Below are 60,948 nucleotides of genomic sequence, written 5' to 3'. Positions count from 1 at the left end.
GGGATTGAGGTGCTTAGGATGGCTGGGAAGGGATTTGAAGGATGTGGGGGAGGGTGGGATGGGGTTCTGGGGGTCCTGGTGGACACTGGGAGGGAGTTTGGGGGTGCTGGGTGTCACTGGGAGGGATTTGAGTGAGCCTGGAGGAGCTGGAAGGAGATTGGAGATTGGAAAGCAGGGATTGGGATGAGGTTGGTTGTGCGGGGAAGAGACTGGGAGGAGTATTGATGAGTCCTGGTGGGGCTGGGAAGGGACTGGGAGAGGGTTTGGGGGTCCTGGGGCACTGGGAGGAAATTGGGAGGGGCCGTGGGATCCTGAGAGGAACAGGAGGGGCTCTGGTGGGTCCTGGGGAGGCTGGGAAGAGACTGGGAGTGATTTACCAAAATAGCAATATTGATCCAGTATCAACATCAATCTGTTAATGGACAAAAAACCTCTCCAACAGTTTAAAGTTACAAAGTGGATGTTTAATCACAGCACTGGGTGAGTGCAGGAGTCATCCCCTTAATACTCACTGCAAGTTGACAAAAGGTTCCAGTGTCTACTTATTTACAAAAGTCTTAAATATCCAAAATACTAATACATGTGCATAATGCTAACACTTCCCATTCCCCACTTTGGATTAAAATGCACTGTAATGATTTTAAAATGTCATAACACCTGCCTGGTTGGCTTCATAATTTGAGGAGGAGGTCGTTTTGGTGAGGAGTCATCAAGAGATGAAGGAAAACCGCTCTTCCTCACTGATCTTTCTACCTTTACAATGGTTGACTTTACAAATGACATTTGGTACAACTCCAATTTCCTCCCTTGTGACATTTAAATGGGTTTCCAGATGTAAGGTCTGTGATCTTCCTGAACCCGTTTATCAGTTTCTCTTTTCTCATTATAAGCACAGCTGAACAAACATACAATGAAAACAAATTTTTTACCTCAGTCCGAGATTCATTATCTCAAAGCCTGCTTCTCACTTAATCATTAACTCTAGTTCCGGTAAGGCCTATCTCTAGCTAAGATCTCTAACTTTTCTCTAATTCTTAATTTTCTAAAATTAGTGACTTCAAAGAAGGTTTCAGAGGGTCCTGGGTGGTCTAGGGGAGACTGGGAGGGTACTTTGAGGTACTTGGGGGTTCAGTGAGAGTTTTGGGGGTCCTGACATCTGCAGACCCCTCAGGGATGCCATGAAATGCCACTTGCAGCAAGATGCTGAGGGGGATCGGGGGCTCCTTGTTGGGTTTTCTCTTCCTGGCACTGGGGCTTGGCTTCTACCTGAGCAAGAATGTGAGAGGGGGTCCCTAGGTTCAGATATCCCCTCCCCTAGAGTGTGTGTCTTCCCTCAGGGCCCCCAAGCCCGGTGTCACCCCCTTTTCTCTGCCCACACAGCTCCTGATGCAGTGGAAAAAAGTTCTCTATGATTGAACGTCAACAAATCCAATCTCCTCAAGGAATTCCCATTGTTGGTCTGTGTCCTGATGGACTTTGATTCCCTTGCTTTCATCCAGGTGCCCACAAGGACACAGGAAGATGTGGAGCCTCCCAGCCAGGTGTCTTCCCAACACGGATCACCAGGACCACGGATCACCAGGGCTCTGCCCAACGGGGGTCACTGGGGATCATCCAACGCCGATCCTCCCATGGGGGATGGAGCTGGAGCAGCGCACGAAGCTCTTCCCGCACTCGGGGCACTCGCAGGGCTTCCCTTACTGGTGACTCCGTTGGTGTTGGGTCAAGTGAGAGCTCCGTGAGAAGCTCTTCCCACACTGGGGACACTCGTAGGGCCTCTCCCCAGTGTGGATGCGCCGGTGGATGGTGAGGTGGGAGTTTTGCTTGAAGCCCTTCCCGCAGTCGGGGCAGCGGAAGGGCCTCTCCTCTGTGTGAATCCGCTCATGTAGGAGGACATGGGAGCTGGTCTGAAACCTCTTCCCACACTCAGGACACTCGTAGGGCCTCTCCCCAGTGTGGATGCGCTGGTGTGCCCTCAGGTCAGAGCTCCACCCAAAGCTCTTCCCACATTCCAAGCAGGTGTAGGGCCGTTCCCCTGTGTGGATCACCTGGTGTCTCATCAGGCCAGAGACATCTCTGAAGCTCTTCCCACATTTTCCACACTCATAGGGCTGTTCCCCAGTGTGGATCACCTGGTGATTCCTCAGGCTGGAGCTCCGGCTGAAGCTCCTCCCACATTCCCCACACTTGTAGGGCTTTTCCCCAGTGTGGATCACCTGGTGCCGGAGGAGCTCAGAGCTCCACCTGAAGCCCTTCCCACATTCCAAGCACTTGTGGGGCTTCTCCCCCAGCTCTGAGCTCTGGCTGGATCTCTGGCCGTGTTCCTGGCACTGGGGGGATCTTTCCTCTCTGCAGCTCCCTGGGCTGGGTTTGCAGCCCCTCCTTGTGCGGCATCTCCAGGGCTTTTCTACCACCTCCTCCTCCATCTGGACACAGTTTGGAAAGGAAAATTCCTCGTTAGGAGGAAAAAAAGAGAGGAGAGCACCTTGGGCTGAGGGTTCCTCCTTGCCCAAGTTCATCTCAGAAATTCATTGGGCATCTTGTGTCTGTAACAAAGCAAAGGACCAAGATTCAGCCCAAACATTAAAACAATGATGAAAAACTACCCAAACACCAAATTCAGGCAAAACCCCTCCAGAATACAAAGATTCAGCCCCTTCAAAAAAAACAAAGCACCAACATTTAGTCCAATAAAGTTCAGAAACACCAAGATTCAGCCCCATCAAAATCGTGGAGCCCCCTCCCCAGTCCCCTGCATGGCAACAATCCCGGGACTGCACATACAGGGATGGTGGAACCTTCTCCTGCTTCCTCTTCCTGCTCCTCCTCCTCCTCCTGTGGCCCTACCGCACAGGACAGCACAATCCCACCTTCTCCTTCCACGTGCATCCTTTGACCATTTTGTTCTTCAACCCTGCTTCTCCTTCCCTTCTCCTCCTGCCCCCAGGCCCAGCACCCACTGCCGGCTCCCTCTTCCCCCCCACTCCCACAGCATCCCACCGCAGGGGCACGGATGGAGCTGGGCCAGCTCGGCCTGGGGCAGCGCTGGGCTCTCGGCCGCTTCCGCCCGCACTCGCTCCCCACTGCAGCCGCTCCCGCCACCACAGCGCGGGGGGGCCCGGCCTTGGCGCTCCCCCCTCCCACCTCCCCAAATTCCCCTCAAGGGGGGCGCCAAGGCCCGGGGGGGAGGGGCGCAGCTGGGCTCCAGCTGGGGAACGCTGGCAGCTGCGGCTCTGCCTGGACACTGATGAGTCATCAGCGCCGCGCGCTCTGATTGGCTCAGCCCTGCCTGAGCCCTGCACCTGCACCAAGGGGGGACACCCTGCTCCAGGGGGGATGGCCCCAAAACGGGGGAACCCCAGCAAAGGAACAACAACAAAGGCTCTTTACAAACTGATCCCGTCAACCTCATTGCACATAGGGCCAGGGACATGGACATAAGGAAGTGACAGGAGGACCCATCAGCTGCACAAAATGTTATGAATTGATGACACAGACTGCTGCTCAGCCAAGCTCCTGCTAAATTCATCAACTTCCAGAAGAACAACAAAGACTTAACACAGCCATCAATATCGTTAGCTATACAAAAGTGGGGTGCATATCAAGGGGGTATGTAGGAGGTGCATTGGGCAGTCTGTACCTCTCCAGTACTTCAGCCAATGGGGAAAGGGAGAGGGAGATGTGACCAAGAAAATTAGGATGAAAAGGAGGCTGTCTCTCCCAACAATTGGTGAAATCTCATTAGAAATGTTCCATGGCCTCTCCCTTTTTTATGAATGAAATTACATTTACAGGACTCCTCTGTCTTCCTTGTGGACAGAAACCTCTGGGGATGTCAATTTTTCCACACACCTTGGGGCTCCTCCGCAATTCCTTCCACCGTCCGGGCCGGCGGGCACTGAGTGCAGCTGAAGGTGCCTCACCCAGTTTGGGGGATCGGCTCCCTCGGCTGGCGGCGGCACCAGGGATTGATTGGGTACCCGAGAGTGAGCAGGAGACAGACGAGTGACGGATCAGGGGGGCTCTCAAGAGTCGGCAGGGAGAGAGCACTGAAAATCTCAGCAGTGACTACAGTGGGATCTTCGGGGAGTAAACATGGCAGGGCACCCAGGGAGGGGACAAAAGGGAAAGCCACAATGGGGTCCCAGCCAAAAGGATAAGGATCCCAAAATATCACTGAAGAGTGCCTGGGGAGCATGTGGAGGTCGTTTGCACATTCTCCCAGAGGGAATTAAGGACATGGACACCCAGGGGGGCAAGAAGGGAAGTCCAGAAGGGATTTAGACAACAGGGGATGGATGGTGTTGGTGTGCTGGGAAGGGATGGGCTGAAGGGGAGTGTGCAGGAATGTGCTTAAGGCAAGAAGCAGCAGGAGGAATCTATGGGGTAAGAAAAATGATGATGGAAAAGAAGAGGAAGAGAAAACCACTGAGGATTGGGATGTTTTTCAGAAGAGTCTTATCATCAGATCCTTTGTATCCCAGTTTTCCAGGACAGGAAAAGAAGGAGGTCAGGATTTCAGGGGGTTTCTCTGAGCTGGGAGCGGCAGGAGCGGGCGCAGAGCTGCGGCACCGGGAGCACGGGCTGGGGGCCTGTGGGGAGCTGTGGGGCCGGGCCGGGGCTGTGGGGCAGCCGGGGCTCAGCGCCGGGCGCTGCCTGACCCCAGCACCCCCCGGGCAGGGCCGGCAGTGGCCCCCGGCCCCCAGGAGGCTGCGGGACGCCCCGGCCGCTGCCCGGCCCCGTGGAGCTGCCGGCCCTGCCCGCCGGGGGGGCCGCCTTTGGACACTGCGGCAGGACAGGGACCGGCTCTGGGATACGGGCTGGGGAGGGGAGCCTCAGCACAGCCAGCACCAGGAAGGAACAGCTCACAAATGGGGACTAGACCTGCAAGGATCCAGATCATCTTTTAAGCATTTTGTGCTGGGTCCCCACAGAAAGGAAGGATTTTGCAGAAAGCTCAGCAGCTGCCACACGATGAGCACCCACAGGCACTGAGGGGGGCTGCAGCAGGGCCACAAGAAGCCCCTGCAGCACTTGCTCCCAAAGGCTCAGCAGCTGAATGCAGCAAGGGATGAGCAAAAGGCCAAGCTGAAGGCAAAGGCCATGGCACAGCTCCTACAGCCCCTGAGGGATCAAGCCCAGGGCCCAAGGGGGCCCCAGCACCCAGGGGACACCCTCGGCCACAAGCACCTGGCACAGGCATTGCCCTCCTGGCCAGGGGACAGCCCACCCAAACAGCCCCTGGCAAGGAATCAGCCTTCCAGCTGCAGGGCACAAGGACACTGCAAGCACAGACAGGAGCACCCTCAGCACCAGCAAGTCCAGCCCTTGATGGACACGGATTCTTAGCGCTGTCACAGCTCCCATTCCACCAGGGACCCACCACACTGCAGCCCTTGGGAACATCCAGGGTGGCTCTGGATCCAGAGGAGACCTTTCCTGATGGACACAGGGGCCTCTCCATCGACTCGGAATCTTAGACCTAAAGGTGCTAGGGAATATTTTAGCTATTAAGGCACTAAGTGGGAAAGGTGAGTGGGTGTGTTTCTTTCAGCCACTATTAGCAGATGTGTGGGATGGGTTTAAAATGCAGGAATTTTTATTTGCTCACAATTGTGACTGTAATTTACTGGAAAGGGATTTGATAGCTAAATTGGGAATGCAAATTAATGCTGCAAAAGGTGAAACAGTGGCTGGTTCTGTTGTACCTCTGTGTCAAATGTCTGGCAGAGCCTAGGCTGAAGTGAACCCACAAGTGTGGGCAGACCCAGGGAAATTGGCAAAATTAGATATGGAGCCTCTCCAAATTTCCCTCAAGCAACCAGGACAAGAGGTGTCGAAAAGCAATCCCCTGTTCCAAGGGAGGGAAGGAAGGGCTCACAGCCTGTCTCTGAGTCCTGCTCAAGGCACGGCTTGGGGAGCCAGGGATGGCTCCCTAGAATGCTCCTATCCTGCCAAACAAGAAATCCAATGGAATCCACAGAATGCTGCAGGACCCAAGAAGAAGAAATGAGATGATGAAACCGAGGCACCCCACACTCTCAGATCCTTACACCATCCTCAACCAGGTGCCCTCCTCACACTGCTGCCATTCACAACTTGATGCAAAAGATGCTTTCTGGGGATCTGCCCACTTCCAGAGGATGCAAACACAATTCTGCCTTGGGCTGGCAACAAGAGGTAGAAGGGAAAATGCTCAAGACATGGACGGTCCTTCTGCAGGGATGCACGGAAGCACCGGCCTGACTGGGGCAAGCCTTGCAGGAAATATCAAAGGAATTGACCTCACCCCCAGGGACTGGCTTAATGCAGGATGTGGATGACTTGATCCAGTCAGAAAAACAAGGAGAAGAGGTAGAGGAAGCCTCTGTGAAATGGTTTCATTTTCAGGCAAAGAAGCATATTTCAGTACCTGAAAAAAAAAAGAAAGAGCAAATGGTAGAGAAAATGGTTAAATATTTGGGACCTATTTTGACTGAAGGCTTGTGGCGTATTGACCCTGACAAAGTCAAGGGAATCTCAGAAATAATTTTTCCCAGGGCCATAAAGGATTTGCAGCAATTCTTAGGATAATTAAGGAATTAGAGGACCTGAACTGAAGATTCTCTTTTGCATCCAGAACATTGTGAGGCTTTTTTACCTCAGATAGTCTCAATGTTATGGAGTGGACATAAGAAAGAGAACAAAATATAACAAAATGAAAAAATGAAATTATTGATGCCCCAGCCATGGCTCTTCCAGACTCACAAATCTGAATTGGAAGGGAATATTAAACAGGCCACCCCTGAGCCTGCACTGAAGGCAACGCAGCAGCAGCCAGGGCTCCCCAGCGGGGGAAGCCCCTGGGCCTGCCCACAGATCCTCTGCTCAAATCCTCGGCCTGGCCACCCTCCTTTGCCATCTCCAGCCACTGCGGGACAATCCTTGCTCTCACTCTTGCAGCTTCAGCCCTTTCTGTGCCTGCCCTCGCCACAGCTGCTGGGGAAGGCACCGGGACAATTCCACTCTGCCTCTCAATTACACTCACACTCTGCCCTGCCTGGGATTAGCTGCTGCCAAAATAGACCAACTTTAAAATGGCTTCAAATCTTATTTCTCTAAATGGACCTGGTTTGCCTTTGCCTTGGGGAAAGGAATTTTAATGTTTCTTTTCGACCACTCAGCAGAGATTAAATTAACACCTGAACAGACTGGGAATAGCCCAAAAGATTCCAGCAGCAAACATCAACCAACATCTCCCCCAGACACTGCCCCAGGCACAGCTGGAGACACCTGGTCTGGAAAAGGCTGAGCAGGAAATCCAGGAGTGCCCACCTAATTCACATCACAGGCACAGAAATCCGGCTGCAACAGGAAACCAAATCCTAACAATTCCACACCTTCAAACCAATGAACATTAAACCAATGGATTTCTATGGGGTCAGTCTGTATAAATTTAGGAAAAATCTAGTCAAACTCATGTGTCATGGAATGATTTTCTCTGCACACCCAGCCTATGTGTGCATGAAATTATTCCTGTTGCACATCCTGGCCAGAATCAAGTAACACCTTATTTCTCTAAAGACATTGTGGAGTGTTTTTGCTTTTCACAGTTTTAGAGAAAAGATTACACCGTTAGAATAAATTTTCATAATAATTTTACTTCCTTATTGTCGGTTCTGTTTGGGCCAGTGGTGTGAGAATCAGTTTTTAGTCATAGGAGAATAAAAAGAAAACACTTGATTGCTTTCTCATTCTTGTTTTATATTGGTACGTGACTCTTAGTGATAACAAAATGATGGTATGAGTTTTTCAATGTTCACCTTTAAGCTGCACTTTGACAACTAGAAGAGCTTTAAAGTTGGCGCTTTAACACATAAACAGATAATAAAATATTGTTTAAAAAAAAAAAAATAGCAGATTCTGTGGGGGCCACGTGTGAGTCAGGGGATGTCTGCCCTGGAAGAGAAGCTTTGTTCCAGGCTGCCAGGAGAGAAGCTTTAGAAATGCAAATTAACACTGATGGGACAAAGCCTGCACAATGGCCCAGGGGCTTCCTGCCTGCAGGAGGAATTGGAATGATTCCCTCTGCCCCTCAGCCCAAGCTCTGCCTGCTTGCACAGATGGAATTTGCACAGCTAAAGGCACAGCCCATTGTGAGGATATCTGACTCTGCAACACAAATTGGTTAAGCTACAAAGGAAAACAGAAAATAGAGAATGTTGTGAAAACTTCACTAAAACAAGTTGGGGAGAATCATCCTTGTCCCCACTCCAACATGTGCTGTCACTGTCTATGTTATATAGGGTGTATCAGACCACTGGCATTTATTTGCTACCACAAGTTCAGGGAAATCCGTTGGGAATTCCAAGTATGTGATGATTTAATGAGAGAAAAGCTGACAATTGATGCAGCTGTGGCTGGAGTGAAACAGAAATTAAAAAGTAGGAAATAAACACAAAGAAATGCTTGACTAAAAGGGGGGTTCTACAAAAACCATACCCTGACATGCTGATCCACAAGAACAAGAAAAGAGTCAGACTGCAAGATAAGATAAGGAGCTGGAATACACAAACAAGATGCAAAGACAATGGCATCACAAGATAAAGGAGATTCTTCAGACCCTAAGTGTTGCTATATTTTATATATTAGTAAAGGCCTGTATGCACAAACCAGCCTTTGAAATAAGTCGTGATATTAAGGGCTAAAGTCCTTGAAACCTTCATGCAGAAGAGAGGGTAAAGTAAAACAATATCCTTGTGTGTAAGAGAAAAAATGTAAACTGTGTGTGTTAGCCAATAGTAGCTCGTTCTGCTCGCAGACCCTGTAGAACCCTATAAAAGTGTGCTAAAGATAGAAATAAACTGGCATTCACGATTACTTCTGTGAAGACTGGTGAACAGCTCGGGGGTCTTCTCAATATTTGGCGCTCCGACCAGAGACACCCTGCGGGCAGAAGGACTCTGGAGTCATCGGAGTGGATCTGGGCTCTACGTCGCGGGCTCGGATCGGCACCAGATAGGCAGCCTGAGCGCGGTGAGACGCGGAGCGGTTAGACGTGGAAGTAGGGCTGCTGGGGGGGGCCCAGAGGCAAGGGCGTGTGTAGAAGGGTCGCAACCTTCCCCCTTGCGGGTGCTGTCAGCATGGATGTGGAATTTGCGGCAGTAAATCAACTGCTTCTCAGCATCCTCGTTAAACGAGGCGAAGCAGCCCAGGAAAGGGACCTGGATATGCTCATTATATGGGCTAATTGTCTTGAGCATCTGCAGTGCTCACTGCTTCTTGCGGGGCAAGAACGGACTGATATATCGGCTCTGATATGGGAAACGGCAATTACGGAAAAGAGCAAGGACACTGTGTTTCTCGGTCGAACTTGGCAGATTGTAATTAATACCTTAAAAAACAGAAAAGTGAGATATGCTGAGGATGTGAGCCCTGTAATTCTACCTGCATCACAGCGGCAGATGCCTTTACCTCCCACTGCTGGGCAAGCTCTCCTATCTATATTGCCCATGGAGAGAGGGAGGGAGAGTTAGGGAAAAGAAAATAATGAGAAAAAAGTTCCACAGGGAACGCTGAAACAACGAACAGAATCTGTTCAGTTATGGCAGGATGTGATACATCCAGAACTATTTGCTTCATTTTTGAAGTCACTTTTAGCACTACAACCTTATTTAAGTTCCATCTTTACCACCCTGGAAGAAAAGAAGCCAGATTTAGACTGGTTTCCACCCGAACCAGGAAGATATGAGGGAGCGAGGTGAGCGCAAAGAACAAAGGCATCCTGGGGGTAGAAGCAGCGCAAGAAAAGTTCCAAGGCCACTCTGAGCAATTACAGAAACAACTGAGCAGAAACAGGTGGCTCAGACAGCTTCAAAGAGAGACAAACTAGTCAAAAAATCTCAAACTATATGGTATCTAGTTCAAAATTCATCCTTGTAATTAGAAGCTGATAAGCTGCCATGATCACCGTTGTTAGCACCTGGCCGTGAGAGACTTTTCGTGTAAAATCGCCTGCTTTTGCAAAATTATGCCTTTTTTCCTCTATCAGCAAACAACAAGAGAGATTGAGAGAAAAACTGCATTTGTTAAAGTTAACTTTGTGAGGCTTTTTTTTTCTTTCTCTCCGTTTTTCCTCGCTGCGAGAGTATGTGGAGAATGTGAAGAAAGATAAGAGCAGAGCTGCAGCAGCGGCGGGGCGGGCGGTTGACCCCCCCGCTCCCTCTCTGGGGGGGGGCACTGAGATGGTGCCTGGTTTGTTGCACGGTCGTGATTTATTGGGTTTTCGGAGTGTTTTTATATACCATTGTAGAGTTAATTTTGTGTTTTAAGTAATTATGAGTTTATGCAATTGCAGTTTTTAGAGTTTTACTAGAGAAATTATTGTGGTTCTTTGAAAGTTAAGAAAAGAAAAGAAAAAAAAAAAAAAAAGTGTTTAAGGTGAATACTAACAGAAGTTGCCTTGCAATAATTGGTTTTAGAATCCAAGGCTAAAATATGGTGTGATTTATAGCTTTTAGGAAAACCTTCTTCCAATTAATGTTATCTACAGAAGAGATTTGTGGTTTAAAAAATAATTAGTCAAGAGAATTTTACTGTATAAGACAAAGTTAAGTTAAGGTATATATTATCTATTTGCTTGTTTTTTCCACAATTTTAATAAGGGAATTTTAATGTAAGTTTTTTTTGCTATATAAAACGCATATAACTGCATATATACCAATTTGGATTTTAGATTTTAGTTTAAAAATTGGACTTAATGTTTTTGAAAAGTGCTACAAAAGCTGGATGGCAACTTGCCAAATCCCATGTTGTTGTTGTGGTTTTTCTTTAGAAAAACTGCACTTTAACATCCTAACCAATTTAAACATATACTAGGCAAATTTTTATTATGAATAAGTATTTTTAGTAACATTTGCAGTTATTGTGGGTTATTCTCAAAGCTAGATGACATAGAATTGTGATGTGTTTGCTACATCTTTATAATCTTTATAGTGAATCTATGTTATTGTTATATTGTGTTTAAAAGGTATATATTAAACTTTTAGTTGCTTTTTTGTAGTAACAGAATAAGATTATGTTTTCATTTAATATAGATTAAGTGTTAATAGAATTAAGGATAGTCAAGTTTTATAATGTTTAGGCTTGACTGTTTTTAAGTTAAGTTTCCTAACTTAGATATTCTTTTAAGGTTAAGTTTGTTATTTCCTTTTGTCATATATAATTATTGTGGAGTTTAGAACAGTTTGCTGTGCTGTAAGCATCTCATAGCTGCTACTATTGAGAACCTTGTTTTAGAAATGAGTTAAGAGGCATCTTTCCAGTTTAAAGCCAGGCCCTGGCCAAGCCTTGACTTTACCTGGACAGAATGTTTGCCAACAGATCCAGATATTTTCTGTCCCAAATCAGTATTTGAGTCACCTTTTGACTCAGCAATTTGACCCTATTAATATGACAGCTGGATCAATTTTGAAGTGGGCTTGGAGAGTCATTTTTCGGAGGTGATGATCCAATCCTTCACTGATTTTTGTTTCTGTTTGTTTGCTAACTATGGGATGCTAATGCAGTGTTTTAGTAATTAATAGCAGTTTTATATTATATATGTTATTAATAATGTTTAAGATTTAATTGATTTTTAACTAGTATAAGTTCTTATTAATTGTGTATATGGTTTTGTGTTGTTGTTGCTTATAACAGAAGTACATCTCATTTTTATTTTTTTTAAGAAGACGGGGGAGATTGATGCCCCACAAGCATTTAATTAGTGTAATTTATTAACTTCAAGGAGAGAAGTGTCTGTGTTTTGTTGGCAGGTTCAAAAAGGTCACCTGTCCATCTGACCAGACTGTGTGCCTCTGAACACATGAGATCCAGTGAACAGAGATGTCATCACACAGCCTTGGTACTCCAGACATGGATCAGAAGTGGACCTGTCAGGACACAGTTGTGTCTGAACACTATATAGACAGTTGCCAACAGAACTTTTATGTTGTTATTATGATGTGTCTCTACCAATTTTTCAGGTATCCTTTGTTTTAAGATTTAGAAGGATCTGAAGAACAATTTGAACATCAAAGCCCTCAGTCACCGATCAACTGCCAGCTGACATCACGGGAGCAGTGAACATTCCAGGACTGAATCGTGCTGGAGAAATTCTGTAGAAGACCTAAGAGAAGTGTAGAGACTCCATTTAATTGTATATAAAGCAAATTGTAGTTGTGTGTTTACCCTTTCAGCAAATTGCTTTCACGCTTAGACTACATATATACCAAAGCACCTGTGTTAAAAGTAGTTAGACAATAGTTTAAGTGTTTAGCTTGTGTAGTAATTGTTATGTTAGTATAAAGTATAAGTATTCCCTCTTCAAGAGGTAGTGTAAGCATCCTTGAAAGTTCATTTAACGATTGAAGTTCTAGCTGTGAGTTTGCAAATATGGTGTCATTTACATGGTAAAATGCTTATGGTAATTGTGTTGTGTATAGTCATGACCAACTATCTGCTAACTAACATCCAAAAGTGACAGAATATATGGGTCACTCTGGCACATTGAACTGGCCAAAGGTCAATGTGTTTGAGCCTAGCCACCCCTGGAGATCCTTTCGCACCTGTCTCATAGGAGTCCCTGAATGGGATCCTCCAGCATTTAAAAGTTTAATTAGTAATGAGACTTGACTGAATCGATTGGCAATGTTGCAAGAGTGCAGTCGCACTGCTGGCTTCACATTAAGACAACTTGAAGCCTGTTAGCAAGCAAAAATTACCAAAGTTCTTAATGTTACAACCCTCAGAAGAATTGGATTTGTTATGTTCCACCAATACCTCGGGTGGATGGATAATGTTTGAACCCCCGACAAAAAGTCATTCTAACAAAGTAATGCAGCACTGGGTTGCAGTCAACCCTATAGCTGATCTCGTTACTACCATTGAAAGTAAAGCCTTTATTCGTGGTGCAATCTCACAGGACAATTACCAAAGCGATTACCTAGTTCCATATTCCTAATCTGTGGAGATAGAGCATGGAATTAGATTCCTGCTAATCCACATGGAAGACCCTGTTATCTTGGGAAACTCACTTTGTTCCACCCAAGCTTACATCAATTGTTGAATGTAGCTAGCAAAATGAAGAACATCAAACAGTCAAAGCGAAGCCTGAATGAATTAAAGTTTAGCCACCCTAAAAAGGCTCGCTTGCTGGACTAGGAAAGAATTAAACTTAACATCCACAATGTTAAGTGAGCTTTCAGCCGATGTGAGTAGTGTATATCATGCAGTACTATGAAATCAAGTTGCAATTGACCTTTTGCTCTTAGCACAAGGACATGGTTGTGGAGAGTTTGAAGGCATGTGCTGCTTGGATCTTGCTGATCATTCAGCTTCCATCCATGAGCAACTACAACAGCTACAGGATGGGTTACATGCCCTGAAAGAAGATAGTGACCCCATCGGAGGTTGGTTCGCCAGCTGGGGCATCACTGGATGGTTGAAGTCTCTTGTGCTAGAAGGGGGATGGACTTTACTTATAATGTTAATTGGGACGACAGTCTAAGTTGTATGTTATCTTATCCAAAGCCTGGTTTGTGCAAAAAGAGAAAAGGGGATTTGTTGCTATATTTTATATATTAGTAAAGGCCTGTATGCACAAACCAGCCTTTGAAATAAGTCGTAATATTAAGGGCTAAAGTCCTTGAAACCTTCATGCAGAAGAGAGAGTAAAGCAAAACAATATCCTTGTGTGTAAGAGAAAAAATGTAAACTGTGTGTGTTAGCCAATAGTAGCTCGTTCTGCTCGCAGACCCTGTAGAACCCTATAAAAGTGTGCTAAAGATAGAAATAAACTGGCATTCACGATTACTTCTGTGAAGACTGGTGAACAGCTCGGGGGTCTTCTCAATAGTTTAATAATATAATATAATTTTACAAAAAATAAGAAATTATATATATAATCTGCCAGTAATTAAGTATGATTAAAGCATAAGCAAAATCTACCGGGCTATGGGGAGGGCTTCTCACCCTGCCTCACATACAAAACAAAGCACTTCAAGCTAAACTTATATACTGTATGCTTATACATATTCATTAGTGTTTCCCGTAAGTTTCCTTCTATTTCCAATTTTTCTGACTTTAGGTCACTTTTCTTCACGGTGCATGCTTCACTTGTTGTTGGGGGGTCTTCAATCTTCTTTTGGTGGTGTTTTGGCGAAGGCTTCTCCTCTTCCTCGTTGTCCTTTGGATAACCTTACAGGTTTGTGTGTGCGTACTAAGGGTTGTGTTATGTTACTCTACTAATTAGTCTTACAGTTACTGATTTTTAGCCTCAATGCCTAAAATCGTTCTAATTTTGGTCCATCTCAAGGCCGTTTTAGCCTTGAGACATCACTTACTTTCCAAACTACATCCTGTACCTTAATTTTAACATGTAACATCTGCAAAGGGCTGCATCTGCCTCGTAACACTGATTCTTTTGATTGCTTCTAATAATAACTTTCCAAAGAGCTACAATTTAGTTTGCAGAAATCAATTCCATTTATTACAAGGTGATTTCCCTGGAATTCCCCTTTTCTCCCGTCTCGCTTTCCCGTCTCCCAAACTGCGTCCCCGGGATCCGCCCGCCTCTCCCCGCCCCAGCCCCCCTTTCCCGTCACCCAGGGACCCCCCGGATCCCCATTCCTGCCTTTCCCAGCTCCCAGACCCCGCTCTCCTCAACCCCAGGGACCCCTGGACCCCCTTTCGTGGGCACAGGGACTCCCTGGATCCCCCATCGCGCCTCTTCCAGCCCCTTCCTTGAACCTTGGACCATTCCCGGCTCTCCCGGTTCCGCTTCCTGACCTTTGGACGCCCCCAGACCCCCAAATCTCTGCGTCCCCCCAGTTCTCCACCCCCTGCGCGTCCTGTGGGGGTTCCTGGGTGATCCCAGGGGGGATTCAGGGGAATTCCCAGGGTTTCCTCTGTCCCCTCCCCGCGCTCTCCCGGTCACTTTCGCGTCTCCCAAGCTGCGGCACCGGGATCTGCCCGGGGACTGGGGACTGCCCCCGGCACCGGGACCCCCCTGAGCCGCAATTCCTGGGCACCGGGAACCCCTGCACTTCCATTTCCGGGCGAACCCCCCTTCCTGGGCACAGAGACCCCCTTGAACGTTCATTTCGGGGCACCGAGACCCCCATGTACCCCCTTCCCCGGCCCCAAAAACCCCTGCACCCCCTTATCTGGAACCTGGAACCCCCTGAACCCCCATTCTCGGGCACGGAAACCTCCCGGAACCCCCATTTCTTCGGCACCGGGACCCCCCTGAACCTCCATTTTCAGGCACTGGGACCCCTTGAACCCCGGAACATGGGAAGGGACCCTCTGAACCCCATTTCCTGGGCACCGGGACCCCCTGAATCCCCATTCCGCTGCACCAGGACCCCCTAAGGCCCCCATTCCTGGGAAAGGGAACCCCCCTGCACCCCCTTTCCCAGCACCGGATCCCCACCATGCCATTATCTGGCACCGGGACCCTCTGAACCCCGATGACCAGGAAGGGACCCCCACCCGAACCCCATTTCCTGGGCACCGGGACCCCTCTGCATCCCCTTATGCAGCACCGGGACCCCCTGAACCCCCATTCCGCTGCACCAGGACCCCCGTGCACCCCCGTACCCGGGACTGGAGCCCTCCCAAACCCTCCATCCTCGCACACCGGGACCCCCCTGTACCCCCATATCCAGCACGGGGATCCCCCTGCAGCCCCATATCCAGCACCCCCCACCCCCTTTCCCGCCCCTCCCCCTCTCGGAGACCCCAGCCCCCACTTTTCCTTGACCCCGGGACCCCCTGAACCTCCGTTCCTGGGCATGGGGACCCCCTGCACCCCCTTCTCCGGGACTGGAACCCCCTCCTGGACCCTCTTCCCGTGTTCTGGGACCCCCCGCCCCCCGTTCCCGGGCACCCCGCCCTTCCCAGACCCCCGAGCCGCCCTTTTCCTTCACCTTTGCACCCCCAGATCCCCCAAATTTCCGTGTCACCTCAGTTCTCCACACCCGGCGCTTTCTCAAGCGGGGTTCCAGGGGGTCCCAGGTGGTTCCCAGAGGGCTCCAGGGCGGCCGCAGCGGGGATCCAGAGGGATCCAGAGGGATCCAGGGGGATCCAGAGGGATTCTCTGGAATTCCCCCGTCCCCTCCCCCCAGCCCCGCCTCGGGCTCGTCCTCTTCCGCGTCCTAACCTGAGAACCCGGGATCTGCCCGGCGCCCGATGACGTCACTGATACATCAGGCTGCCATTGGGGAACAGGAAATAGCGGCGCCAATGGCGGGGCAGGAGGCGGCTCTGTGGGCGGGGCCAGAGCTGTGACCGGGACCGCAGCGGAGCAGCTCCATGGGTCCAGCGCTGCCTCTGGGGCTCCTCTTGGAGCTGCAGGGGATCCTGGGGGACCCGGGCGGCCCGACAAGAGGTGAGTGGGACCCCTCCGAAACCGGAACCACTCTGAGCCGCAATTCCCGGACACCGGGACCACCCTGAACTTCCATTTCCGGGTACCAGGAACCCCCTGAACTTCCATTCCCGGGCAGGTGAACCCCCCTGAGTCCCATTTTGGGTCCTGTGACCCCCCCTCAATCCCCTTTCCCAGCACCGGGACCCCCGTGTACCCCCTCATCTGGAACCGGCACCCCCCTGAACCCCCATTCCCGGGCACTGGGAACCCCCCGCACCCCCTTATCCGGGACTGGACCCCCCCGCGCCCCCGCCAGTGCTCTGGGACCCCCCTGCACCCTATTCCAGGGCATCCCGTTTTTCCCAGACCCCAGACCCGTCGTTTTCCTTGGCGTTTGGACTCTCCGTATCTCCGAAATTTCCGTCTCCACCCCATTTTCCACTCCCGCCGCTTCCCGAAACGGGGTCTCAGAGGGTCCCAGGGGTCTCGGGGGTCTCAGCAGGGATCCAGTGGGATCCAGATGAACTCCCTGGAATTCCCCTTTCCCCCCGTCCCCTCCCCCCACCGCGTTCCCTCGGTCACTTTCTCTTTCCCGTCTCCCAAACTGCGTCCCCGGGATCCGCCTGCCTCTCCCCGCCCCAGCCCCCCTTTCCCGTCACCCAGGGACCCCCTGGACCCCCATTCCTGCCTTTCCCAGCTCCCAGACCCCGCTCTCCTTAACCCCAGGGACCCCTGGACCCCCTTTCGTGGGCACAGGGACTCCCTGGATCCCCCATCGCGCCTCTCCCAGCCCCTTCCTTGAACCTTGGACCATTCCCGGCTCCCCTGGTTCCGCTTCCTGACCCCCAAATCTCTGCGTCCCCCCAGTTCTTCACCCCCTGCTCATCCTATATGGGGGTCCCAGGGGGTCCGGGACAGTTCCTGAGGGGTCGTGGAGTGTTGGGGAGGGTGAAACAGGGAAACCTTATGAATGTGATTGCTTGGCAGAAGATTCTGAAAATATGAAGGTTAGAATCAAAGTATAAATGAAAGCCTGCTTTGAGTCATGAAGCTGAGTACTGGTTACTGTATAATCAAAGAGCAATAGCCTAGCCAGCTAAAGGAGAATCCCTGCTGATAAAACAATGTCCTTCTGCTGATAGAAAGTCCAAAGGTCAAGGAAAGAACTTGTAAAGCTTTGTAGAGTCTAAAATGCAGCACTGTATGTTAATATGAGGATGCTCAGAGGCTGTATGTAAATTCTTTCGTGGGTGTATCTTGTAGTGATTGGTTACTGAGAATTAGAATATTGACTATAGAAAAAGATGTATTGTAACAAGAACCTCTGGCTCTTAACTCTTACTCCTCTTTCAGCTCTTCTCTCTCCTCTCTTAACTCTTAGCTCTCACCTCTGAGCTCTTAGCCCTTACCCCCCTACCCCCCTCTTAGCCCTTACCCCTTTCCCCACCTCTTTGCCCTCACAATAAATTGCTTATACCTGAACAGCTTGACCCAGGAGAAGTCTCTCACCACGAGCGAGCATTTTTAGACACCAATAGTGGAGGGTCCCAGAGGGGATTCTGAGCCCTGAATTTTCAGTCTCAGGCACTGGGACCTCCCTTGCACTCCCTTATCCTGTACCAATCTCCCCCTGCACCCCCTTTCCCATCCATCCCGCCTTTCCCAGTCCCCAGACCCCCCCTTTTCCTTCACCCTGAGACCCCCCAGACCCCCATTCCTGCTTTTCTCAGCTCTCACCCCCCCTTTCCTCTGCATCAAGGACCCCCAAGCCCCCCATTCCTGCCATCCCCACTTCATGACCCCTTTCCTTGGCACTGGGGACCCCTGGACCCCCTTCCTGGGCACAGGGACCTGCTGGACCCCCCACCCCACCTCTCCCAGTCCCTGCACACCCCTTCCATAACCCTGGAACCCCCTGAGCCCCTGGACACCGGGACCCCCCTGCACGCCCTTTCCTGTCCACCCCACCTCTCCCACCCCTGGATCCCCTTTCCTTGGCCCCAGGATCCCCAAATCCCTTCCCGGCTCTCCCAGATCCCCTTTCATTGATCCATGACCCCCTCAGCCCCCCCAAATCTCTGTGTCCCCCCAGTTCTCCATTCCCTGCGTTACCTGTCTGTGGCGGTGTCAGAGCCCAGCCCGGGGGTCCCCCAGTTCATGATCTTGGGGTTCGTGGACGGGATCCCCTTCACGCGCTACGACAGCGAGCGGGGCCGGATGGAGCCACAGACGCGGTGGATAGAGGAGAGAGCTGAGCCGGGATATTGGGAGAGCCAGACCCAGATCTGTCAGGTGAACCAGCACGTGGATGTCAGGAGCCTGGAGACGCTGCGGCACCGGTACAACCAGAGCGGGGGTGAGTGGGGGGATTTGTGGGGCTGGGATGGGATCCGTGGGGCTGGGATAGAGATCTGTAGGGCTGAGATGGGAATTGTGGGCCTGAGATGGGATCTGTGGGGCTGGAATGGGATCTGTGGGACTGGGATGGGAATTGTGGGGCTGGGATGGGATCTGTGGGGCTGGGATTGAGATCTATGTGGCTGGGATGGGATCTTTGTGGCTGGGATTGAGATCTGTGGGGCTGAGATGGAATCTGTGGGGCTGGGATGGGATCCGTGGGGCTGGGATGTGAATTGTGGGGCTGGGACGGAGATCTGTGGGGCTGAGATGGGCTCTGTGGGGCTGGAATGGGAACTGTAGGATTGGGATGAGATATGTGGGACTGGAATGGAAACTGTAGAGCTGGAACGGGGGATCCTATGGGGCTGGGATGAGACCTGTGCAGCTGGAATGGGAACTATGGGCCTGGGGTGGATAGCCATGGGACTGGGATGGAGGTCCATGGGGCTGGGATCTATGTGGCTGGAATGGGAACTGTAGGGCAGGGGTGGGGAATCCATGGGGCTGGGATGGGATCTGTGGGGCTGGGATGGGATCTGTGGGGCTGGGATGGGATCTGTGGGGCTGGGACACAATTCCATGGGTCTCTGTGGGTACAATTCTCTCAGGTCTGCACACCATGCAGTGGCTTTATGGCTGTGACCTCCTGTCCGACGGGAGCGTCCGCGGATCCCGGCGGTACGGCTACGACGGGCGGGATTTCCTCTCCTTCGAGCTGGGATCCAAGAGCTTCGTGGCGGCCGACGACGCTGCTGAGATCACACGGAGGCGCTGGGAAGATGAGAACGTGGCTGAGAGGCTGGAGAATTACCTGGGACACGTCTGCCCGGAATGGCTCGAGAAATACATCGGATACGGGTGGAAAGAGCTGGAGCGCAAAGGTGGGTGGGAATTTTGGATTTGGGAACAGAGGACTTGGGAACACTGTAATTCCTGTGGGAATTCCATGGGCAGATCTCACCCAGTCCCATTCCCCTGGAATTCCGTGGGCAGATATCTCCACCGTACCATTCCAGTGGGAATTCCATGGGCGGATATCTCCAGCATCCCATTCCCATGGAATTCCATGGTCAGATTTCACCCCCCTTCCCATTCCCAATCCCATGGAATTCCATGGGCAGATCTCACCCCCATCCCATTCCCAATCCCATTCCCATTCCCATTCCCACAGAATTCCATGGTCAGATCTCACCCCCATCCCATTCCCATTCCCATTCTCATTCCCATGGAATTCCATGGTCAGATCTCACCCAGTCCCATTCCTATTCCCATGGAAGTCCATGGGCAGATCTCACCTAATCCCATTCCCATGGAATTGCATGGGCAGATCTCACCCCCATCCCATTCCTATGGAATTCCATGCATGAGTTCCACCATTATCCCATTCCCATGGAATTCCATGGGCAGATCTCACCCCCATCCCATTCCCATGGAATTCCATGGGCAGATGTCACCTAATCCCATTCCCATTGAATTCCATGGGCAGATCTCACCCCCATCCCATTCCCATGGAATTCCATGCATGAGTTCCACCATTATCCCATTCCAGTGGTCCCTGACGTCCATGTGTCCGGAAAAGAGGAACACGGGACACTGATCCTGTCCTGCCACGTGTACGGATTCTATCCCAACACCATCGCAGTCAACTGGATGAAGGGGGGTGAAATCTGGGATCAGGAGACGGAGTGGGGTGGGATCGTTCCCAACAGCGACGGCACCTTCCACACCTGGGCCAGGATCGAGGCGCTGCCGGAGGAGTGGGAGCAGTACCGGTGCCGGGTGGAGCATCCCGGAATGCTGGAACCCGGGATCTTCACTTGGGGTGAGGCTGGGAATGTGGGAATTGAGGATTTGGAATTCTGGAATGGGGATTCCACTTCCCCTCCTCACTATCCCGCGTTTCCCAGAGCCGACATCTGGCATGAATCTCGCCGTGGTGATCGCTGTGTCCGTCATCGCTGCCATCCTCGTCCTTGTCCTCATTGGATTCGGTGTCTGGAGGCTCCAATCCAGTAACACACGGGATGGGGGTCGGGAAGGGCCACGGATCCACCCAGCACCGTTCTGGGAATGCAGCACCCACACTGATCCCGCTGTTTTTCCACAGGGAGGAGGGACAGGAATGGATACAACCCACCAGCCGGTGAGTTCCAGTGGTGGATCCAGCTTTGGATCCCCTCTTTGTGCATCCCAGCATGGATCCTGGGGTTAATCCCGGTGTGTGATCCATGCTGGAATCTCACGGATCTTCTCTTTCTGCAGGAAGGGACATGGAAATGAATGGCTGAACCACATTTATGGAGCAGGTTTGGGGTGGGATTCCAGAGGGGGATCAGGGCAGGATGGACAGACTGGGATCAGGGAGGGATTCCAGATCAGAGCAGGGATCCAGAGCAGGATCAGATGGAATTGTTGAGTGGGATCGGTGCTGGATTCTGGAGCAGGATCAGGTGGGATGGATGGAGCAGGATTGGTGTGGAATGGATGGAAAGGGATCAGGGCTGCATTCCAGACAAGAATCAGGTGGGATTCCAGACAAGAATCAGGTGGCTGCATTCCAGACAAGAATCAGCTGGAGGAATGGAGCAGGATTGGGGCAGCAGGGATGGGGTGGGATCAGGCGGGATTCTGGATCAAGGCAGGATTCCAGTGTGGGATTAGTTGAGATGGATGGAGCAGGATCAGGTTGGGATTCCCAAGAGGGATTGGGGCAGGGTGGATGTGGCAGGATTGGGTGGGATGGATGGATGGATGGATGGATGGATGGATGGATGGATTGTCATGGTTTTAAACTAGTAACAAAAAATTACTTATTTCTTGCTAGAGATATGGATTAAAATAAGAGCAAAACAGGCTTAAAACTTAAAAGGAATAAAGACAGTTTATTAACAAACTACTAGAATAAGAATACCAGAATAAACTTTCAGAAAACCCTTTTACTTCTCACTACTTGACTATTTCTTTGTACACATAACAACATAGAGACAAAAAATTTTAGAATCTTGGTGGTCAAAAACAGTCTCAATTTCTAGAGTCTTTTCATCAGTCCCCGTAGAGAAACAGAAGTCTCTTTCTGCCAATCTATGGAGTTTCTAGAGTCCACTCCTCCCATTGTACACTACTCCGAGGTGTGCATGGGTCAAATGAGTCCAGGGATGCTATTTTTAAGGATAGAAATATTCAAAGGTAGAAATCTTCTTCATTTGTTTCTGTGAGCCTTCCTGGAAAACAGCCATCTCCTTGGCTCCTTTAAGGCTTTAAAATTCTCACTTCACTCGTAAGTTCCAGCAACTCACAGTATCACAACTACTCTCTCTTTTCTCTAAAGTCCACACTTTGAATACTCTATTCCTCCCATACTCTAGTTATGAATTAAAGGAGTCTTCTAAACTATTACTGTCCATCTCTATAGCTGTAACAAAAAGATATTTCAGCTGTAAAGCATCTTCTTATTCCCTCCTTCTTATTTAAACTTAACTCTTTTCTTCACTGTTTTTAGTAGTTCTATGATGTCTTTTGCATGTTGATTGTCTCTCTTTCTTTGTCTTTTCTAAGAAAAGGAGTAATCTGTTTGTTTATCCAAGTAGTAAAAGAATTAAAAGCTTAGAAAACTGTAAAAGTTCATGGTGTCAGGTTTCAGTCCAGCTGCAGAAACTGAAAACCAAGCTCGGCTGACCAGCTCTGCTTCCCCCCCCCCTTCCCTGCGGCCTCGTTCTGGCCTGGGAGGGGGAGGGGAAAGCCAAGATAGAGCTTGTTACCTGGTCAGCAGTCGGAAATCAAAGAGAACAAGACAGCTCAGAATGTACTTCTTAAGGAGGTGTTTACAAGTTGAATTCACTTTTTACTGGTCAGAACGGCTGTCCGTTCTTGGAAATGACTGATAATTGGTCTGGAGGAAAAACTCCCATCAGCCACCAGTAGCTTCAACTTCCCCTCTTTTTACTCTGTCTTAAAGGTGAAGCTACCCCATGACATGGATGGATGGATGGATGGATGGATGGATGGATGGATGGATGGATGGATGGATGGATGGATGACGGATGGATGGAGGATGGAGTGGAATCAGGGAGGGATTTCAGTATGGAATTGGGTGGGATGGATGGAGCAGGATTGGGGCAAGATCAGGTTGGGATTCCAGAGAGGGATTGGGACAGGGTGGATGTGGCAAGATCAGGTGGGATGGATGGAGCAGGATTGGTACAGAATGGATGAAGAAGGATCAAGTTGGGATTCCAGAGAGGGACTGGGGCAGAATGGATCAAGCAGGATCAGGTGGGATTCCGGAGAAGGATTGGGGCAGGAAGGATGTGGCAGGATCAGGTGGGATGGATGGAGCAGGATCAGGTGGTATGGATAGAGGAGGATTGAGGTGGGATCAGGTGGGATTCTGGAGCAGCTCCTGCTCCCCATCGGCTCCAGCCAGGTCCATCCTGTGGAATGGGGATAGGGAGGAGGGTGACACCATGACCCTCTCTCATCCCGGCAGGAATCACCGCCTCAGCGATCCATGGAGCTGGATCGGGCCCTTTCCCTCTTCCCGGGAAAGCCAAGAGCTGCCAGCAGAGCTCATCCCACTGCTGCCACCCACCCCACAGCTCTTGCTAACGGATCGATTTCCTGTTTTCCAATGTTTTAGAGCCAAAACCCACAAATATTCCCAATGCTTTACTTCTGGTGTGAAATTATCCTGCTTGGGGCAAGAAATCCTGCTTGGAGCAAGAAATCCGGGTTCCTCCTCCAGTGTCCAGCAGTTCCTCTCTGGGAGCCTGGAGTGGGAGTGGGGACACTGGGGACAGGGATGGGGACACTGGCAGTAGGGATGGGAACAGCAGGAATGGGAATGGGGACCCCAGGAACTGGGGTGGGGACCCCAGGAGCAGGGTGAGGACACCAGGACCAGGGTGAGGACACCAGGACTGGGACGGGGACACCAGGAACAGGTTTGAGACACCAGGAGCAGGATGGGGACACCAGGAGTGGGATGGGGACACCAGGACTGAGATGGGGATACCAGGAGCAGGATGGGGACACCAGGACTGGGTTGGGGACATCAGGAGCAGGGTGGGGACTTGCCAGCCACACCCAGCTCCATTCCCCAGGATTCATTTCCCATTCCGTGTCCCATATCCAAGGTGTCCCCAGGAGGGTTTGGCCACATCAGGCTCCTGGAGGGGCAGTGGGATGGGGGAAGGGGTCAGACCAGGCCTCGCTGTCCCCAGGTGTCCTTGAGTGTCCCAAAATCGGTGCTTGGGATCACAGAGAGGTTCCCTGGCCATGACCATGGCCATGACACAAGCACAAGATGGCCATGAGATGAGAGTGACCATGAGTGACACAACCCTGAGATGACCATGACCATGGGATAACCATGACTGTGACCACAACTGTGACCATGACCAGGAGATGACCATGACCATGACACAACCACAACCCTGACCATGAGATGATTTGGACCAAGAGATGACCATGGCTTGGCCATGAGACAGCCGTGGCCTTGAGGTGACGCTGATGTGATTGTGGCCATGAGATGACCATGAGGTGACAATGGCATGATCATGAGATGACCATTACAGTGAGATGACCATGAGCATAAGATGATGGTGATCAGGAAATGACCGTGACCATGAGACAACCACAAGATGATCGTGACATCGTGACAGATGACCACGAGATAACCATGACACCACCATGGTCATGAAATGATGGAAGGCCTTGAGATGACCATGACTGTGACCATGACATGATCTTGACCAAGAGGTGCCACACCACACCATAGCTGTGTGGTGATCAAGACCATGAGATGATCATGACACAACCATGGCTGTGAGATGATTGTGACCATGAGATGACTGTGAGATGACCATGAGGTGACCATGACCATAAGATGATGGTGATGACCATAACCGTGGGAAATAATAAAACCCTTACAGAATAAGGACCTTTTCCACCTTTGTTAAATCCCAGTCACTTCCGTTCACTTTTGTTCACCAAAAAGCACTCTGGGAAGGGTTCAGCTGCAGGTCAGATGGTCCGAGAGTGGGCTGGTGGTCATCTCATGGGTGAGGCAGTGATTGGCTGGGGAGATGCGTGGCCACCACATGATCAGAGAGCTGACTGGGTAAAGGAATGCATCAACAGCGACACTACAGTGGCAGACAGCCAATGCATGCTTGGTTCGGTTTAGTTAAGTTTGGTTAAGTTTGGGTCAGGCTTGGTTAGGTTTGGGTTAGGTTTTGTTAAGTTTGGGTTAGGTTTGGTTAAGTTTGGGTTAGGTTTGGTTAAGTTTGGGTTAGGTTTGGTTAAGTTTGGGTTAGGTTTGGTTAAGTCTGGGTTAGGTTTTGTTAAGTTTGGGTTATGTTTCAAGTATAAAAAGGCTCAGTTGGTTACAATAAAGGATCTTTGAAGCAAGCAAGGAAGTCCTTGTGTCTTTGTTCCCCATTGCTATTCATGACCATGAGATGGCTGTGACTGTGACCATGAGATGAGTCAGCTATGATCCTGGCATAACCATGATATGATTGTGGCCATGAGTTGACCATGAGACAATCATGAGGTGACCATGACACAACCATTACCATGGCATAACCATGATATGATTGTGGCCATGAGTTGACCATGAGATGATCGTGAGGTGACCATGACCGTGTGATGACCATGACTGTGACCATGCCCATGAGATATCATGACCATGAGAGGACTGTGACAGTCAGATGACCACAACACAGCCATGAGCATGAGATCGTGACCATGAGAGGAGCATGAGCATGAACATGGGATGATTGTGATCAGGAGACGACAATGAACATGAGATGATGGTGCTCAGGAAATGACCATGACCATGACATGACTATGACTGTGGCCGTGACATGACTATGGCCATAAGATGACCACAAGATGACTGTGAGCATTTCATGACCATGAGCATTTCATGACCATGACACAGCCATGAGGTGATCAAGTTAATGAGATGACTGTGAGGTGACCATGACTTAACCATGGGCATGGGGTCATAAAGACCATGAGATGAGCAAGAGATGACCATGGTCGTGATACAATGACCATGAGATGACCATAATGAGGCAACTATGAACATGAGATGATTGTGACCAAGAGATGACCATGAGATGATCACATCACAACCATGGCCATGAGACCATTGTGACCATGTGGTGATTTTGAGATGACTATGGGGTGACCATGACCGTGAGATAACCACAACATGATCATGACAGGATCAAGACCATGACAGGATAGTGACCATAAGATGGCCACAAGATGATCATGAGATGACCATGACACAACCATGACCTTGAGATGACTATGACCATATGATGACCATGACCATGATATGAACTTGACAGAACCATGACCATTACAATGAGATGACCATGACCATGAGATGATGGTGATCAGGAAATGACCATGACCATGAAATGGCCATGAGATGACTGACCATGAGATGACCATGATCATGAGATGACCAGGACCATGGAATGACCATTACAACAATATAACCAGGACTATGAGGTGACCATGAGCATGAGATAATTGTGAGCAAGAGATGACCTTGAGATGGCCATGGCCATGTGTGACCATGATCATGAGGTGACTGTGAGATGACCCTTACAGTGAGATGACCGTGACACGAGAAGACCAAAATAGAATCATGGCCATGACATGGCTATGACATGACCATGACATGACCATGGATGTGAGATGATCGTAACCATCAGGTGACTGTGAGTTGACCATGAGAGGACAGTGATCAGGAAATGACTGTGACCATGAGATGACCTTGACCATGACAAAACCACAACCATGAAATGACCATGTTATGATTGGCCATGAGTTGACTGTGAGATGACCATGACGTGATTGTGACCATGAGATGACCATGAGTATGAGATGACCATGAGTATGAGATGACCATGAGCATGAGATGGCCATGAGCATGCAATGACCCTGCCTGTGACCATGACACAGCCATGGTCATGGACCATCATGATGAGATGACCATGCATGTGAGATTACTTTGAGCATGTGATGGCTGTGACCAAGAGATGACCATGAGATGACCATGAGATGACCATGCTCATGAGATCATTGTGAACATGAGATGGTCATGAGGTTACCATGATGTGATTGTGACCATGAGATGACCATGACAATGAGATGACTGAGAGGATGAGATGATGACTATCAGGAAATGACCATGCAATGGGCGTGAGGTCATAAGATAACCATGACCATGACCCAAACACCACTGAGAGATGACCATGATAAGATTGTGGCAAATGAGTTGATCATGAGATGATCATAAAATGACCATAACCATGCAATGACCATGACTGTGGTCATGACACAACCATGGCCATGGAATGACCATGATCATGGGATGACCATTACAATGAGATGACCATGACTGTGAGGTGACCATGAACATGAGATGATTGTGACCAAGAGATGACCATGAGATGATCACAACACACCATGGCCATGTGTGACCATGATTGTGAGGTGACTGGGACATGACCATTACAGTGAGACGACTGTGACCATGAGATGATCAAGACCATGAGATGATCGTGAGATTATCATGACCATGACACACCCATGATCATAAGATGACCATTACAGTGAGATGACCATGAATGTGACCATGACACGACCATGACCATGGGGTGATCATGAGCATGTGATGACTGTGACCAAGACATGACCACAATGCAACCATGGCCATGTGGTGATCAAGGCCATGAGATGACCATGACTGTGACCATAATACAACCACAACCATGAAAGGATAGAGATCATGACATGATTCTGACTATGAGCTGACCAAGAGATAACCATGGCCATGACACAACCACAGCTGTGAGGTGACCATGACGTGATTGTGGCCACGAGCTGACCATGAGATGACCATGAGGTAACAATGACATGACCATGACCAGGAGATGACCATGACATGACCGTGAGCATGTGGTGATTGTGACCAAGAGATGACCACAGCACACCATGGCCATGTGGTAATCAAGACCATGAGATGGTCATTACAGTGAGATGACCACGACCATGGAATAACCATGACTATGGCACAACTATGGCTGTAAGATGACCATGATGTGACTGTGGCCATGAGATGACCATGAGATACCCATGAAATGACCATGAGATGACCATGACCATGCAATGACCATGACACAACCATGACCATGAGATGATTTGGATTAAGAGATGACCATGAGGTGACCACAATATGACCATGGCTATGAAATGCTTGTGACCATGGGGTGACAACGACCATGAGATGATTGTGATCAGGAAATGACCATGACTGTGATGATGACACAACTACAACTGCGAGATGACCACGAACATGAAATATTGAGACCAAGAGATGACCATGACCATGAGAGGACTGTGACCATGAGATGACCATGTGTCCTAGTTTAGGGTACATTTGGGAGAGAACCTCTAAATGGGGTTCCCCCAGGAAAGCAAAATTCAAACGACCCCTCTCCCCTACTGGTTCGGGAAAAAAAAATTCTTTGGAGAGAAGTGGAAAAAACTGTTTATTTAACAGAAATTGAATAATATTGAACAATAAAACCTCTCACTGTTTGATGAAATGGTGAATCTAGGAAGAAAAGTCCTTTTCATGTGGTTTAACTTGGCTTGCTCAGGTTCTTATCAGTCCCTCCGGCACTGGATAGTGCCAAGGCATAGGCCCCGGTGGGACACAGGCGTGAGCTCCTGGGGTTTGTCTGGGTGTCTTTCAGTCCAGAGCAGGTTTGCACAGATCCAAGAAAAAAGGAAGATAAGTCCAGGGAGCTCCTCTGCCTCAGCTAGCTAAAACTAACTAAAAGCCAGAGAGAAGCTCTGTCCCGCTGTCTGTCCGTACTGCAGACACCACAGTCCAGGAGCAGGATATGGGGGAGTGATGTCTTCTTTTAACACAAACTGTGCGCTTCTTCTGCCCCCCTTCACTCTCAGAGCCAGTCTTAAAGGTGCAGAACTTAATATGTAACATAAACCAGGCGACTGGGAATACAAGTATCATAAAGTCGCCCAGGACAAGGTGGAAAGTGACATTGATGGCGTCTTTGGTATGGTTTGTAAGTGGGGAAGGCTCTTCTTCATTCATCCTCTCCAGACCACACTGCCTTTGGAATATGGCCAACTGGACAAGTATTTCCCAGCTCTGGCATTTCTATTTGAGGCACGAACAGCAATGGCATTTGCAGGAAAAACCAAAGGAGGAGCGGTGCAACGCAAACATCCTGTGCAGATGCAGGCTGTGCAGATGTGACTCGAGAACATTTGGGTTCCTGCCACTTGGATTTGTATCCCTAAGTGCAATCTCTTTGGCTGGAGGAGAGTCTGGCTGAAGAGAGAAAGCAGAAAGAGCAGTGAGGGTGCTGTGCAAGGTGTCCTGTGGTGCAGCGCTGTCAGCGACTGTGAGGTGAGAGCGGGCCCGGCCTTGGCCAGGCTGGAGCCCCAGCAGAGCCCTGGCAGAGCCCGGAGAAGCCTGAGCCTCGGCAGAGGCAGGCTGGAAGGAGGCCCTTGGAGCTGCAAGAGGCAGCAGCCTGGCCCTGGCTGCCTCTTGCTGGCACCAGGCAAATCCTCCGCTCTCAGAGCCAAGCTGGCAGCTGGCTGCTCCTGAGGGGAAGCGGCGCCGTGCTGGGCACAGCACACACTGGTGCCATGGGCTGTCTGGAGTCTGCACAGGAGGAGAGAAAGGCAAAGAGCAGCCCAGGGCTGGTGCCCTGCCTGACCATTCCTGCTCTTCTGCCGCCTGCCCTGGAACTCCTGGCAATGGTCAGCAGTGTGTGCAGCACTCTGGGCACAGGGGGAGGGAGCCGGGTTGCTCCGCAGGCTCCAGCACAGGGCAGTGTCCTTCAGGCACGGCATTTCTGCCAGGGGAACCCAGGCCAGCGTGAGGCAGCGACAGCAAGTCAGGGCACATCTGCACGAGCCAGTGCCTCACACAGCTCTGGGACCAAGCGCCTGCAATCCTGGAGCTCTGCACTGAGCCAGAGTAAAGGTGTGAAATGCAGAGGGTTTTGCAGAAATATTCAGGGGCACCAGCCCAGCCTGCTTTGTGCTCTCTGGGACACAGCAAGCACTGTGCAATGCAGCTCGGAGCTGCTGGCAGAGAGGGACTATGGGCATGTGCCTGAGGCTTGTTCTTGAGTAGTGATTTGGGAGGGAGCAGAAGGGTCTCAGTAGGCAATTTGTGTTTGCTTCATTAATTGCTAAATGAAAGACACAATGTGGCCTCACGCAGCAAGAGCACTTGCAGAACTTATTGACTGTAAGTTTGTGTCAAATTCCAGAAAAGGAAGGAGAGGTGTTGATGTGTAACAAATAGGGCTCGTGAGTTCCATTAGCTTTGACAGTTTTCTGGGATTGAAAGTCAACAAATCTGCTCTCCCAAAGGAATTCCCACTATTGGTCTGCGTCTCGATGGATGTTCCTGCCCCGGTGTTCATCCAGGTGCCCACAGGGAGCCGTGAAGATGTGGAGCCTCCCAGCCAGGTGTCTTCCCAACACGGATCACCAGGACCACGGATCACCAGGGCTCTGCCCAACGGGGGTCACTGGGGATCATCCAATGCCAATCCTCCCATGGGGGATGGAGCTGGAGCAGCGCACAAAGCTCTTCCTGCACTCGGGGCACTCGCAGGGCTTCCCTTACTGGTGCCTCTGTTGGTGTTGGGTCAAGTTAGATCTCTGTGAGAAGCTCTTCCCACACTCAGGACACTCGTAGGGCCTCTCCCCACTGCGGATGCGCCGGTGCCTGACAAAAGTGGAGTTGCGGTTGAAGCTCATCCCGCAGTCGGGGCAGCGGAAGGGCCTCTCGTCTGTGTGAATCCGCTCATGTCTGATGAGAGTGGAGCTGCGCTGAAACCTCTTCCCACACTCGGGACACTCGTAGGGCCTCTCCCCAGTGTGGATGAGCTGGTGTTTTCTCAGCTCACAGCTCCATCCAAAGCTCTTCCCACATTTCAAGCAGGTGTAGAGCCATTCCCCTGTGTGGCTCCTCTGGTGATTCCTCAGGTTGGAGCTGTACCTGAACCTCTTCTCACATTCCCCACACTCGTAGGGCTTTTCCCCAGTGTGGATCACCTGGTGTCGGATCAGGTGGTATCTCTTTCTGAAGCCCTTCCCACATTCCAAACACTTGTGGGACTTCTCCCCCTGCACTGAGCTCCGCCTGGATCTCCGGCCGCCCTCCTGGCACTGGTGGGATCTTTCCTCCTTGCAGCTCCCTGGACTGGGTTTGCAGACCCTCCTCGTGCGGGATCTCTGGGGCTTTTCCTCCTCTTCCATCTGGCAACGATGTGGGAATGAAAATCCTGGCTTGGGGAAAAAACAAGAGGAGAGCGCCTTGGGGTGAGGATTCCTCCTTGCCCAAGTTCATCTCAGAAAGTCACTGGGCATCTTGAGTCTGTAAGAATCTCTAAAACACCAAGATTCAGCCCAAACATCCTCCAAACATCAAGATGTTACTATGGAGTTAAATGTTTATGAAAATGTTTCTTAAAATCATGTAGAGGTAGGCCACAAGAATGTTTGGTATCAGGGATGGTCTAGCAAGCTGAAATGTTTACGGTAACGGGAACTGGTACTTGGGGTCTCCAAGATACCCACCCAGAGATAAGATTCGGACATATTTGTACAAGGATGAGCTAACTCTCATGAAGCAATATAGATAAAGTTAATGAAGCAAAATTAATGAAGCAATATTGATAAGGTTGTTACAGTGATTACTGCTACAGCTGAAATTGTAGAAATATGTGCACTTTGGACAAAGACAATGGAGCTAGATTTGAGTTGCTGATGCCCCTAGTTCCTGCACACTTCAACAAAGCACCTGCACGTAATCAGTCTGTGATTATGTGTGTTCCTGAACTCTAACATTTTGGTGACCCAGATGAGACCCTGTGAGTGCTGCTGAACGAGCTCACGACCCGATCACGCTCCAGCCGGCACCGAGGGATTCTCGGGGAGCCCATCCGGCCGCGACCGTCTCCGCCGCTCACAACGTCCCTCTGAGAGAGGTAAGGTGCTTTTCGCTCTGCTCTGGTGCCTGCCGATAAGACACAGCCAAAGCTTTGCACGGTTGGGCTGGAGGAATTCCTGGTATTGCCCAGGCGCCCTCTGTCAGACAAGTGCGAAAGCGTTGCAGGTTGGGCAGCAGTGGTGTGTGGTGCATTGTAACTGTAACATGGAGAAGCTTAAAGGGATTTGAGGTGGCAATGCCCCTGTACCACGTACTTCTCCTTTGGGGTGCTTATTAGCACATTGGAAACAGGGTAACTTTGGGCAAGATTTACGTAAAGTTGATTGATTATTGTAATACATGGTGGCCAGGATATGACCTGGACAGTGGGGAAAAGTGGCCGAGAAATGGATCTTTGCAGTACAACACCATTTTACAGTTGATGTTGTTCTGTAAGCCAGAGGGAAAGTGGGATGAAGTTCCGTACGTTGATTTGTTTTCCTATTTGCGAGACAAGCCAGAATGGCAGGCTGAGTGTGGATTGATGGCAGTTAAGGCACGTGTGAGTGACAAATGTGAGCTTTGTGTAAAAGGAAAAAGTTGTTTAGAGCACCTGGCATTAAAAGAAAGTTTGCTTCAGGGGAAAGAGATGGATTTTGATTTACAAGTGGTTTCAGCAGAACCAAAAGAACCCAATTTTGTTTTGTCTGCTTCCGCTTCACCCAATCCTATTTCACCTAACCCTATCTCGCCTAATCCCACTTCACCTTGCCCTCTTTATCCTCCTCTACCGCCTTCACCTGATCCTTCTTCTCCAGGAGATGATCAAAATCTACCTGTGATACAAGGAAATGTGAAAAATGCTGGGGAGGAAGATAGCAGTAGCGGGGTGATGATAATAAATCAGCGACACCGGTATCCCATCAGACTCGGTCACAGCTTGCTCCGGTTCTGGGTAGAATGGGAAAAGATTTGGGCAGACAAAGGCGGACTGTGATTGCCCCCTTGAGACAAGGAGTAGGAGTAGAAGGGCTGGTGTTTGTGGAAGTTCCTTTTTCACCTGCAGACCTGATAATTTGGAAACAATCAGCTGGAACTTAGAGAGAAAATCCTGATAAAGTAGCAGGGGTGGTAAAAGTGATTATGAAAACTCAGAATCCAGACTGGGATGATATACAAGTAATAGTGGAGAATTTAATGGACTCTACTGAGAATGAGATGGTGCTTAGAGCAGCCAAGGAGAAGGTGAGAGAAGATCTCAGAACTGGGCTGGTGACGGCGACTTTAGATGAGAACTTTCCAACCGAGGATCCAGGGTGGGATCCCAATGCCTTTGGGGACATGCGGAGGCTGAAGAGATATCAAGAGTGGCTCCAGACAGGGGTTCGGAATGCTGTACCTAAGGCTATTGTTAAGTCAAATCTTAAGGCAAGAATCAGACAGCACACCAATGTGATGTGGAACTGAGACCTTTATTTTTTGCTCTTGCATTACTTATATAGTTTTTGCCAAGCATCTAAAAATAGAATACAAACTTACAGCTCTAGTTTATAACACTGTTTTCATTCTTCTCTAAACACATTACTATCCTTATCTTAAAGCAAACTACTAGATGCTTGCAGACCTTTGTTTGATTCTTGTTCTTGCTCAACAAGCAGGAATATTTATCACTTTGTTTTCTTTGGCAGTTCACTGTTAGGGTCAGCATGCTCTGTAAAGAGGATGTAAGCTAAGCACACCTGCAAAAGCCTCAACAGGCTATGAATTGGTCTAAATTGTATGAGATAAGACAGGAAAAGAAAGAATCCCCTGCTGCATTTTTGGAAAGGCTTAAGGAGGCAGCAAGAAAGTATACAGATCTTCAACTAGAAACAGAACAAGCGAATGTTCAGCTGGCGTTCATTTTTCTTGGGCAGTCACAGGATGATATTAGGAGAAAATTGCAGAAGTTAGAAGGAGAAGATTCAAGGAATTTGAATAAATTACTTGAAGTGGCTTGGAAAGTATACAATAACAGGGAAAAGGAAGCTAGTAAAAAGCAGCAGCAAAATCTTTTGGCAGTGATCCAAGGAAGAGAGAATCCAGGTTTCAGAGGTCACGGCAGAGGTGGTCATGGGCTGGGGAGTGGTGGACTTGGCAGAGGACGAGGGGGATGGGTTTTGCCAAGATTGGGGTTAAATCAATGTGATTATTGTAGACAAGAGGGGCACTGGAAAAATGAATGCCCAAATTGGTTTAACCAGGGCAAGCAGTTCAGCCAGAATCAAGATGCTTCCAAATTAATGGTGCTGGGGGAGTACAGCAGCTGACTAGAATCGGAACAAAAACCAATACAAGAACCTTTAGTAACTATACACTTGGGAGATAAAGAAGTAAAATTTCTGGTGGATACGGGGGCTACATATTCTGTGCTAAATGATCTAAAAGGGCAAACTGGAGACAAAACAGCAACAATAGTTGGAGCCACAGGGAAGGAGGAAAATTGACCATTCCTGCAACCCCTGGATTTGTGCTTTGGAAACAAAGTGTTAACACATGAATTTTTAGATATGCCTGAGTGTCCAATTCCACTTTGAGGATGAGATTTATTAGCAAAACTTGATGCGGTGATAACTTTTGTAAATGGGGAGCTTTTAATGAAAATACTTGAATCAAAGACAGGACAAATCTTAATGATAAAAGAAAAACCAGTCCCTGCTATCCCTCGGAAAGTACAGGATGCAGCAATTCCCTCTGTATGGGAAACAGACATACCAGGAAAATCTAAGTTGGCACAACCAGTACATGTAGAATGAAAAGAAGGAGCAAAAGCTGTCCAGGTTAAACAGTATCCCATAAAGCCAGAAGCACGGCAAGGAATAGTAAAGATTATTGAAAAGTTTTTGAAGTACCAAATTTTAGAAGAATGTGAATCAGAATTGAATACACCAATATTTCCAGGGAAGAAACCAAATGATGAGTACAGACTAGTACAGGATTTGAGAGCAATAAATGGAATAACTAAAGATATTTACCCAGTGGTAGCTAATCCTTACACATTGTTGACATCTGTGAAAGAGAAATAGAAATGGTTTACTGTAATTGATTTAAAAGATGCCTTTTTCTGCATATCCCTTGACAAAGAAAGTAGGAAACTGTTTGCCTTTGAATGGGAAAACCAGACAATGGGAGGAAAACTCAGCTCACCTGAACACGACTCCCACAAGGATACAACAGTCCAACCCTATTTGGAAGCCAGCTGGTGAAGGAGCTGGAGATTTGGACTGAGAATGGGCAAGTACCAAGAGAACAATACCTGATGTTACAGTATGTTGATGATATACTGACAGCTACAGAAGAGAAAACAACCTGCATAAAGGTAACAATTGAAATTTTAAATCAACTAGGAATGGGAGGATATAAGGTGTCTAAGGAAAAGGCACAAATTGCCCAGTAGACTGTGATTTACCTGGCAATGTAAGCTGGGTACTAACCGTATTCAAGCTATTTGTGCCATTCCAGAACCCCAGAACCTGCGTGAGCTGTGAGTTTTCCTTGGGATGACAGAGTGGTACCACCTGTGGATCATGGACTATGGACTAATTGCAGAACCCCTGTATGAAGCCCAGAAGACACAACCGCTTACCTGGGGCAAACCACAGAAGGAGGCCTTCCTCAGACTGAAGGAGGCTTTGACAACAGCTCCTGCGTTAGGATTGCCTGATCTATCCAAAGATTTTCAGCTGTTTGTGCATGAAAGATCACACCCAGCACTGGGAGTGCTGACCCAACATTTGGGAAGCTGGAAAAGGCTGGTAGGCTGCTTTTCCAAACAACTTGACAACGTGAGTGCTGGATGGCCTTCATGCCTGCGGGCAGTTCCAGCCACTGTGATGCTGATCCAAGAAGCCAGGAAACTCACGATGGGTAGACACACAGATGTCTGTGTGCCACACATGGTGACCACTGTTTTAAAACAAAAGGGGGGCCATTGGCTGTGGAGGCTACCTTTGGAGCAGGCTGTAGGCCCATGGCCTGCCAGCCCTGCCTGAGAAGCTAGCCTGGGAAATTCCTGGGAGGATTCAAAACAATCCTCAAAGACAGAAAACAGCCTGCAGGTGCTGTTTGTCTGTTCCCGTGTTTTCCTTGCAGGAGAGGGTCAGGGGGGTGGTGAACCCCACTGCCAATGATGGTAATGTAGCACTTTACTAACCAATAAGAGTTTCCTTTCTGTACTTTCCACGAACTAGTCTATATAACATGGCTGTAGCAATAAACTAGAGATTCTCTCCTGTTCTGACTCCCTTGAGAGTCCGTGTCGTTCTTTCTGCCGTTCCCAATTAGAACGACAATTGGCTATCTCCAAGCAGGATGATGAAATTCCAGGTAATCCTAACCGAGCAGGATGATGTCACACTAAAGACAGCTAACCTCTTGAATCCAGCTTTGTTCCTTACCAGCAAACACATCTGCCCAACGAGCAGAACTGTTTGCTTTAACCAGGGCATTAGAGATGAGTGAAGGGAACAAAGTAAATATCTGGACTGATTCAAAACATGCTTTTGGAGTGGTGCATGTACATGGGGCACTGTGGAAAGAAAGAGGACTGCTGTCTTCTCAAGGCACACAACATTAAACATCAAGATGCAGTCCTGCAATTAATAAAAGCAGTACAAAAGCCGGAGCAAGTAACAATCATGCACTGCAAAGCTCACCAATCAGGAAACTCCAAAATTCATGAAGGAAATGGGAAAGCAGACTGGACAGCCCGACAAGCTGCTCGAGAAGCGCAAACTGCAATGGCATTGATACCTTTAAAAACTAATGTATCTCAATTCAATTTACCTCCAGAACCAAAATATTCAATAGAGGATGAGAAATTGGGACGCTCACTGAATGCACAGAAGAATTAAGAAGGGTGGTATGTGACTACACAGGGACAAGTAGTGGTACCCTCCTTGATAATGAGGGAAATTCTACAAATTAAACATAATGAATGTCATTGGAGTGCAGAGGCATTGGTGAAATTGTAAAAACAAAATTTAATTTTAGTACGGATGTTAATAATGGCAAAATCAGTAATGTCAAAATGTGAAATTTGCTTAAAGAACAATCCAGTGGCTAGACGACAGGCACAATTAGGGAAAACCAGGAGATTATTGGCAAGTAGATTTTCTAGAATTACCAAGAACCCGAGGATACAAATATCTATTGGTAGGGCTTGACACATTTTCAGGATGGCCAGAAGCTCTTCCCTGTTGCACAAATCAAGCAAAGGAGACAGTCAAGTGGTTACTGCAAGAAATCATTCCAAGATTTGGGGGGCCTCTAGGAATATCATCAGATAGGGGCCCACATTTCACAGCCACAGTAGTGAGGGAGGTGAGTAGGTTACTGGGAATAGCTTGGCATCTCCATACACCATGGAGACCCCAATCCAGTGGACAGGTAGAGAGGATGAATCAGACATTGAAGAGGCAAATCAGCAAAATATGCCAAGAGGCTAAATTGCAGCAGCCACAAGCTTTACCAATAGCACTGCTGAGGACTCGGATAAAGCCTAGAAGCGGGATGTCAGTCAGTCCTTATGAGATATTGGATGGGAAACCATATGAATCCCCTGAACCTAATCCAAATGTACATGTTACAGGGAAGCAAGAGGTGTAGAATTATGTTCTGTCTCTTGGAAAAGCTCGAGCTCGACTTCGGAGCACCCTTGTGTGGAATAGGCCGCTGACTCTTGAGAATCCAGTACATGACATCCCCCCGGGAGATGAAGTGTACGTTAAAAGCTGGAAGGAAGAACCATTAAAAGAAAGGTGGAATAGACCCTATCAGGTACTGTTAACTACCTTGACAGCAGTCAAAGGAGCTGGACTGGATCCCTGCATACATTACACCAGAGTGAAGAACGTTTCCCCTGCACTGTGGACTGCACAAACTGTAGGGCCAACAAAGCTGCAGATAAAGTGGGTTTGATTGTTTCAAATGTCTAGGTTGCTAGTGACTGGAATGGGGATTATGTTATGGCCTTTAGTGCCATGAGCTGGAATCAAAGTTACCTTGGGATGTGAAATGCAAAAGGATCAGCTGACAGCTCTTCATTTGAGAATGAAGAGGGATGTGGGGGTGCAGCCAGAACCACAAGTGATAAAAGTCTCTAATACTATTCAGGCAGAAAATGGGATGATTGCATTAATTAAAGATTTGGCCAACGTGCAAAACAGCAGCAAAATAACTGCCTGTCTGCCTATACCAAAGGCAGCAGGAGACCCAATAAATTAAAGAATTATAACATCAAAATTTCCTGAAATACAAAAGAATAAAAATGAAAATGTGAGCTGTGTATTGCAAATAGATTACGAGTACCCAAATAAGACAGTGTTTGAAAATGCTGAGAAGCCAAAGTATTCATCTAGATGGGATTGTCATGAAAATGGAGGAAAGTATGAACCAAAACTAGGCTGGTATGGGGGATTAGGGAATTATGGATGGTGTTATGAAAAGATAGCAAAGTTTATTGAAGAAAAGATTCCAGTATCGAAGTGGAAGTGAGAAGGACAGGAAGGAAAAGATCGGGCTGAAGCTTGGGACAGTGCATGGTCAGTGAGTGTGCTTCAGAAATTCCAATCTATGGCAGATAGCCCTTGGTGCATTAAGTGGGAAGGCTCTGAAAATGAAACAGATCCAGGGGTATGGAACACTGCAACCAGTAGTAGAATGGAGGCAGACAAAGTGAATTGGTGGGTATGGAACAAAACTTAGGACTGTACTTCTGATGATGAAGAAATAAAACAAATGCCACCACTCGTGGTAGCTCTGCAAATTGGATGTGCCTGCAGAAGAATCAAACATAAACAAGGGGAAATAAATGACAAGATAGGACAAGTGATCCAAAAGGTAATATGGAGCACAAGTACAATTCAGAGTCCAGGCCAATTTGGATGGGCAGCAAGCGATGGCACCTGGACAACACATTTGCCTGTAGGTGAAAAAGTAAAAGAGATTACTTTAGGCCTCCCCACCTTATGCCCAATTTGGAAAAGGTCCCCATTCAAGGGAGAGCATGAACTTCTACAAATAATGACGAGACAAGATGTTCAGGAAAACAAAATTGAAGATAAAGAAAGATGGCAGGAACCCTCCAGTAGTGTAAAATTTGAGTGGGCTCTGGAATCCTTGTTTGGTCCAATAGCAAATTATAATAATAGAAAGATGTTGTACAAACTTACAGGTCAGGTAGAAAGAGATTGGCAAGAGTTACCAAAGAGGGATTTAGAGAGCTAAATGTACAATTACAAGACACAACTAAAATGACCCTGCAAAACAGATTGGCTTTAGATATGTTATTGTTGAAAGAACACGGAGGATGTGGGTACCTAAAAGGACAAATTGATCACTGCTGCATCCACATCCCAAATGGAACTGCAAATGTAGAACATGACATTAATCAATTAAAACAAACAGAACATGAAGCACAGAAAGAGCAGGAAGATCTGACCACAAGTTGGGTAGATAAAAGTTTTGAGGCGTAAAGATGGAATGTGAGCTCCTGGATCAAATCTATTTTTGAGAGTCTGATAATCCTACTAATTGTGTTCTTAGCAATCTGGTTAATCTGTGCAGTTCTGAAAGGAGAGATAAAGAAAAGAGTATCCTGGAACCAGAAGATAATAAAGGCGCTGACACGGGACAGAGATCCACATCCGCATTTGTCATCTCCAAGTCCTCCAGAGTGTAACAACGCTTACGACAACTGTGGATTCCAAGATGAACATCAAGTATAAACACAGAAAAAGGACTGCATATAGTGAAAGCATTACACTTATTATAGTAAAGTGAAATACTTTCAAAGAGATGGAATATGTTACTATGTGGTTAAATGTTTCTAAAAATGTTTCTTAAAATCATGTAGAGGTAGGCCACAAGAATGCTTGGTATTAGGAATGGACTAGCAAGCTGAAATGTTTACGGTAATGGGAACTGGTACTTGGGGTCTCCAAGATACCCACCCAGAGATAAGATTTGTACATGTTCCATGTTCGTGCAAGGATGAGCTAACTCTCATGAAGCAATATAGATAAAGTTAATCAACCAATATTAATGAAGCAATATTGATAAGGTTGTTGCAGTGATTATTGCTACAGCTAAAATTGTAGAAATATGTGCACTTTGGACAAAGACAACAAAACTAGATTTGGGTTGCTGATACCCGTAGTTCCCCCACGCTTCAATAAAGCACCTGCATATATTCAGTCTGTGATTCTGTGTGTTCCTGAACGCTAACAAAGACAGATCAAAAACTTCCAAAACACCAAAAATCTGATATCACCCCAAAATAGAAAGATTCAGCCCCCACAAAAAAACAATACACCAACATTCAGCCCAATAAAGCTCAGAAACTCCAAGATTCAGCCCCGTGAAAATCGTGGATCTCCCTGCCCGGGCACTCGCTGCATGGGGGGGTGAGGGGGGCAATGAGGCCGGGCCGGAGCAGGGGGTGCCTGAGAGAGGCCCCGAGCCCGGGGGAAGCCCCTGCAGAGCCATGGAAGTGGCTCCTGGCCGGACTCGGGGATCCCCCTGGCGATCCCCGCTGAAGCAGCCTGGTCCTGAGGGACTCTGGCCCCTGGCAGGGACCCCAGGCTGCAGCAGGACAAGGATTCCTGTCCCTCAGGGGGAGGCACTGACATCACCTGACTGTGACCCCCATCCCTGTGCCTCTGGGCGGGGAGGGGGACGGAGAGGGGCAGAAAGTTAAGCCCGGGAAGGAGGGAGAGCTGGGGGAAAGATGGATTTCCGTAAGAATTACTTTGCTTCACGTTTTCTTGTTCTGACATGTTGGACAATAAATTCAATTAATTTCCCCAAGTCAGGTGTGCTGTGCCCGTGACCAAGGATTGAACTGTCCCCACCCTCATCCAGACCCCCGAGCCTTTCCTTGTGTGTTCGGCTCCCCGCCCGGGTCAGGAAGCAGAGTCACAGAGTTTTGGCCTCGCTCCGGCATAGCCCTGCTCCATCCCGGACTCACCCCCAGCTCGCAGCGCCCTCAGCTCCCGGGCACCCCGAGCTCCCGGCGCTTCAGCGCAGCGGCGCTTCCTTGGCCTCCTGCCCGGGCCGGGCCCAGCGCCGGGGCCGCTCCTCAGCCCAGGCTGCCGAGAAATGGGGGAGCTCAGCCCAAGGCAGGCGAGTCCGTGCCGTGTGCAGAGCCCGCCGCTGGCTGCGATTGGCTGCTTCTGCCGTCACTCGTGGCTCTGGCGCGCGCTGATTGGGCAGAGCGGGGACAAGCCCGGCCCCGCTGGCGCCCCCAGGGCGGCCGTGGGGCAGGAGAGCCGCCATTGCCGGAGCGTCTGTGCGGGCCCGGCAGCGGCGGCAGCAGCGGCCGGAGCCCGGTGAGGCGGCGGCGGAGCTCGGAGGCGGCCCCGGCCATCGCAGGTGGGAGCCGCGCTCGGTTCTGCGGGGGCTCGGGGCTCGCTGCGGGCCCGGGAGGTTGTGTAATAAATGGAATTGATTCGTGCTGACTAAATTGTAACTATTTGGAAAGTTACTATTAGAAGCAACCAAAAGAATCAGTGTTATGAGGCAGATGTACCCCTTTGCATTAAAATTAAAATTAAGGTACAGGATGTAGTTTAGAAGATAAGTGATGTTTCAAGACCAAAACGGCCTTGAGACGGACAAAATTAGAACGACTTTAAGCATTGGGCCTAAAAACTAGTAAATATCAGATTAATTAGTAGAGTAACCTAACAAAACGCTTAGTACGCACACACAAACCTGTAAGGTTATCCAAAGGACAATGAGGAAGAGGAGGAGCCTTCACCAAAAGACCCCCAAAAGAAAACTGAAGACCCCCTAACAACAAGTGAAGCATGTGCCTTGATGAAAAGTGACCTAAAGTCAGCAAAATCGGAAATAGGAGAAAACATACGGGAAACATAAATGAATATGTATAAGCATACAGTATATAAGGTTAGCTTGAAGTGCTTTGTTCTGTACGTGAGGCAGGGTGGGGAACCCCCTCCGTACCCCGGGTCGGTTTTGCTTATGCCTTAACCATTTGTAACCACTGGCCAATTATATTCACACATATGTATATATAAATATATATCTGAATATATCTACTAAATTTTATCTTTCTTACTAAATTGTATTCTTTTACTAAATTGTATTCTTTTATTATTTTTTATCTAATTTATTAAAGTATATTATCAATTAGTTAGATTGATTATTTGGAAATTTGAAAGTCATTTATAACAATTCGATGCCAAAACCCAGGAACTCCAATCTAGAGGAATACATGGAATACATGGGAATACATGGGAATCCCGGAGAGGAAAAACAAGCAGAAAATGATTAATTATTATTTGTTTAAATAGACAAAGAAAATGATCCGAAAATATAATTTGAATTGGCCAAAGTTTGGATCGTTTAAAGATTGGATTTGTTAAGCTTTAAATCAGTATGTAAATTCAAAAGAACCTTTTTATCAAGAAGAGAGCGACTATGCTACCCTGTAGCTTCCCCGGGGTGGGGGGAAAGATAAATTCATTACTAAAACACAAGAAAGCGAGAGTTATCTGTTGTATCCTTTACAAACTAAAAAGTAGGAAAAAAAAAAAAGAGGTAAAACTGTTCCTTCACCTAAAGATATTTTGCTGGAAATAGAAACAGCAGCATTACCTAAATCCCATTTAACTGAAAAGTGTGCAGTGCTGGCTGTGCCAAGTGAACTCTAACATATAACACAACTGACCATTTGTTACAACCTGGCATTAATTTGGTTTGGTTTATTATATTTACACATTCAAAAGACAAATTCTGCCTTGCTCAGAGTCCGTGAAGCACAAACACATTTTATGAATATATAGTATCTAAATGGTGTGTTACAGTTGTGTTATGTGCATTATAAGTGTTAAAAACATGTAGCACAGGATTTTTCACAGAACCTTAAATTTCCGTATTTTTTAAATATGTTTGTTTTTCAATATTTTGTATAGTCAATATAAATGGTTTTGACTAAATGTTTTATTTATTTAACAGCAAAAACTGTGCTAAAAGAACACCCTGTTAATTAAAGTTTTATTAATAAATTACTAATTGAAGTTGTGTAAAAAGTAACTTTTATTGTAGTTGGCACATCTCTGGAGCTTTAGTAGTTTAAATTAAAAGAAAAATAATATAACTGCCTAAGAGAGAGAGAGGTAAGACAGTGCTGTGAAATCTGTGCCATCCTTGAAACAAGCAGAGTTGAGGTGGCTCATAGGAACCTTATGAGGCCAAGGGTAGCAGTGAGACCAAACGTGTCAGTGACCAGACCCCAGGGTATAAACTTTGCTACCAAGAAGAGCGGCACCTCGGCCCTTGGCTGCAGCCCAAGGGGCCTTGAGGAAGGTAGAGAGTGAAAACTCCTGAGGATTATTTTCACTGTGTTCATTAAGATACCCTTGGCAACTGGCCAAAACCATAAAGCAGGATGGGACAGAATGAAAAGAATAAGAAAGAAACAAGCGATATTAAAACAAGCAGCACAAAAGCAAACAATGAGCAAACAAATTATGCAAAAACAAAATCACAATAATTCTGATCCATGTGACAAATGCAAACAAATGTGACAAATACAAAAACAAGATAAAATCTGTGTTTGTGGCACATCCATATGTTAATGCTGCCTGTTACAATCACAGTAATTTTATAAAAGTATAAAAAAATCTCAGGGAAAGAATTAGAGAAAATGAATAAGTAGTGTGAACAGTTGAAACAGCAGTATAGCAACTGAGATTGGCCAACCTTAACTAAAATATTTTTGTAAGTTAAATGCAAGAAGTAGTTACAGAACTAAAATTATTTAAATGTTAAATTTGTGAAAGACTTAAAATAGCTAAAAAATAGCTGTGGGAAAGTGAGAGTCTAGCTCCAGACCAATTTTTAAAATGAAATCTTACTCAAACTTCCAAGACATTAAAATAACCTGGAAGATAAATTTTGAATCATCAAATAATTAAAACAGTTTGTATCAGATAACAATACTACCACCTGGCCTCCAAAAACTCCTGCTGGATATTAGAGAATAACAAAAAGAAACTAATTGTAGGATAACCATGTTGATTTGTGCTGGTATAAAAGTTCTGGAGCTAACCCTTACCAATCCATAAGTGACCTAAAATTCTATTGGGAACAACCAGGTACAACAAGTAACAAATGGAAAGCCCCTGATAGAATATATTAAATTTGTGAGTAAAGAGCATATAGTGAATTACCTCAAAAGTGAAAAAGAACCTGTATCTGAAGAGTTATATGACCCTCCTTCTTCATTATACCGAGGTCCAGGAGCAATATGTTAAGTACACCACTTTATGAAACATTAAAAAACAAGAAAAGAGACTTGAACTTTGACTTTCCAAAAGCAAGAAGAAACCAGAAATGAAGACAAATGGCCTGCAGAGAGATGACCCAGCCACTTGAGCTGCAGATGGATCTTAGAGATACAGAACCCAAATCTAGCTATTGAATCAGTTCATAAAGCTGCAGACAGTAGTTAAAGTTGTTTCAAACCACACCTCTACTGCCCTAAAGCTGCTGGCCAAGCAACATTCACAAGTGTGAGCATTTGTTTATGAAAACAGAATTGCCCTGGAGTATTTGTTAGCTGAAGAAGGGGGAGTTTGTAGAAAGTTTAACAAATCTGAGTGTTGTATAAAGATAAATGATTATAGAAGAGCCGTCACGAAAATTGCTAAAGATATATATACCAGTTCAAAAATACAATTTTATTTTGAAGACTGATTAGTGAGATAACCTTTTTAGAAGTACTTAGTGGAAAAAGTTAAAATATATGGCATAGTGTTTTATATTAAGATTATTGTTTCTATTTTGTATAATTTCATGCCTTATTAGACTAATCCATTCAGTAATTCAAGGAATACTAAAGGAAAAGAAACTATAATAGCTCAAAAAAAAAAGTTAACTAAATCTGAAAGAGAGTGCAAAAAGCTTGATACAGCATGAAAAATGTTAAAAAATTAGAAATGAAAATAAAGTAAATGCAAGAAATGAAATTATTGAGATTAAAAAAATAAGATTCAAGTTCATGGTTTTTTTTTAAAAAAACATGTATAAATGTAATCAAAAAGAGAAATGGGGTATTAAAATAAATGGAATTGATTCGTGCTGACTAAATTGTAACTATTCGGAAAGTTACTATTAGAAGCAACCAATGGAATCAGTGTTATAAGGCAGATGCATCCCTTTGCAGATGTTACATGTTAAAATTGAGGTACAGGATGTAGTTTAGAAGATAAGTGATGTCTCAAGACCAAAACGGCCTTGAGATGGACAAAATTAGAACGACTTTAGGCATTGGGCCTAAAAATCAGTAAATATCAGACTAATTAGTAGAGTAACATAACACAACGCTTAGTACGCACACACAAACCTGTAAGGTTATCCAAAGGACAATGAGGAAGAGGAGAAGCCTTCGCCAGAAGACCCCCAAAAGAAGACTGAAGACGCCCTAACAACAAGTGAAGCATGTGCCGTGAAGAATAGTGACCTAAAGCCAGCAAAATCGGAAATAGGAGGAAACATACGGGAAACATTCATGAATATGTATAAGTATACAGTATATAAGTTTAGCTTGAAGTGCTTTGCTCTGTACATGAGGCAGGGTGAGGAACCCGTACCCCGGTCGGTTTTGCTTATGCTTTAATCATACTTAATTACTGGCAAATTATATATATAATTTGTAATTATTTCCTAAATGATATTCTTTAACTAAACTGTATTCTTTTATTATATCAAATTACTATTCAATTTACTAAATTGTATTCATTTTTAATTAAACTGCCATTAACCCAAGGGACCTAGTTGTCAAAATTGTAATTTCATTGATCACAACCCGTGAGGCGGCGGCGGAGCTCGGAGGCGGCCCCGGCCATCGCAGGTGGGAGCCGCGCTCGGTTCTGCGGGGGCTCGGGGCTCGCTGCGGGCCCGGGAGGGGGCGGCAGGGGGCTGTGGCGGGTGGCTTGTGCCGTGGCCGGCCCGTGTTGGCCCTGGGCTGAGGGCGCTGCGGGAGCGGCTGCCCGCGGTCTCCTTGCCGCTGGGGCCTCGGCAGGAGGCGGTGGCGGAGCAGCGCTGGCTCGTCCCGCTTCGTGTCGGGAGGCCGGAGGTGGCTGCGCTGTGCCCGGGACGCTGCGCTGGGGCCGCCTCCGAGCTCCGCCGCCGCCTCACCGGGCTCCGGCCGCTGCTGCCGCCGCTGCCGGGCCCGCACAGACGCTCCGGCAATGGCGGCTCTCCTGCCCCACGGCCGCCCTGGGGGCGCCAGCGGGGCCGGGCTTGTCCCCGCTCTGCCCAATCAGCGCGCGCCAGAGCCACGAGTGACGGCAGAAGCAGCCAATCGCAGCCAGCGGCGGGCTCTGCACACGGCACGGCCTCGCCTGCCTTGGGCTGAGCTCCGCCATTTCTCGGCAGCCTGGGCTGAGGAGCGGCTCCGGCGCTGGGCCCGGCCCGGGCAGGAGGCCAAGGAAGCGCCGCTGCGCTGAAGCGCCGGGAGCTCGGGGTGCCCGGGAGCTGAGGGCGCTGCGAGCTGGGGGTGAGTCCGGGATGGAGCAGGGCATGCCGGAGCGAGGCCAAAACTCTGTGACTCTCCTTCCTGCCCCGGGCGGGGAGCAGAACACACAAGGAAAGGCTCGGGGGTCTGGATGAGGGTGGGGACAGTTCAATCCTTGGTCACGGGCACAGCACACCTGACTTGGGGAAATTAAATTGAATTTATTATCCAATATGTCAGAACAATAAAACGAGAAGCAAAGTAATTCTTACGGAAATCCATCTTTCCCCCAGCTCTCCCTCCTTCCCGGGCTTAACTTTCTGCCCCTCTCCGTCCCCCTCCCCGCCCAGAGGCACAGGGATGGGGGTCACAGTCAGGTGATGTCAGTGCCTCCCCCTGAGGGACAGGAATCCTTGTCCTGCTGCAGCCTGGGGTCCCTGCCAGGGGCCAGAGTCCCTCAGGACCAGGCTGCTCCAGCGGGGATCGCCAGGGGGATCCCCGAGTCCGGCCAGGAGCCACTTCCATGGCTCTGCAGGGGCTTCCCCCGGGCTCGGGGCCTCTCTCGGGCACCCCCTGCTCCGGCCCGGCCTCATTGCCCCCCTCACCCCCCCATGCAGCGAGTGCCCGGGCTGAATCTTGGAGTTTCTGAGCTTTATTGGGCTAAATGTTGGTACTTTGGTTTTTTGTGGGAGCTGAATCTTTCTATGTTGGGGGCATTTCAGATTTTTGGTGTTTTGGAAGTTTTTGATCAGTCTTTGTTAGCATTCAGGAAAACACATAATTGTAGATTGCTTGTATGCAGGTGCTTTATTGAAGCGCGCTGGAACTGGGGGTATCAGCAACTCCAATCTAGTTCCATCGTCTTTGTCCAAAGTGCACGTATTTCTTCAATTTTAGCTGTTGCAGTAATGACTATAACAACCTTACCAATATGGCTTCATTAATAAATCTTCATTATCTTTATCTATATTGCTTCATGAGAGTTAGCTCATCCTTGTATGAACATGTCCGAATCTTATCTCTGGGTGGGTATCTTGGAGACCCCAAGTACCAGTTCCCATTACCGTAAACATTTCAGCTTGCTAGACCATCCCTAATACCAAGCATTCTTGTGGCCTACCTCTACATGATTTTAATAAACATTTTCAGAAACATTTAACCCCATAGTAACGTATTTCCCCTCTTTGGAAGTATTTCACTTTAATAAGTGTAATGCTTTCACTGTATACAGTCCTTTTTCTGAGTTTATACTTGATGTTCATCTTTGAATCCACAGTTGTCGTAAGCGTTGTTACACTCTGGAGGACTTGGAGATGACAAATGCGGATGTGGATCTCTGTCCCGTGTCAGTGCCTTTATTATCTTCTGGTTCCAGGATACTCTTTTCTTTATCTCTCCTTTCAGAACTGCACAGATTAACCAGATTGCTAAGAACACAATCAGTAGGATTATCAGACTCTCAAGAATAGATTCCATCCCAACCCTTCAAAAATTTTATCTACCCAACTTGTGGTCAGATCTTCCTGCTCTTTCTGTGCTTCATGGTCCATGGGTTTTAACGGATTAATGTCATGTTCTACATCTGCAGTTCCATTTGGGATATGGATGCAGCAGTGATCAATTTGTCCTTTTAGGTACCTGCATACTCCGTGTTCTGTCAACAATAACATATCTAAAGCCAATCTGTTTTGCAGGGTCATTTTAGTCGTGGCTTGTAATTGTACATTTAGCTCTCTAAATCCCTCTTTGGTAACTCTTGCCAATCTTTCTACCTGACCTGTAAGTTTGTACAACATCTTTCTATTATTATAATTTGCTATTGGACCAAACAAGGATTCCAGAGCCCACTCAAATTTTACACTACTGGAGGGTTCCTGCCATCTTTCTTCATCTTCAGCTTTGTTTTCCTGAACTTCTCGTCTTGTTCTTATTTGCAGAAGTTCATGCTCTCCCTTGAATGGGGATGTTTTCCAAATTGGGCATAAGGTGGGGAGGCCTAAAGTGATCTCTTTTACTTTTTCACCTCCAGGCAAATGTGTTGTCCAGCTGCCATCGCTTGCTGCCCATCCAAATTGGCCTGGACTCTGAATTGTACTTGTGCTCCATATTACCTTTTGGATCACTTGTCCTGTCTTGTCATTTATTTCCCCTTGTTTATGTTTGATTCCTCTGCAGGCACATCCAATTTGCAGAGCTACCACAAGTGGTGGCATTTGTTTTATTTCTTCATCATCAGAAGTACAGTCCTAAGTTTTGTTCCATACCCACCAATTCACTTTGTCTGCCTCCATTCTACTACTGGTTGCAGTGTTCCATACCCCTGGATCTGTTTCATTTTCAGAGCCTTCCCACTTAATGCACCAAGGGCTGTCTGCCATAGATTGGAATTTCTGGAGCACACTCATTGACCATGCACTGTCCCAAGCTTCAGCCCGATCTTTTCCTTCCTGTCCTTCTCACTTCCACTTCAACACTGGAATCTTTTCTTCAATGACCTTTGCTATCTTTTCATAACACCATCCATAATTCCCTAATCCCCCATCCCAGCCTAGTTTTGGTTCATACTTTCCTCCATTTTCATGACAATCCCATAGAGATGAATACTTTGGCTTCACAGCATTTTCAAACACTGTCTTATTTGGGTACTCGTAATCTATTTGCAATACACAGCTCACATTTTCATTTTTATTCTTTTGTATTTCAGGAAATTTTGATGTTATAATTCCCCAATTTATTTGGTCTCCTGCTGCCTTTGGTATTGGCGGACAGGCAGTTATTTTGCTGGTGTTTTGCATGTTGGCAAAATCTTTCATTAATCCAATCATCCCATTTTCTGTCTGAATAGTATTAGAGACTTTTATCACTTGTGTTTCTGGCTGCACCCCCACATCCTCTTCATTCTAAAATGAAGAGTTGTCAGCTGATCCTTTTGCATTTCACATCCCAAGGTAACATTGATTCCTACTGATGGCCCTAAAGGCCATAAAATAATCCCCATTGCAGTCACCAGCAACCTAGACATTTGAAACAATCAAACCCGCTTTATCTGCAGCTTTGTTGGCCCTACAGTTTGTGCAGTCCACAGTGCAGGGGAAACCTTCTTCACTCTGGTGTAATGTATGCAGGGATCCAGTCCAGCTCCTTTGACTGCTGTCAAGGTAGTTAACAGTACCTGATAGGGTCCATTCCACCTTTCTTTTAATGGTTCTTCGTTCCAGCTTTTAACGTACACTTCATCTCCCGGGGGGATGTCATGAACTGGATTCTCAAGAGTCAGCGGCCTGTTCCACACAAGGGTGCTCCGAAGTCGAGCTCGAGCTTTTCCAAGAGAGAGAACATAATTCTACACCTCTTGCTTCCCTGTAACATGTACATTTGGATTAGGTTCAGGGGATTCATATGGTTTCCCATCCAATATCTCATAAGGACTGACTGACATCCCGCTTCTAGGCTTTATCTGAATCCTCAGCAGTGCTATTGGTAAAGCTTGTGGCTGCTGCAATTTAGCCTCTTGGCATATTTTGCTGATTTGCCTCTTCAATGTCTGATTCATCCTCTCTACCTGTCCCCTGGATTGGGGTCTCCATGGTGTATGGAGATGCCAAGCTATTCCCAGTAACCTACTCACCTCCCTCACTCCTGTGGCTGTGAAATGTGGGCCCCTATCTGATGATATTCCTAGAGGCACCCCAAATCTTGGAATGATTTCTTGCAGTAACCACTTGACTGTCTTCTTTGCTTGATTTGTGCAACAGGGTAGAGCTTCTGGCCATCCTGAAAATGTGTCAAGCCCTACCAATAGATATTTGAATCCTCGTGTTCTTGGTAATTCTACAAAATCTACTTGCCAATAATCTCCTGGTTCTACTCCTACCCGAATTTTCCCTAATTGTGCCTGTCGTCTAGCCACTGGATTGTTCTTTAAGCAAATTTCACATTTTGACATTACTGATTTTGCCATTGTTGACATCTGTACTGAAATTAAACTTTGTTTTAACAATTTCACCAATGCCTCTGCACTCCAATGACATTAGTTATGTTTAATTTGTAGAACTTCTCTCATTATCAAGGGGTCTACCACTGCTTGTCCCTGTGTAGTCACATACCACCCTTCTGAATTCTTCTGTGCATTCAGTGAGCGTCCCAATTTCACATCTTTTATTGAACATTTTGGTTCTGGGGGTAAATTGAATTGAGATACATTAGTTTTTAAAGGTATCAATGCCATTGTAGTTTGCGCTTCTCGAGCAGCTTGTCGGGCTGTCCAGTCTGCTTTCCAATTTCCCTCATGAATTTTGGAGCTTCCTGACTGGTGAGCTTTGCAGTGCATGATTGCTACTTGCTCAGGCTTTTATACTGCTTTTATTAATTGCAGGACTGCATCTTGATGTTTAATGTGTGTGCCTTGAGAAGACAGCAGTCCTCTTTCTTTCCCCGGTGCCCCGTGTACATGCACAACTCCAAAAGCATACTTTGAGCCAGTCCATATGTTTACCCTTTTCCCTTCACTTAATTCTAGTGTTCTGGTTAAGGACAACCAGTTCTGCCCTCTGGGCAGATGTATTTGGTGATAATGCTTTTGCCTCCACTATTGTACTGACTGTTGTTGCCTGGGGTTCCCAGAGCATCTTCCTCTCTGCCTCCTTCTCCTCCATTTGTCTTTTGCTTGGGCATGAGAAGTCTGGTTTGGGGGAAAAAAACAAGGGGTGACCACCTAGGATTCAGGGTTCCTCCTGCCCAAGTCCATCTCTAGAAGTCATCAGGTGTCTTGTGTCCATGAAAATCTCCAAAGCATCAGGACTGAGAGGAAAAAATCCCTCCCTGAGGTTCCCCTTCTGTGGGGTCCCCACTTTGGTGTCCCAGGGCTTCCCCCTGTGCAGGCTCATCCCTTCTCCGGGCTGCCCCTTCTCCAGGCTCCCCTCCCTCCCGGCTCTCGGGGTTCCCCCTCTCCAGGTCCCCATTTCAGGCTCCGGGACTCCCGGGGCTCCCCCCTTTTCGCTGCTCCCCTCCCCCTGCCGGTACCGGGCATCTCAGGTCAGCTTTGGAGTCCTGCAAGATCCAAACATCGCTCTGCCCGGCCCGGCCCCAGAAAAAGGAACAGGGGGCCCCAAAGATACTTGGAGTGAGCTCCAAATATCCCTTCCCCTTCAAACAAATCCTGCCAGAACGGCCCAAGACCTTCGGGGCGAGGTTCCCGTCCCCGGTGAGCTGCGGGATGCTGGGCCCGATGCTCCCGGCGCGAAGGGGCTGCAGATCCAGAGAGCGATGGACGCACCTGGGGCCTCCTCTGCTGCTCCTCTTGCAGTTCCTGCTCCTCCTCTACCCCTCCTCTTCCTCCCGCTCCTCCTCCTCCTCCTTCCCCTCCTCCTCCATCTCTCGGCTGCTGGCGAGGAGCTCTGGGGTGAGCGGAGCGGGTCCGGGAGGCGGTGGGAAAGGGCTGGGAGAGGGGGATGAGGGGAGCTGGGACAGGGGGAGAGGGGTTCTCAAGGAGGGGCTGCCAGTTCAGCCCAGGAGCCCCAAATGCCCTCCGTGTCCTGGCAGCCCCTGGCGGCGCTGTGGGGGCCGGGCCGTGCCCCAGTGCCGGCTCAGGGGGTGCTCCAGGCTGACGTGCTCCACCTGGCAGCTGGAGCTGAGCCCGCATTGCCGGGGGCGGTTTCCAGCAGCACCAGGAGCTGCTGGCTCCAGTCCCCGCTGGGGAGCACGGCAGTGGCCAGCACGTGGCCCGAGAGCTGCTGCTGGCCCTGGGAGCAGCTCAGCTGGATGTGGGCAGGGGAGAAATCCATCAGGGAGCAGAGCAGGCGGCCGGGGCCGGGCTGGGAGCTGGAGGGCACCAGCGAGATGGACACGCTGGGATGGGCAGGGGGCTTGGGGACCCCCCCAATGTGGATCTTCCTCCCCACAAGCCGCAGGGAATCGCTCCAGGGATCGATTGCTGCAGGACAGGGAACCACATTTCTTTCATCCCAAGCCCACCTTTCCCTCTCCTCTCTCCCCCTTTCTCATCCTTCCCCCAGTCCATTGACCCCTCTCAATGCAATTTGGGTTTCCCAGCACCTTCCCCCACGCTTTGGGGGTTTCAGCCCTCTCTTTTTCCTACTCTTCTTCCACATCCCTTCCCAATCGTCCCTCCAATCTCTAACCCCCTCCCCCGTGCTCGGATTTGGGGATTCCAAGACCCCCTGCTCAGTCTGTGGGTCCCATCCCCCCTTTCACTCAATTTGGGGAGATCCTAGCAGATTTTTTTCTGGGAGGAATTCCTGAGTTACGGGATTTGTGGTGTGTAGGTTTGAAGGGGGACAGCTCTGTCTGGGATTTGTTTAACCCATGGTCTGCTGGTGAAGCACAAAAACGTTTCCCATTCCCATCCTTTCCTCATTTGGACTGGTTCATGAGCTGCTTTCTTGTTTCCTTTGGTATCTGTTCTCATCTATTTGCCAACAGCAGTTTGAATCATTTACTTTTCCACAAATTCTGCCTCCTTCTGCTAATAGATAATGTGATCCCATCCCATGATGAAATGTGTTCCTCATCTGAGTGGATTGGTTGGGAGGAAGGTCAGGAGCTGGAGCTGTGTGGTTGATTATTATTTCAATGGCATCCTGTAATCTAATTATCCCATTGAAATGATAAATGGTTTCTCTGGTATCTGATATCAATTTGTTTGGGTTCCAGGGTGTGGTCCATGGTGTTGCATGATGTGTTCTGATGGCCGTTCATCTTTTCCCCATTTTTGGGTGCTCCCTCCAGCCAGGGCTGCATCAATTGTCAGCTTTTCTCTCATTAAGTCATCACATACTTGGATTCCCAACTGATTTCTCTGAACTTGTGGTAGGAAATAAACCCCACTGGTCTGATATACCCTATATAACATAGACAGAGACAGCACATGTTGGAGTGGGGACAGGGATGATTCTCCCCACTTGTTTTAGTGAAGTTTTCACAACATTCCCTATTTTCTGTTTTCCTTTGCATCTTAACCAATTCCTCTAGCAGAGTCAGATATCCTCACAATGACTCTGCCTTTAGCTGTGCAAATTCCATCTGTGCAAGCAGGCAGAGCTTGGGCTGAGGGGCAGAGAGAATCAGCCCAATTCCTCCTGCAGGCAGGAAGCCCCTGGTCCATTGTGCAGGCTTTGTCCCATCAGTGTTAATTTGCATTTCTAAAGCTCCTCTCCTGGCTGCCTGGAACAAAGCTTCTCTTCCAGGGCAGCCATGGGATGACTCACATGTGGTCACTCCAAAAGTGACATTTTTGAAGAAAAAAATACTATACTATCTTTACAAGTTAAGGAGGTCACCTTTAAAACTCTTAGTTTTTAAAACTGAGGCATAAAGGTGAACATTCAAAAATGCATACCAAAATTTTGCCATGGTAACAGCCACGCACACACATTCCCAAAAAAATCCAAAGCAATCAAGATTTTTTCTACTTCTTGCCCTAAGTCTAAAAACTGATTCTCCCAACCCTGGCCCAGCACTACCAGTCTGAGTAACAATATAGAAGTAGGATTATTAAGGAAAAGCATAATAATGGTGTAGTCTTGTCACGAAAACTGCGAGATGAATAAAATCTCTCCAACAATATAAAATCAAGGCATGACTTGAGTCTGGCCAGAATGTGCAACAGAAATCATTAACTCCTCAGTTTGGCTGGGTGTGCAGAGAAAATCATTCCAAGACATGTGAATTTAATAGATGTTTCCTAAACTATATACAGTCTGACCCCATAGAAATCCATTGGTTTAATGTTCATTGGTTTGAAGGTGTGGAGTTGTTAGGATTTGGTTTCCTGTTGCAGCCGGATTTCTGTGCCTGTGATGTGAATTAGGTGGGCACTCCTGGATTTCCTGCTCAGCCTTTTCCAGACCAGGTGTCTCCAGCTGTGCCTGGGGCAGTGTCTGGGGTGGATGTTGGTTGATGTTTGCTGCTGGGTGTTGATGTTTTGTTGATGGTCGTTATCTTGGGGGGGAATCTTTTGGGCTATTCCCAATCTGTTGAGGTGTTAATTACATCTCTACTGAGTGGTGGAACATCCCTTAAAAAAAACCCTTTAAAATTCCTTTCCCCAAGGCAAAGGCAAACCTAGTGTGACCAGAGAAATAAGATTTGAAGCTATTTTAAAGTTGGTCTATTTTGGCAGCAGCTAATCCCAGGCAGGGCAGAGTGTGAGTGTAATTCAGAGGCAGAGTGGAATTGTCCCGGTGCCTTCCCCAGCAGCTGTGGCGAGGGCAGGCACAGAAAGGGCTGAAGCTGCAAGAGTGAGAGCAAGGATTGTCCCGCAGTGGCTGGAGATGGCAAAGGAGGGTGGCCAGGCCGAGGATTTGAGCAGAGGATCTGTGGGCAGGCCCAGGGGCTTCCCCCGCTGGGGAGCCCTGGCTGCTGCTGCGTTGCCTTCAGTGCAGGCTCAGGGGTGGCCTGTTTAATATTCCCTTCCAATTCAGATTTCTGAGTCTGGAAGAGCCATGGCTGGGGCATCAATTATTTTATTTTTTTCATTTTGTTAAGTTTTGTTTTCTTTCTTGTGTCCACTCCATAACATTGAGACTATCTGGGCTAAAAAACTCATACAATGCTCAGGCTAGAGCAAAGAATCCTCAGTCCAGCTCCAGCAATTCCCTGTTAATTGTAAGAATTGTTCCAGCACCTTTTTAGTCCTAGGAAACATTATTTCTGGTATTCCCTGGACCCTCTCTGAGTCAATTCACCACAAGCCTTCAGTCAAAATAGGTCCCAAATATTTAAACATTTTCTCCACCATTTGCCCTTTCTTTATTTTCAGATACTCAAAGCTGAAAATGAAGCCATTTCACAGAGGCTTCCTCTACCTCTTCTCCTTCTTTTTCTGACTGGATCAAGTCATCCACATCCTGCATTAAGCCAGTCCCTGGGGGTGAGGTCAATTCCTTTGATATTTCCTGCAGGGCTTGCCCCAATCAGGCCAGTGCTTCCGTGCATCCCTGCAGAAGGACCGTCCATGTCTTGAGCATTTTCCCTTCTACCTCTTGTTGCCAGCCCAAGGCAGAATTGTGTTTGCATCCTCTGGAAGTGGGCAGATCCCCAGAAAGCATCTTTTGCATCAAGTTGTGAATGGCAGCAGTGTGAGGAAGGCACCTGGTTCAGGATGGTGTAAGGATCTGAGAGTGTGGGGTGCCTCGGTTTCATCATCTCATTTCTTATTCTTGGGTCCTGCAGCATTCTGTGGATTCCATTGGATTTCTTGTTTGGCAGGATAGGAGCATTCTAGGGAGCCATCCCTGGCTCCCCAAGCCGTGCCTTGAGCAGGACTCCCAGACAGGCTGTGAGCCCTTCCTTCCCTCCCTTGGAACAGGGGATTGCTTTTCGACACCTCTTGTCCTGGTTGCTTGAGGGAAATTTGGAGAGGCTCCATATCTAATTTTGCCAATTTCCCCGGGGCTGCCCAAACTTGTGGGTTCACTTCAGCCGTGGCTCTGCCAGACATTTGACACAGAGGTACAACAGAACCAGCCTCTGTATCACCTTTTGCAACATTAATTTGCATTCCCCATTTAGCCATCAAATCCCTTCCCAGTAAATTACAATCAAAATTGTGAGCAAATAAAATCTCCTGCATTTTAAACCCATCCCCCACATCTGCTAATAGTGGCTGAATAAAACACACCTGCTCATCTTTCCCATTTAGTGCCTTAATAATTAATATATTCCCTAACACCTTTAGGTGTAAGATTCTGAGTGGATGGAGAGGCCCCTGTGTCCATCAGGAAAGGTCTCCTCTGGATCCAGAGCCACCCTGGATGTTCCCAAGGGCTGCAGTGTGGTGGGTCCCTGGTGGAATGGGAGCTGTGACAGCGCTAAGAATCCGTGTCCATCAAGGGCTGGACTTGCTGGTGCTGAGGGTGCTCCTGTCTGTGCTTGCAGTGTCCTTGTGCCCTGCAGCTGGAAGGCTGATTCCTTGCCAGGGGCTGTTTGGGTGGGCTGTCCCCTGGCCAGGAGGGCAATGCCTGTGCCAGGTGCTTGTGGCCGAGGGTGTCCCCTGGGTGCTGGGGCCCCCTTGGGCCCAGGGCTTGATCCCTCAGGGGCTGTAGGAACTGTGCCATGGCCTTTGCCTTCAGCTTGGCCTTTTGCTCATCCCTTGCTGCATTCAGCTGCTGAGCCTTTGGGAGCAAGTGCTGCAGGGGTTTCTTGTGGCCCTGCTGCAGCCCCCCTCAGTGCCTGTGGGTGCTCATCGTGTGGCAGCTGCTGAGCTTTCTGCAAAATCCTTCCTTTCTGCAGGGACCCAGCACAAAATGCTTAAAAGATGATCTGGATCCTTGCAGGTCTAATCCCCATTTGTGAGCTGTTCCTTCCTGGTGCTGGCTGTGCTGAGGCTCCCCTCCCCAGCCCGTATCCCAGAGCCGGTCCCTGTCCTGCCGCAGTGTCCAAAGGCGGCCCCCCCGGCGGGCAGGGCCGGCAGCTCCACGGGGCCGGGCAGCGGCCGGGGCGTCCCGCAGCCTCCTGGGGGCCGGGGGCCACTGCCGGCCCTGCCCGGGGGGTGCTGGGGTCAGGCAGCGCCCGGCGCTGAGCCCCGGCTGCCCCACAGCCCCGGCCCGGCCCCACAGCTCCCCACAGGCCCCCAGCCCGTGCTCCCGGTGCCGCAGCTCTGCGCCCGCTCCTGCCGCTCCCAGCTCAGAGAAACCCCCTGAAATCCTCACCTCCTTCTTTTCCTGTCCTGGAAAACTGGGATACAAAGGATCTGAGTCAGCTGGCAAATTCTGAGGATAAGACATCTTATCTGAAACACATCCCAGTCCTCGGTATTTTTCTCTTCCTCTTCTTTTCCATCATCCTTTTTCTTACCCCTTGGATTCCTCCTGCTGCTTCTTGCCTTAAGCACATTCCTGCACACTCCCCTTCAGCCAATCCCTTCCCAGCACACCAACACCATCCATCCCCTGTTGTCTAAATCCTTTCTGGAGTTCCTTTATTGCCCCCCTGGGTGTCCATGTCCTTAATTCCCTCTGGGAGAATGTGCGAACGACCTCCACATGCTCCCCAGGGACCCTTCCTGGATATTTTGGGGTCATCATCCGTTTCTCCAGGATGCCATTCTGACATTCCATTTTCTCCCCTCAATGGTCCTACTTGGAGCCCAGCTGCGCCCCTCCCCCCCGGGCCTTGGCGCCCCCCTTGAGGGGAATTTGGGGAGGTGGGAGGGGGGAGCGCCAAGGCCGGGCCCCCCCGCGCTGTGGTGGCGGGAGCGGCTGCAGTGGGGAGCGAGTGCGGGCGGAAGCGGCCGAGAGCCCAGCGCTGCCCCAGGCCGAGCTGGCCCAGCTCCATCCGTGCCCCTGCGGTGGGATGCTGTGGGACTGGGGGGGAAGAGGGAGGCGGCAGTGGGTGCTGGGCCTGGGGGCAGGAGGAGAAGGGAAGGAGGAGCAGGGTTGAAGAACAAAATGGTCAAAGGATACACATGGGAGGAGAAGGTTGGATTGTGCAGGAGGATAAATAGTAGGAGGAACAGGAGTGTGAGGAAGAGTAGGGACACGAAGGAGGAGGAGGAGCAGGAAGAGGAAGCAGCACAAGGTTCCACCTTCCCTGTATGTGCAGTCCCAGGAGTGTTGCCCTGCTCAGTCAGCAGCAGACTGGAGAGGGGGATCCATGATTTTCACTGGGCTGAATCTTGGTGTTTCTGAGCTTTATTGGGCTAAATGTTGGTGCTTTGTCTTTTTGCAGGGGCTGAATCATTCTCTTCTGGAGGGGGTTTTGTCTGAATTTGGTGTTTGATTAGTTTTTGATCAGTGTTTCTATGTTTGGAGGATGTTTGGGCTGAATCTTGGTGTTTTGGTTTGTTACAGACACAAGATGCCCAGTGACTTTCTGAGATGAACTTGGGCATGGACGAACCCCCAGCCCAAGGACCTCTCCTCTCTTTTTTTCCTCCTAACCAGGAATTTTCATTCCCAAACTGTGTCCAGATGAAGAGGATGAGAAAAAGCCCCAGAGATCCAGTAAAATGAGGGGCTGCAAACCCAGTCCAGGGAGCTGCGAGGAGGAAAGATCCCCCCAGTTCCAGGAACACGGCCAGAGATCCAGCCAGAGCTCAGAGCTGGGGGAGAAGCTCCACAAGTGCTTGGAATGTGGGAAGGGCTTCAGCTACAGGTCTAGCCTGATCCGGCACCAGGTGACCCACACAGGGGAAAAGCCCTATGAGTGTGGGAAATGTGGAAAGAGCTTCAGAGAGATCTCTCACCTGATGAGACACCAGGTGATCCACACAGGGGAACGGCCCTACACCTGCTTGGAATGTGGGAAGAGCTTTGGGTGGAGCACTGCCCTGAGAAAACACCAGCGCATCCACACTGGGGAGAGGCCCTACGAGTGTCCCGAGTGTGGGAAGAGGTTTCGGACCAGCTCTGATGTCCTCCTACATGAGCGGATTCACACAGAGGAGAGGCCCTTCCGCTGCCCCGACTGCGGGAAGGGCTTCAACCGCAACTCCCACCTCATCAGGCACCGGCGCATCCACACTGGGGAGAGGCCCTACGAGTGTCCCCAGTGTGGGAAGAGCTTCTCACAGAGATCTAACTTGACCCGACACCAACGGAGGCACCAGTAAGGGAAGCCCTGCGAGTGCCCCGAGTGCAGGAAGAGCTTCGTGCGCTGCTCCAGCTCCATCCCCCATGGGAGGATCGGCGTTGGATGATCCCCAGTGACCCCCGTTGGGCAGAGCCCTGGTGATCCGTGGTCCTGGTGATCCATGTTGGGAAGACACCTGGCTGGGAGGCTCCACATCTTCCTGGCTCCCTGTGGGCACCTGGATGAAAGCAGGGGAATGAAAATCCAACAGGATACAGATAAACAATGGGAATGCCTTGAGGAGAGTGGATTTGTTGACTTTCAATCCTAGAGAATCTTTTTCCGTCACCTCAGGAGCTCTGCGGGCAGAGAAAATGGGGTGACATGGAACTTGGGAGCCCTGGAGGGGAGCACACACGCTCTGGGGGAGGGAGGACACAAGCCCCAGTACCCCCCTCACCTTCTTCCTCAGGTAGAAGCCAAGCCCCAGCACCAGGAAGACAAAGCCCGACAAGGAGCCCCTGATGCCCATCAGCATCTCGCTGCGGGCAGCATTTCACGGCATCCCTGGGGCATCTGCTGGATTCAGGACCCCCAAAACCTCTCACAGACATCCCAAGCCTCTTCAAAGACCCTTCAAGTCTCCCCCAGCCTGCCCAGGACCCTCTGAAACCTCTTTTGGAGTCACTAATTTTAAAAAATGAAGAATTTTAGAAAAGTTTGAGATCTTAGCTAGTGATAGGCCTTGCTGGAACTAGTTAGAGTTAATGATTAAGTGAGAAGCAGGATTTGAGATAATGGATCTTAGACTTAGTTAAAAAATTACTTTTCATTGTATGTTTGTTTAGATGTGCTTATAATGAGAAAAGAGAAACTGATAAATGGGTTCAGGAAGATCACAGACCTTACATCTGGAAACCCATTTCAAAGTCACAAGGGAGGAAACTGGAGTTGTACCAGATGTCATTCGTAATGTCAACCATTGTAAAGGTAGAAAGGTGAGAGTGAGGGAGATTTTCCTTCATCTCTTGATGACCTCTCATTGCCAAGATGACCCCCTCCTCAAATCAGGGAGCCCACCACATAGGCATAATGACATTTTAAAATCATTACGATTCATTTTAATCCAAAGTGGGGAATGGGAAGTGTTAGCATTATAAATATGTATTAGTATTTTGGATACTCAAGACTTTTGTGAATAAAAACACACTGGAATCTTTTGTCAGCTTGCAGTGCGTATTAAGGGGTGACTCCCGCACTCGCCCAGTGCTGTGATTAAACATCCACTTTGTAACTTTAAACTGTTGGAGAGGTTTTTTTGTCCATTAACAGATTGATGTTGATACTGGATCAGTATCGCTATTTTGGTAAATCACTGCCAGTCTCTTCCCAGCCTCCCCAGGACCCACCAGAGCCCCTCCTGTTCCTCTCAGGATCCCACAGCCCCCTCCCAATTTCCCCCCACTGCTCCAGGACCCCCAAACCCTCTCCCAGTCCCTTCCCAGCCCCACCAGGACTCATCAAGACTCCTCCCAGTCTCTTCTCAGCTCAACCAACCTCATCCCAATCCCTGCTTTCCAATCCCCAATCTCCTTCCAGCTCCTCCAGGCTCACTCAAATCCCTCCCAGTGACACCCAGCACCCCCAAACTCCCTCCCAGTGTTCACCAGGACCCCCAGAACCTCATCCCACCCTCCACAACATCCTTCAAACCCCTTCCCAGCCATCCTAAGAACCTCAATCCCTTCCCCAGTTTAAACCAGTCTATCTCAAACTCCTTCCCAGTTCCTCCCAGCACACCCCAATCCCCCTCTGGGCCCCCCCAGTGCCTCCCCCGCTGCCCCCGGCGCTGTGGGGGCCGGGCCGTGCCCCAGTGCCGGCTCAGGGGGTGCTCCAGGCTGACGTGCTCCACCTGGCAGCTGGAGCTGAGCCCGCATTGCCGGGGGCGGTTTCCAGCAGCACCAGGAGCTGCTGGCTCCAGTCCCCGCTGGGGAGCACGGCAGTGGCCAGCACGTGGCCCGAGAGCTGCTGCTGGCCCTGGGAGCAGCTCAGCTGGATGTGGGCAGGGGAGAAATCCATCAGGGAGCAGAGCAG

At 48.6% G+C, this 60,948-nt stretch overlaps 2 protein-coding genes and 1 pseudogene across 3 annotated transcripts in view; 2 read left to right on the top strand and 1 right to left on the bottom strand.

Moving 5' to 3' along the window:
• Positions 1 to 1,333: 1,333 nt before the first annotated feature.
• Positions 1,334 to 30,775, bottom strand: LOC131588615 (zinc finger protein 3-like; annotated as a pseudogene).
• On the top strand, positions 16,315 to 23,552 carry LOC131588556 (class I histocompatibility antigen, F10 alpha chain-like). Of its 2 annotated transcripts, none has more exons than XM_058857495.1 (8): positions 16,315 to 16,408; positions 18,483 to 18,746; positions 19,399 to 19,671; positions 20,340 to 20,612; positions 20,698 to 20,802; positions 20,898 to 20,933; positions 21,053 to 21,096; positions 23,277 to 23,552. In XM_058857495.1, the coding sequence occupies exons 1-7, from the start codon at positions 16,333 to 16,335 to the stop codon at positions 21,076 to 21,078; spliced, it is 1,053 nt and encodes a 350-aa protein (XP_058713478.1). In that variant the 5' UTR covers positions 16,315 to 16,332; the 3' UTR covers positions 21,079 to 21,096; positions 23,277 to 23,552. The 2 variants fall into 2 exon arrangements, with proteins under 2 accessions (XP_058713478.1, XP_058713479.1); XM_058857496.1 differs by lacking the exon at positions 16,315 to 16,408 and adding an exon at positions 17,593 to 17,620.
• A 27,469-nt stretch (positions 30,776 to 58,244) lies between the features above and the next one.
• LOC131588625 (zinc finger protein ZFP2-like) overlaps positions 58,245 to 60,948 on the top strand; it is a 14,918-nt gene continuing 12,214 nt past the window's right edge. Inside the window, exon 1 of the mRNA XM_058857584.1 lies at positions 58,245 to 58,459. Within this exon, the coding sequence (XP_058713567.1) occupies positions 58,292 to 58,459 (168 nt within the window). The 5' untranslated portion in view covers positions 58,245 to 58,291. The remainder of the gene's footprint in view (positions 58,460 to 60,948) is intronic.

The sequence above is a fragment of the Poecile atricapillus genome, chromosome 26, assembly GCF_030490865.1.
Source record: "Poecile atricapillus isolate bPoeAtr1 chromosome 26, bPoeAtr1.hap1, whole genome shotgun sequence".
Lineage (NCBI taxonomy): Eukaryota > Metazoa > Chordata > Aves > Passeriformes > Paridae > Poecile > Poecile atricapillus.
This window is presented reverse-complemented; position numbering and strand designations above follow the sequence as displayed.

Excerpts from the sequence above, each read along its gene's own strand:
- LOC131588556 (XM_058857495.1), top strand. The coding sequence starts at position 16,333 with ATGGGTCCAGCGCTGCCTCTGGGGCTCCTCTTGGAGCTGCAGGGGATC. Across the intron at positions 18,747-19,398 it reads CCGGTACAACCAGAGCGGGG|GTCTGCACACCATGCAGTGG; the intron begins GTGAGTGGGGGG and ends CAATTCTCTCAG. Across the intron at positions 20,803-20,897 it reads TGTCTGGAGGCTCCAATCCA|GGAGGAGGGACAGGAATGGA; the intron begins GTAACACACGGG and ends GTTTTTCCACAG.